We start from the raw sequence: 65,742 nt of genomic DNA on the forward strand, positions 1-65,742 counted from the left end.
TAAACCAGATCTTTTCTTTTCTTCCATTTAAGTGACCTTGGGGAACTCTCCATGAGTCCATAGTTGTTTGTGGAGGGGTAAGTGGGAAAGCAATAGGATCCTATACGATGGGAGTCTGAAGTATCTACTTCATGTGGTTTACTTGTAACTTCCAAACCTGGGAGGCTATTCTTGGATGTACAATTTCTACTTTACAATGGAATGATGCTGGGTACATTCAACTTTATGACTTGTTGTTTTAAGCCACCCAGTTTGTTGTAATTTGTTATAGGAGCCCTAGGAAGTGAATACAGCTATCTATTTCATTCCCGTGGATCTGATTATCATTTAATCGTTGTTCTAAATCCCTGCAGGGTCAAATCACTTGGCTCCTAGGGATTTTTATTATAACTCTGCTCTCTTTTTCTCTAATGGTTAAACTTCACCCCTTGGCTCTTAGCATTCGGGATCACATTATTTCTATCAAATCGGGTTATCAAATTCCATTACAGCATGCCCTCTGTCATCTCCAGCCTGTAGGGAACCACCACCAAGAACTTTTCAAGGATGCTGATAATCCAGTCATGATTGCATTTCTTAATGCCTTGGTGAAGATCCTCTTGTGGAACACTGCCACCTCCAAGAGGTATCTGAGAAAGTCATATATAATATCCCTTCCACCTCAATCCATTTTCCTGAGTAATGTTTTCTAGGGAAGTTCTTGGATTTTGAGCTCATTGATAAACATCACTTTTGAGTCCAGGCTTCAGTTAACATATCTAGCAATTCACGGGGCCTCAAACTAACAGATTAAATCTGAATTCTAGGCAAGCACATGAATTTGGCTTGATACAATCTTTTGTTTTGTCCTTTTTGGCCTAATAGTCTTAGAATACATGTCCCCCTGACTCTTGATAAAAATTGACAACTCTTTCAGTATATAGGCCAACTCCTACCAGACCCTACCTTGCTGTTCTTCCCCACCACATCCTCACCTTAGCATAAGATTTAGCCTGGGTGCACACTTAACTGACAGTATCAGTTAAGCCTTACACGCTCCAGACTTAATCCTCAGCCACATCTGCCATGTAAACACAGGAGAAAAGTAATTTCTATAGAGTTGTCATAAAGGTTTTCTGAATTTCTTTTTTTTAAAAGATTTTATTTATTTATTCATGAGACACACATGAGAGGCATGTGAGAGAGGCAGAGAGAGAAGCAGGCTCCCTGCAGGGAGCCCGATGCAGGACTTGATCCCAGGACCCTGGGGTCACGCCCTGAGCCGAAGGCAGACGCCCAACCACTGAGCCACCCAGGCATCCCAGGTTTTCTGAATTTCTGTCTGGGCCTCCTGTTGGACCTTCAAGGCTTTCAATTTATCCTTTTCCTTAGGAACCCTTCCTGATGTAACAAATAACATCCTATGACACAATCTGTGTCATCAAAGTGACTAACTGGCTCAGCCATTTGATCTCACTATGCTTATCCTCCACATATACCTCGTTCTATGCCACCACTTGTGATATTTTGAGCAATCAGGATGCTACCACATACTGCATATTACCAGTGTCCTATTTCCCCCTGGCAAGGAGGTTATCCATATGTTCTTCAAATATGTGAGCAACCCAAGCCTAGTATCCATTTTAAAGTCTGTTTGCTCGGATCATTCCTGGTACCAATTACTGTTTTTGTCAGGGTCCATCAGGCACACTCAAAGTGGTTAATTTGAGAAGTATTTAGAAAAGGGTTGTTTACAAAGCAAAGGGCACTGTTTAAGGAAATCAAAATGAAAAAATGAAGCACCTTGAACCTGGCTATAAAAGAAAGCAATTCACCCATAAGCTGAAGGAGACAAGAGAAGGAATGACCTCAGAATTCAAAGAGAGCTACAGAGTAGAAGGCCTGACCATACAACCAGACATACGGTCTTAGGCAGATACATGTAGTCACTGACAATAATAGATCAAAAACATCTACGTGAAGCAGAAAGCATATCATTTATTCCCCTGGAGAAGTCAGGGGAATAAACACCCAACCTCGGTCTGTCTTTCAGACCTCAATGGCCTGCTGATGCTTCCCAATGACCGAATGCAACTGGAGGACGTTATTCATTGATGCTCTGCCTAAAGAGCAGACTCTCAGGGCGCAAAGCAGAGAAGGGTGGAAGGCAGATCTGAAGAAGCAAATGAAGACTATCTAGCAAAAGCCATTTTTTAATCTTTTAATATAGCTTAAAATTTTATTTGCTAATATTTTGTTTAGGATTTTTGCATCTATAATCATTGTGAAGTCGGCCTCTTTCTCAAACTGTCCTTGTCAAATTTTGATGTCAAGGATGTCTTGACTTCAAGAATTGGGGAGTACTCACTCTTTTTCTATTCCTTAGAAGACTATCTATAGAACTAGAAATCTTTGTACTTTCAATGCTCAATTGTGACACAAGACAATTGTACTAGCATTATCCATTGGGCAAAGCATGTCACATAATCCTGCCTCATTCAAGAGGGTGAAGAATTGCAATCAGTCACCCAGTGCTCCTGGAAGGAGAAAAGAAACATTTTCTACCTCTTGAGTCACTTCTCTTTTTCTCATTTTTAAAGTTATCTAGGTCAACAACTATGAAGGGTCCAAGATGCTACCCAATTACAAGTTAACAAATTTGCCTGTCAGAATTTCATAGAGGACAGAGGAAGACATGAGACTCCTGGGTCAGAGATGAAGCACAATTTATTGTTCACAGAAAGAGCAGCAGGCAAAATATCAGTATTTTGCCCTAATTCCCCCGGGGTGATACAAAGTCTGGATGACACATACACATGCAGTGAGATCCTTTGCAGGGTGGAAATCCTGGGCTTAGAGACTCTGAATTATTTATAGTGAACACTAAATACCATCCCTATCTTCCAAGACTGCTTGCTATACAAAAAACCTTCAAAATAAGTCTGAAAAAAAGAACTACCATTTCTGCTCAAAAGACATGTAGAAGTTCAAGAAACCTAAGGAGAACTGTTTTTCAAGTGACTTTTTTAAACTTATTTTTGTATCTAACAGAGATGACTTATTCATTTATATTGTGAATAATAATTTATCAATATAAAGTAACTCCCTTGAAATTAATATCACCAACACTTTTTGTTATCTGCTTATATTTGACTATTACAATTTTATAAATTATCATACTTTTAACACTCTATAGGTCATTTCATTTGGGGTATATATCTGGTACACAGCATTTAGTTCACTCTTGATACAACATGAAAATAACTATCCTTTGCTAGAGAACTATCTGAATTGATGCACTGTGATATTTTTAACCTGGTTTTTCTCTTACATGTGCTTCTTCCTTCTGCTAACCTTAGAAAACAAAAACCCAAACCCTTTATCTCACAATAGTTCTCATTTGTTGTTGTTCCCCTTTTCTCTCTGAAATGCATTTATAATTCCATCTTCATTCTACTAGCAGTTGCCTCTAAATTTTTAAACTATATATTTAGATACCCATTTTCCTGCCTACCTGTTGTCCCTTCTTCCATTAAAAAGACTTGGAATACTTCTATCCCTCTGAACCTTCCTATAGTAGACATTTTATTGGAATAGCTAGGGTATTATTTTTGTAGATTGATTTTTTTTTTTGCAGTGTAGATTTTCATTTGAGGAATTATTTTTTTCATTACATTGTTTCATAACCGTACAAATGATCATTTGCAAAGGATCTTGAGGCTGTAGTGCTGTTATTTCTCCTATATTAACCCCTTACCTATTTCCACAGTTTTAAGATTGGCTGGAGGACAGAATGGGTACACAGAAATTCATGATATGCTTTCTGCTTAATAACGTCTTTATGATGTTGTCACAAATATTTGCCTCACAGTAAAATTCTTAGGTCATTTTTTTACCCGCAAAATTCAAAATCCTTCAATAGAAATGTTCCTCCCTTCTGACATTTAGTGTTGGGGAAGATAAATCTATGATGTTGCTATTGATTTTATTTCTTATGGCTAACTTTTCCTCTCCAACTTGAATGCTTATAGAATTTGTCCAATATTCTTGAGTATTGAACAGACTAATTTCTGTAACTACATTTAACCAGAAATAGCATGAAATTGTGTCTATGTGTGTCTCTGTATCAATTTCCCAGCACTTGGTAGATTCTTTACACAACTGTTATATATCTTTCTAGCTTAGGAAAACTGGCTTTAAATCTCTCTTTAACAATCGTTTCTCCTTTTCTACTCCATTCCAGGCTCATGTTATTTCTAGTGTAGACAGATTAAAATTATTAAACATCATTTTTGGTCACCTACTTCATTAATTTGTCCTTTTCCTCTAAGTTCCAGGGAGCAATACTGGGCTAATCCATCAAATCTCTGTATTAGGATCATCTTTAAAGCCCCAAATCCTCTGTTTGTTGCTATCTATGTGTTGCTTTTGGTAGTTTAGCAATTGTTTATCTTGTATAATAGCAATTTTTCCCAGTATTATTTTTTTCCAAAGGATGAAAAGTGCTATCAAATATCCTTAACATGAATCAAGAAATTTGATAATTGACTATTTGTTCTCATTCCTCAGAAGGGTCCTTTTTTATTTCTGAACCTCTATCATCTATCAACTATTTATCAGCTTATTTTTATAATTTGAAGATATAAAATTTTGTCCTATTATATATATTGCTTAGGTGTCTATCTGTATAATACAGTCCTCATAAAGATGAAAGAAGGAAACACGTTTTTGTTTTTAAAGATTTTACTTATCTATTCATGAGAGACACACAGAGAGACAGAGACACAGGCAGAGGGAGAAGCAGGCTCCCTCCTTGCAGGGAGCCCAACGTGGGACTCGATCTCGGGTCTCCAGGATCACGCCCTGGGCTGCAGGCGACACTAAACTGCTGAGCCACGGGGCCTGCCCTGGAAACACTTTCTATAGCTTCATTTGTTAGTGGGCCAAGGGAAGTATGGTCATCAGGTTATAAACTCGAGGAACGAGGATACTACAGAGGCAGGAGAACCAACTGCTAAACAAGCTGTTGCTCACCAGTATGCTAGAGTTAGGACTTTAGTGAGTAGCAACCTGACTTTTCCCCCACTGATGTCCCTGTAGCCAGATACATCTTCTAGCCCCTTCTGCTGTGGATTTTTAGATAGTTGTGTAAAATGAGAACTGTAGTTCCAGAAGGACTGAAAGGCATTTCCCAGAATATGGGGGAAAGTCTGTGTGCTGTTGAGCTGTTTGCCCCTTAGTGGTTATTCTCCTAGTCTTGAAGGTACCTTTCCATACGTGAATTCAGTTGCTCTAGCTGGTCCACCCCCCTCAGCTGCATTCCACAATCTTCCATACTAGGAGCAAATGCTATCTAGTCAGTTGCTTCATCCCTAGGGTACATAGAGGAATTCTCACAGACCATTATTTGTCCCTATCTGAATATTTCTACCTTGAAGCTTGCCTCCCCAGCTCTTCCTTCTCCAAGGACATTCTCCTAAAGTGTTTTGTGAAAATCACTTACATTCCAGGGCAAACCCACTGTTGTCTGTGTTAAATTGTTACCTGTTTATTAGTGATTGGAATGCTCCCCAATGTAACCCTATTGGTAAGTTACTATTTATTAGGGTGCCAGAAGGTCTAAATTGTCTATGAAAACCTGAAAATAACAGCACCATACCACTTCCCTCCTTTATGTTTATTTCCTTAAAAATAACCACCAAGTGCCATGCTTTTGCTAAATAAAAAATAATTGTAGATATCCTAGAAAATATGTTGTTGAAATACTGGCAAATATTGATATAGAACCAATATTAGTACTGAGATTGAATTCCTTGAACCCAAAACTGAAGAGAACAGCTCATTAATTACTGATTGGAATTAGGAGAAAAATTACCTCACCTCCCTCTCTCTCTCTCTCTCGCTCTCTCTCTCAAATTATGTTGCGTGGGTGAGAAATACTACCTCTTGAGTTATAGAGCTTCACTTTAAATTCTTTCTTTCTAGCAAAATATCTTCTATTTAGCCATCCAGATCCACTATCACCACTGTCTACTCCACTTTTTGCCCTGAAACTGCATGAATTATGAAAACAGAATTCTATTTCTCCTACTTTCCTTCTGGGTTCTATCAATGGAAAATGCAAGCAGGAGACTGGAGGAAGGGAGAAGTGTAAAATTAGAGTATTTATTTCTCCAGTTCATGAGACCACCTAGGGTTGACTATCCCTTGACAGTTGGTTTCTGATCCTCAGTTATCTCCCTTACACTGAGCATTCTCAGACCTCTCCCACCCAGGTTTATTTGAGACTAGGGGTAGAAACAGCTTATCTCATATTGGCCCTGCGTTGCTGTATTATTCCTTTAGTTTCCCTAAACACTGTCCTCACTTTATAGTAAGTCCTTTTGTAAATATACTGTTCTTGAATTTTCCTAATTTGAGTGTGCCATCAATTCCCTGTTCAGATGGACTCACACACTGTGCTCATCACTGTAGGTCTCTGACATGCATGTGGTCAAGGTTATTCCTTCAGCTTATTGGGGAAAGGGACTGTTACAGTGATGCCTAACCAAGTTTATCCTTCCTACAGAATGTCATCATTGCCCCACTGAGAGTTTTTCCTCCTAGAAGATAGAAGATAATTCTACTGTTTACCCTGTTTTCCAGCATAGAATGCATTTGTTTGTTTGTTTATAAATAACCCTAGTTGTTTTACCAGGATTTTAGGAAGGATTGAAGGTAAAAGTAGAAAATAAAAAGTGAGGATTCAAATTGCTATATTAAAACATAGCATCTTAAAAAAAAAAAAACATAGCATCTTTTATCCTACCTGTATAGATTTTTAAAAAAGAAAATTTTATGTTTCCTCTCATCCACATACGGACTATTCTTCTATAACTACCTTTAACCTAAAATAAATTACTTGAGCCAAAAGCTAAACCAGCTTTTGTTTGCTGGGTTTTGTTTGCTTTTATAAAAAAGAAAATTTTATGTTTCCTCTCATCCACATACTGACTATTCTTCTATAACTACCTTTAACCTAAAATAAATTACTTGAGCCGAAAGCTAAACCAGCTTTTGTTTGCTGGTTTTATAGGGCACTTGAAATTTTTAAAAATTTTAATGTGAAAATATGGAAAATAAAATATTCTCTTTACCTTAAAATATAATTCAGGAACAAAACGGTATTTCAATTTTCACTAATTATCTAACAATAAAGCATTACATATGGATGCTTTGTCTTCATACCACTTATGATACCATGAGAAACAAAAAACAATTAAAATCAATTAAAAGATAAAATTCTATTTCCATAATGTATAGCCTCTGTATTCCTCTGTTAGCAGTGGATAAAAATGCTGATCATCAAATACTCCCGGATCTTCTAGGGACTGGGCCTCTGGGCCACTATCATCTTAGGAGTTGTTTCTGAGTGATATTTTTTTCTGATCTCATCTATTTCACCATCATCAAGTATAAATGAAGCCAGCACTGGAATGTGAGAAAAGTAGTTCTTAGCCAGGATATGTTTGTGTTTGATCTTGTGAATAAACAAGGGTTCATATCCCTGAAAAGAAAAGAAAAATCAAATTCTATTAAATGTCATAGATCTACTTTAGCAGGTTAACACACACACACACACACACACACACACACACACACACACACACACTTTCTTATCCCAGAAAGCCTTTGCTTACCCATTCTTTCAGCCCAGAGAACACTGCTGCTACTCTACCATCTTTCAGGGCTCTGCTCCTAGGATACTACAAACCGGAGGCCTTTCCTGACTTTCTTTATGACCTCTGAATCCAAATTAATTCCTCCTTCCTTACTTACTTGCAAGTACTTTTATGTATTTTAATTGTAATATTTAGTTCGTTCAGCCTACAATTTCACTATCTGCTTGAAAGTGTCTCCATTATAAGGAATACTCCTTTGAAGGTTCAAACTGAGCCTTTTTCTATTATTATTATTCATGAGAGACACAGAGAGAAAGAGAGAGGCAGAGACACAGGCAGAGGGAGCAGCAGGCTCCATGCAGGGAGCGACGTGGGACTCCATCCCAGGACCCCGGGGTCACACCCTGGGCTGAAGGCGGTGCTCAACCACTGAGCCACCCCCCTGCCCCCCCCCCGCGCCCCACCCCCGCTACCCTCAAACTGAGTCTTTTTCATGTAAGCATCTGTCAACACCATCAAAAACCAAAATTTTTTTAAAATTTTTTTTTAATTTTTATTTATTTATGATAGTCACACAGAGAGAGAGAGAGAGAGAGGCAGAGACACAGGCAGAGGGAGAAGCAGGCTCCATGCACCGGGAGCCCGACGTGGGATTCGATCCCGGATCTCCAGGATCGCGCCCTGGGCCAAAGGCAGGCGCTAAACCGCTGCGCCACCCAGGGATCCCCAAAAACCAAAATTTTTGAATGAATGATCTTGTCACCTTGGTTCCCTCTTTAAATCTACTTTAACACTGATACAATTACCAACTTTTGACTGAGTTATTTTTTCTATAATGAGTACTATCTCCAGGGTCCAAAACAAAGATCATGACGGCATTCTGACAGTATAAACCTTCCTTTGCTCCTCCTCCTACCACCCTAGATTCCCACTTCAGGAGTTCATTCTAGTCTTCTAAATAGAAAATAACCTTTCTGCCTTTATCAAGACTCTGTACCTTTCCATTTTTATTCTTTATTTTTAAAGATTTTATTTATTTATTCAGGAGAGACACAGAGAGAGAGAGAGGCAGAGACCCAGGCAGAGGGAGAAGCAGGCTCCGTGCAGGGATCCCGACCTGGGACTTGATCCAGGACCCCGGGGTCACACCCTGGGCTGAAGGCAGATGCTCAACCACTGGACCACCCAGGTGTCCCTCCAATTCTATTCTTAATGTTTAGGCTTCTTGTCCCTACACAGCTAGAACAGTACTTGATCTTTTTCTGTTATGTAGCATTGCCACGGTATAAGACCACGTGTTTTCTAATGAGAGTGGCGGACTGCTGGCTGCCAGCCCAATACTCATTCTCTCTACCATTGGTATGTAGAGGCCTGATTTTGCACAAGGGCCTGATTTTGTATTTTGTGATGTGCTCAGCTTTCCCAGCCTTTATTCTAGCTAGGGGTAGCATGTGACAAGTTTCAGGCCATTATACACACATGCATATATAACAGAAGGCATTGGACAAAGCTTACAAGGGATCCCTGGGTGGCGCAGCAGTTTAGCACCTGCCTTTGGCCCAGGGCGCGATCCTGGAGACCCGGGATCGAATCCCACATCGGGTTCCTGGTGCATGGAGCCTGCTTCTCCCTCTGCCTGTGTCTCTGCCTCTCTCTCTCTCTCTCTCTCTCTCTCTCTGTGACTATCATAAATAAATAAAAATTAAAAAAAAATGTTTGGACAAAGCTTACAAGAAAGCTTTTTAAGAGAATATAGGAGTTGATGCAGCTATTTTATCTCTAAGAGTCCACAAGCATGAGAATGAAAGTCAAAAGTTAAATACAGATGAAGAAAAAGTCGGAGGGCCTGGGTTTCTGGGAGCACTGTGGAACTACCATCCAGACCCCAGACTGCCACCATCTGGACTTCCTGCTTGATATGGAAACTATCTTCACGTTTGATTAAGTCATTATAAGTTGTTTAGTCTGTTATTTGCAACCAAACTTGAATACAAATGAAACTGAAGAATTGTGTCCATTACACGTCCTTGTTTTTCTCCAAGCACTTAGCACAGTATGTGGCACATTAAAAAAAAAAAAAAAAATTCTGGTTGAATTAATAAATACCATCTATTTCCTTTATTAATCTTAATTGACCCTTCTTTTCAACCAAATCACAAACATGACTTGTACCTCCTCCTAAAATTAGTTTTCTAAAGGGAAGGCACCCCTCACTAAAGATCCCTCCACAGTGTCAAAACAAAGGTAAACAAGAGAAAAGGAGAAAAGGAGCCAAAGCAAACGATACTCTGGCAGAGAGTATTAGGTAGGAGTATCCAGGCTTATCTTAAGTTTCCTTTCTACAGACATATTTACTAAGTCAAAATACTCATCCTTTGCACTATCTATGTCCTACCACTCCTTAGGCCTCATTTCACTAAAAAAAAAAAAAAAAAAAAGACATATTTCTACATATTTCTGTTATGCAACAGTAAATTCTACATGTACAGAACTTTATAGGTTTTCAAAGCACCTTTATAGAATAGCAAACTAATCATTAAAGGTAAGACAAGCACATTATGGTACATACGGCAAAGGAACAATGCTCAACTTTTAAAGAATAATATGGAAAGATATCCAATACGTATTATCCCCTTTTCCTATTATCCTCTTTTTACAGATGAGAAAATCAGAGCACTGAGACACTTGCGAATTTGCTCAACTTATCCCAGCTCATAAGTGACAGAGCCAGAATTAAACCAGGGCTGCTCCGATCCTCTGTATTGATTCCATGTTTTTAGCTAACCGTTATACAAATTTATGAAGCCAAGAAGGCAGGTCTTAACGTCCTGTAGATGGTTAGTGACAGAGATGGGGACATACTGGGTCGGGTCTTTACTTTAAATCCACTGTTTTCCTACTGTGACCAGTATGCACACCACGGGAAACTGCTCTGCCTCATTTACAGTTCAGAGAACAGCAGTCTTTTCCCATGCTTTTCCTATAACTTGTGTCATGATTGCAGGGAGCCAAGATTATTTTAAAATTTGAATATTTTTTTACTTACTGAGAAAGCAAATATTTCTGTGCATTAAGGAAACTCTAGAAATGTTTTAACTTGTGGCAAGACATAACCTATTCTTTAACGAGGCTGAATATTGATACTTAAGGGATTATACTAGTCCAAAATCATAAAAAGGCAATATTTTTTTAGATTATCTGGTTGAGAACCTTAGCTCTATTTATAGAAATTCAGTAAGATCGGCATCCTGAAATTAGAAATGCATGTGAATAGAACATTTAATTTGATACTGCAGTAATTTGATTAAATACACAAAGGGAGTGTGTGGATTAATTGAAGCAGTAGAGTATCAGCTTTGGGAATGAACTGCAATCCCACTATGGGTCCTGGATGAAATAATAGTGTAGTGTTGGCTATGCTTCCAGTGATTAAATATTTATGAAGCAGCTTAGTTTACTAAATATAATATTTAACACAGTTTCAATTTCATGCTGCTTTCTTTCGATCCCTAGAGTGAAATTTTTCTAAGCCTGGCTTCTACTGGAAAATTACTTTAAAAAGCTAAAAATTTAACTAGTTTCTCCTCTTTTAAACCTTCTCCTTCCCCAATAAAAAGACAAGCAGGAAATAGCAACATTCAAAATGACTATTATATTTGAAGTCATTTCTTTATTTTCTCTTAAATGACATTTTGCATGAAATTAATAGTTGAGAAATTTAATCAGTAGAAGGCAGAGAATCAGCTTCAGCTTTTGGGATCCCAAGCTTGCTCAGTGTAAGTGAAACTCTCTGATGAACTCAATTCTGCTCATCAAAATGTTTTACAGATTTCATCTTGTAAGTTACTAAAATTAAATGGTATTGAATTTTTATAGTCCTTTCCCCACTTCTAGTCAGTTGAGAGAAAATGAAAAATGGAGCCTCAGGCCTCAGAATCATACTCCATCAGTATGATTGCCATTTAACGTACACGATTCTCAACAAAATTTGAGAATTTAGTGTGCTAGGCAGACTCATGATGGCTAATCAAAGAAGGGCAGATTCTAGGTTATTAATATATATCTGGTATTTCATTTATTCATTCAACAAATACTTATTAAACCCCTAGTCTGTGACATGCACTGATGTGGTGTATTAGAGATTCAGACAGGTATAAGCTAAATAAAATCCTCGCCTTCGTGGAATTTGCCGTGGAATGACATGCTTGAACTTGCTGTTATTAGCAGAGGGTGGTATCAAGTTTAGATACCTGTAAGATGTTCAGATCTCTTATCTTGTCCTTTTCTGTGCTTTAGCTTCTTTTTAATCTTAATCTCAGCCACACATACCATCTACATATTTTGTTACTGTTATTCATGTTGTTTCTTAATCCAATGGAAGTATTTAAGTTATGCATGGAATGCAGTAAAAGGCAATAAAGTTACCCTCTAATATTTTCAAGGATTAAATTATTTCCTCAGGTAAAGTCCCACTCTCTTACCTCCTCAATACTTGTTAGCTTGAGATGAGCAACACCTTCGTCTTTGGTAAGAAGAATGCAGTTCCAGGGGGACCATTCCAAAGACCGATCCCACCTGACCAGGACCAGATCATTGAGATCATTCCCGGCGCTGAGCACTGACTGGGAAGCCCAGATGTTCTCTACCAGGTACTGAATGTCTTGTAGCTACATGTCAAAACAAGTTTGAAAAAAAAAAATCTTTTTTTTCTAAATATAATATTTCTTTAAGATTATTATTTGGGGAGATAATTTAGTTTGTTTTTTAAAAGAGGAACATTATTCGTGAAGTTTTCAATGCTTCTTATAGCTTATTTTTCACCAAATCTCTGCTCACTGCGCCCAAGCTGCACGAGCAGTTTCGCAGTCAGGACTGCATCTTCAGCTCCGAGGACCGGAGGGTTCTTCCCATTTGCTAATTTTACCTTTCCTGTATGGTATTCAGTGCTTTTCAAATGTATTTACACTGTCTTTATCTTCATCCTAACCCTCAATCTCAGGGTGACTGTAGGTCATTTATATCTGTTTACAAATGAAGAAATTGGTATTTGATAAAGATTAAGCAATTTGCTTAGTGTTATTAAAAAAGAAAGCAAATGGGGAAAATGAAGTAGCCGCTTAAAAACTTTTTAAATTTAAATCACAGTAGCTAAAACTCTAGAAGTGACTTTTTAGCATGAGGTCTGCATACACAAACCTAAAATTGCTGGAGGGGCAAGCTTCGCAAGGTATAGGCATAAACAAAAGCAGCCTTATTTTAAAAGGTTTCTGTGGAAAAGCAGGAACCTTCCTGTAAACTCTGCCCCGACTGGCACCCCGACTGCTCCTACCTGCATCAGGAAAGCAATTTTGGGGTCATCTTCGTAATGGGCTTCTGCAGAGTGCAGCCGCTGGAGTAAGCACTTGAGCTTCAGGAAGGACTGTCGCTGCCAGGCCTCCTGGCCCAGGGCAGAGCAGCGGCGACACGGGCGCCCGTGGGGAGGAGGCCCGGGCCCGGCCGAGGCCGCGAACTCTGTGCGGGGCAGGTAGAGCCGGCAGCTGCGGCAGAAGTCCACCTTCTTAGAAAACATCAGCGGGTCTTGAGGGACCTAAAGAGTAGAAAACAACAACAAAAGTTAAGAAAACCATAAAAGTCAGGCCAAATATACCAACCACGGGAAGCACTAGGGCTAACTTACCTTAGAATGAGATAAAAAGTTGGTTCATTTGTAAAGTCCTGTTTTCCCTTAACTTCCTATTCTACACAAAATTTAAATTCAAGCAGTATTCGTTTACCCTGCCACAATGTTAAGAAATCTGTCTTATTTTTTAAAAGAATTGAGATCTTTGGTGTTTTGCTACATTCATGTCACAGGCAATAGCTAGATTCACATGGAAGTAAAAGCCCACTGAACTAAGTGTTTTCCTCATTTCATTTATCTTAACACTAAATTTGGATTGGCTCAATGATCAATGGCAAAACTTGAAACTGCATCATATAGTAGTTCTATTTTTAATTTTTAGGAACTTCCACACTGTTTTCTATAACGACTGTACCAATTTAAATTTCAGGGAAGAGCACAAGGGTTCCCTCTTCTCCGCATCCTTGCCGACACTTGTTATTTCTTGTCTTTTTGATACTAGTCATTCTGACGGGTGTAAGAGGATATCTCACCGTGGTATTGATTTGCATTTCCCCGATGATTAGTGATGTGGAGCATTTTTTCATGTACATGTTGGCCATTTGTATGTCTTCTTTGAGAAAACGTCTATTTTGGTCTTTTTTCCATTTTTAAATTGGGTTAAAATTATTTTGCTATGGTTTAAGTTCCTTTTTTTTTGGATATTAACTCACCAGATGTATGATTTGCAAATATTTTTTCCCATTCTGTAGGTTGCCTTTCATTTTGTTGATTGTTTCTTCTCTGTGCAGAAGGTTTTCAGTTTGATACAATCCCATTTGTCTATTTTTGCTTCTGTCACCTTTGCTTTTGATATCATAACCAAAAAATTATTGCTAAGGTCAATGTCAATAAGATTTTCCCTATATTTCCTTCTAATAGTATTAAGGCCTTATAGTTACATCTTTAACCTATTTTGAGTTGATTTTTGTATGTGGTGTGAGATAAAGGTTGATTTTATTTTATTTTATTTTATTTTTTGCATGTGGCTATCCAATTTTCAACCCATTTAGTAAAGAAACTATCCTTTCCCCATTGCATGTTCTTAGCTCCTTTGTGAGTTTATTTCTGGGCTTTCTATTTTGTGGCATTGATCTATGTGTTTGTTTTTATGCTAGTGCCATACTGTTCAAGCTTTGGAATATAGTTTGAAATCAGGAAGCATGATGCCTCCAGCTTTGTTCTTTCTCTTGATTACTTTGGTTATACGGGATCTTTTATGGTTCCATACAAATTTTAGGATTTTTTTTTCTATTTCTGTGAAAAATGCCATTGGAATTTGATAGGGATTGTCTTAAATGTATAGATAAGTTTGGGTAGTATGAACATTTTAACAATATTAATTCTTCCAAAAAGATTTCTTAAGTACAAAATAAATGCCAAAAGCATGATCCATTTTAAAAATGGATAAATTTACCTTCATTGAAATAAAAAACAAACAAACATCTGCTCTGTTAAAGATACCATTAAGAGAATGAGAAGACAAGCTACAGACTGAGTGAAAATATTTGCAAATCACATATCTTACAAAATTCAGTAATGAGAAAATAAGTCAATTTTAAGAAGGGGGGTGGTGGTAAAAGATATGTGCAGATACTTCATCAAAAAGTCATAAGGCTGGCAGAAAAGATGCAGGAAAAGATGCTTAAAATTATATTCATTAGGAAATCACAGATTAAAATATAATGGGATGCTACTGCACATTCATTAGAATTCCAAAATTAAAGACTGGCAATACCAGCTGCTCTCAAGGATGCAGAACTATGGGAAGTGTCACACAGTACAGATGGGGATGAAACATGGTACAGCCAGTGCGGAAAAAAAGTTTGGCCATGTCTTATAATGGTAAATATGCATTTACCAAATGACTCAAAAATCCTTATTTCTAGTTATTTAACCCCAAACAATAAATTTACACAAAAATTCACAATTAATACAGTGCTTTTACTCACAAAAGCCCAAAACTAACAAACAATCCAATGTCCTGTAACTACAAATGGATAAACAAGCTCTGGTATATCCAGACAACAAAAATATTACTCAGTTATAACAAATTAATGATACATTCAAAAACATGGGTGAACATCAAATACAATATGCTAAATGAAGGAAGCCAGTCTCAAAAAGCTACATATAGTAGGATTCCAATTACATGACACACTGGGTTAGGTATAATCATATGACCAGTGACTGCCAAGGGTTAGGGAGCCAGAAGTGCTGATTACAAAGTGGCAGCTTGAGGGAACTTGGAGGAAGGAGGCAAGATTATTCTTTATCTTGATTGTGCTATTGATCACATGACTGCATTTGTCAAACCTGACCCCAAATGGTGAATTTTACCAAAGGTAAATTTAAAAACTGAATAAAATGACACATTATGTGAACATGTAAAATATTAGATTCTATTACTGTAAACATATAAAAGTTGAGTTAAATCTATAGAGGACCAGAAGGTAGCTTGGGCAAATAAAACACCAATTTGAATAAGCAATAATATAATGGGCAACTTTTCTCTTGGACTTTTGTTATATTTATTTTTTTAAGATTTTATTTTTAAGTAATCTCTACATCCAACGTGGAGCTCGTACTTACAACCTTGAGATCAAGAGTCACATGTTCTACCGACTGAGACAGCCAGGCACCGCTGACTTTGTTATATTCTCTTGCAATACAATTAAGTTTTAAAAATCCATTAGAGGACACCTGGGTGGCTCTGTCAGTTGAGCATCTGACTCCTGGTTTCTGCTCAGGTTATGATCTCAGGATCATAAGATGAAGCCCCACATCAGGCTCTAGGCTCAGTGGGGAGTCTGCTTGGGATTCTCTCTCTCCCTCTTCTCTGTCCCTTCCCTCGCTTGCACACGTGCACTCTCTCTCTTTCTCTCTCTCTAAAAGTAAGCAAATCTTTAAGAAATAATAAGAAAAAAGAAAAATCTATTAAAAAGAAAACATAAAAATTATATTTTTCTAAAAGTTTTGGCTAAATACTGAGATTAAAAAAAAAGATTTTATTTATCTATTTGAGAGAAAGAGAGATAGCAAGAGAGAGAAAGTGAGAGAAAGCATGAGCAGGCGGCAGATGGAGAAGCAGGCTCCTGCTGAGCAGGGAGTCTGATGCGTGGCTCGATCCCAGGACCCCAGGATCATGACCTGAGCCAAAGGCAGACGCTTAACCAATTGGTCCACTCAGGTGCCCCAATATTGAGACTTTATACCAAAAAAGCAAAATAGACGTTTAACCAGCTTCTTAACAAATTATAACTCTAAATACAATCATTTATAATAAAACACTATTTAGAATTCTTTAGTAAACTACTCCCTTCCAAACTTTACTAAAAGTGTTTTAAATAGTTCTGCATAATAAAAAGACAGTAAGATACTTATTTTGACTCTAGACAGCCAAATCCTCATAGAAGCCTAAACATGTTGGATTTGGAAAAGGTAGTTTAATTCAAATACATGTTACATCTGAAGTTCTCTCAGGATATCTACATAGATCTGTTCAGTAATAACCATGACTAAACAATAAGTATTGTCAGGGAATACAGACTAGGTACATTCAGAATGTCAGAAATGAAGAGTTTAACTCTCTCTGAGGCCTTATGAAGGAGGGGACTCATGAATCAAATGTCAGAAAATGACCAGGAATTAGCTGAGGAGTTAGGGGACAGCATTGCAGGTGGAAGTAACAACATTCAAGAGCACGGAGGTGTGAGAGATCATCATGCGCTCAACACAGTGCAATATTCAGTTTGGTTCAGAGAAGTTAAATGACCAAGTTTAATTTATTGACATAATAATCATTCAGAAGAGATTTCACCAATAAGATGGTCCTCCACATGAACCCCAAGGAAAGCATTAAAGCAAAATTTGAATGTTCTTCAATTGACCATTGCAAATCTTAGAATTCTGAGAAAGAAATACAAGAAAAAATATGTCGATTACCTTAAGATGTCTTGCAACTTCTGGATTAAACAGAGGTGTTTTGATATAATGAAAAAAGAGTGTTGCAATTCTTTTTCTGAGTCCTTCAAGATTATGATGTTTGACCCCTCTCATCATAAGGTCAACTTCTCTGTCAATCAATTCTAGAATTTCCTGAGTCAGTTTACATTCATGTTCCTATATAAAACACAAACATATTCAGTATAGAATTTTTAACATCACTAAGTTAGTTTTCAAAATTATCACCAAACAACCTGAAAACTAGACTCCAAAAGAAATTGGTAGGAATACAAATTGGTACAACGAATTTGGAAAAAACTTTGACATTATCTAGTAGAGCTTCAGATATGGGTAATCTAAAACCCACCAATTCCAACCATAAAGTGCTTTAGAGAAATGTGCATGTAGAATCATTTTTCACAGTAGTTCAAGATTAGAAACAACGAAATACCCATAAATAAATTGATGACATAAATAAGTGATGGCTTATTCATACAACATATATATTGATAGAATATTATCAAATGTATAGAAATAAATAAACTATAGCTATAAACAGTAAAAGCTTAAATCTAACACATTAATGTTGCTGAGCAAAAGCAGCAAGGCATGAAATAATACTGTATATTCCATTTAAATAAAATCTAAAAATAAACAACACTAAACCATATTAAATATATTTATATATATATATTGGTAAAACTATAAAGAAAATCAAGGAAATGACTACTGTGAAAGTCAACATGGTAGTTCTTTCTAGGGGATGAGAGGGTGAACTGGCATTACAAAGAGAAAGGCAGATACTGGCAATGTTGGCAATGTCCTGATTTTGGGTCAGAGACAGGTTACGTGGTTGATGATTTCATATCTGTTAAATTGTACATATATGTATATTTTATATACTTTTTCTGCACATTTGTATAATTCATAATACTTTTTAAATAAACTCACAAAAATGAGTGTGGTTGAGTAAGAAAGCCCCAATTAGGAATTAAGTGATTAAGGTAGGATTTATGAATAGTAAAATAGAAGTAAGTTGCTCCAACTGCTCAAGAGAGGGTGAAAAGAAACACAGTTTGAATGAAGGAGTCAGAATGCAAAGTCAATGTGACCGTAAAATAATGTTCTCCTGTACTTTTTAATATGTATTTGGTATAGCTTATGCAAGAATCTCTATCAGGGGTCCCTGACCCTGAAGGCATATTAGAATGACCTGGGGGAGATTTTTAAAGGTTTTAACATAGCCCTCACACTTGGGGATCTAATTTAATTTCTCTGAAATGGGGGCTATCATCCTTATTCATTTATTCTCATACTCTCTCTTTCGCTCTGTCTCTGTGAATCTCACTCTCTTTCAAACTCTACAGACAATTCTAATGTGTACTGAGGTTTAAGGTTCACTGGTGTCTCTTAGTAATTGTCATCAAAGTAATACCTATTATTCATTAAGGGCTGAGATATATAAATTATACTTACTTGTATTTTATATATATATAATATATATATATATATATATACACACAACTATATCCCCCAACTAATTTTACAAATAATGAAACTGATTTTCAGAAATATTAAATAACTTATCTAAGATTATGCAGCCATAGTGAATAGATCCAGAATTTGAGTCATGCTTAAAGGCCTTAATCCTCCATCAAAATATTATTAAATAAATGTACATGTAAATATACTTGGTTAAACATATTAAGATATGCACAATTTATTTTTATAAGCCTATCCTTTGTTTATTATTATTATTATTATTATTATTATTATTATTATTATTAACCAGCTAATGTTCCTAAATATGTCAATTAGGAAGATTTCTACTGAATTTCCTACCTGCACTCTCTTTTTTTCCAATCCGGCCTTTTTACTGCCCATCATGGATATCATGCTTATTTCTGACCTCTGGACTTACTGCTTCTCCCTTTCATCCTAACTATCTCTATCTTCCAGGGTTAGTCACTGCACAATTATCTTTAAAACGGCAATTTAAAACAAAGGCAGTCAATGCCTAATTGGGTCAATGCCTCTGTTCTCAAGATGGGGAGAAACGCAAGAGATCTATGGAGACTTACCTCTCAACAAGAATCATTTACTCAACTAAAAGTATCTTAAATCAAAAAATAAAGAAAAAATTAAAATACTCTAATGCTGCTCTAAAACTGCTAAAAATAAAATTTTCACTGAAAAGTGTCAAAATATATAGACAATTGCTGTTTTACGAAACTAAGTATTAATTCCATGCTATATATTTGCATCCATTGCATAGATATGGGTATATTTATGTTTAGAATATTCATTATGCTATATTTATATTTACTATGTATCATAATATATAGTTTTGAGAACTTTTAGATAATTAATGCATAAACCACATTGTCCCCAAATTATACCAAAATAATATAGCTGTTGACAAAATAAGTTCATATATGTAAACATTGATTAATCATCTTTATAATTAATACAGCTTATTTTAGTATTCATTTTTTTATTAATAGTGATATCTCAAATGACGAGAAAATTAATGTACCTTCACTGTATGTTTAAGCGTTAGTAGTACATCCAGCCTTTCATCTTGAGAGATATTTTTCAGCATAATGCATTTATAGATGTTCTGCAACTCTCTGGCTCTGATGGTGAACTGTGTATCCATCTCAATTATTTTGCCACTAAATGTTCTCCATACCTTTGGAGCTGAACACTTAAAAATAATATTATGTTAATGATTATCAGTTAATTATAGGTTAAAAAATAACTTTGCTACTTCTACTAAAGACTAACTTAATATCATGTGCATTACAAATGAAAGTATCACTAAAACATGAGGAAATTAATTGAAGAACTTGTAGACCTTGGGAAAGCAAAACAGTATAGGAAAAAAATATGGAAGAGCTATTTAGTCTGTGGAAGTGTAAACATTTCTACAGGACTCAGAAATCGCTACTAATCTGGACTAACTAGGATGCTGAATGACTTAATGAGCATACGGATGAGTCCTTTGGGGGAAGGCATGCTGTGTGCAGTCTTTAAAAACATGATCTGCTGGTTCCATTACACTGATTTATAGAAATGTGCCTGGATCATGCTTTGCCACTTGAAGACATTTGCGAAACAACTGTTCTAATCCTCAGTGCACTAGACCTGCACACAGAGCAAAATGAGACTCTGCCAGTTAGGGTTTTGTTTCCGATCAACATAATCTCTAACAGGCTCACAGTTGCTCACAAAGCAGATGCCCGTAGTCGAACGGCTTTCCTTGGCTCTTAGCAGCGCCGTGATCCCCATCTAAGCTAGACACGCCAAGACTCTCACTCCTTACTTTCAAATCTGGCGTGGCACCCCCCCAACCTAGCCCACCCCACGGACTGAAGGTTAACCCTGGCGCGCACTGGCCCTGCAGCTCCTCCGTGGGCTCCTGGGCTAAGAGTCCAGGAGACAAAGCTCGAGCGACACTCCGGAGATGCCACTGCAATCTTTAATGAAGATTAAGCCTGTGTTTGACAGGGCTCCTCTTCCTTACCGAGATTTTAAGAAAAGATGCATTCACCTAGAAATTTCCCAGTGAAAACTATTTTCTCTTCTCCTTTATGGTATAAAGCTGCTTGATGTCTTTCTCTGTTTTTAATCTATTAGAACAAGGCTATTTTGATCACAACTATTAACTGTCCAAATGCTGGATTTTTTTAATAAGCTGAATGGTAACTGCTTTGGAGACCTGTAGTCCCAATTTATGTCATACTTGCAGCCACTTAAATCTTAGATTTGATATAATTAAATGTTTAAACAGAAGCCCATGTATGGGAACAAATCATCAGAAATGCAGACTAGCCAAAGAGAGAAATAATATAAGGCTGTATTTAGACTGACAGTATTTATGAGGAGCTTTTAGTTGCAGCCTTAAATTCATTTTTTTTTACATTTCATATTAGCTAATTACACTAAAAACTGAAAAGTACCACCTAAAAACAACTATACTTGATATGCTTTCAAAGTAATGGTAGCATTTTTCTGATCAAAGACAAAATAAGTGCTGTTCAGAGCTAGGAGTTTTTATCAGAAACTTTAGATTCTCAGTTCTAGCTTTAATACAGCAAATGAGAGGCTGCAATCCTATAATTAATTTATATTCTTAAGACATAAATCTAATATTAAATAATGCACTGCTAATGAGCACACCGGTAGAATTAACTCAAATTTATTAAGGATTATAAAAGGGAAATAGCTCAATGAAAATATCTTGTCGGGGTGCCTAGGTGGCTCAGACAGTTAAGCAGCTCAGGTCCTGATCCCAGGGTCCTTGGATCTTGGATCTAGCCCCTCCTCAGCAAGGAGTCTGTTTCTCCCTCTCCCTCTGCCTCTTCCCTTGCTCCTGCACGTGCTTGCTCTTTCTCTCTCTCTCTTGCACTCTTCTCAACTAAATAAATAAAATCCTTAAAAAAAAGGAAAATATTATGTCATTTAATTATTATCACTTAGAAATAAAAATATATGTATTGTTTTAAATCGATATAGCTTCCTTTGGGATGGGCCTCTGAGTGTACTAAAGTTCAATATTTGTTTCCAAGCTCCTTTTAAAAGTTTTAAGGAATAAGCAATGTTAGGCTAAGTTTCATATTGTGATATTTTAAAGTCTAACTAATATCTTAATCTTCCCATGCAATTTTCTTCAGGGTGGTTCTACCAAATGCAATTTCCTTTCTTTCAGTAATATGGACAATACCTTTTGCTCTGCAGGCGGTAACCTTATTTGTAGTAATCTAAGTATAATTATCTTTTAATGAAATGCCTAGTTCATCTACTAAATTGTACTTTAGCTGACAGACTGATTTAACTCCACCTCCCCTCCAAGTTTTTAACCCCATCTAATATACTATGATATAGTAATCTCTTGGGTTTTTTCCAAATATATTCAACAGTCAAATCCTCCCCACCCTCCAATTTTTAACTCAAACCCTACCTTTTCCACAAAAATTCCTAACCACTATGTTTTGAACCACTGAAATTGCTAGTACCTGAAGTCCTATTGTACTTGTAACACAAACACACACGAGTATGCAGTGTCTCTATTTCAATCACTCAGGGCAATGAAATTTAAATACAAATTGTTATATAGTTATTTTGTTTGTTAATTTTATTTCTCCTGAAAGATTATAAGAAATAAATTGCTCATATAGTTCTGTATATCTGATAGGGCCTAGGGTATGCACTCATTCATTCAACAAATATTTGTTATGTTTACTATATATTAGTCAGTGTACCAGGCACAGAGTAAATATATATACTGATTTCAAGAATTCTCAAATCTAATAACATGTAAAGAAAAGAAAATAAGTAACTAAAATAAAGGGTGATTATGCTTGATGACTGCAGGTAAATGAAAAGGTTGCTATGAAAAGAAAATCGTATCTAAGGTGAAACCTGAAGAATAACCAGGAATTACCCAGACTAAAGTGAACTGAGTGATATAATCAAATAATTCTGGATTTGAAGTTTGAGTTTCCCTAGTTAGCACTCAAATATATATTTTAAAATCTGTTTGACAAAGCTGTTTTTAATACTTGGATATATTTCTGCCAACACTGATAACTTGGTCTTCAAGTTTAAGCTGCTTTGATTTCAGGCTTTAAGGTATTTTTATTTTATTTTATTTTATTTATTTTTTACTCTGGCACAGGAAAATGTGTCAACTTTGCTTATTTCTCTTTCCTATCTCCTTTTTTCTTTGAATGCTTTGGCTGTAATAAGAGATGTACAACAATCATGTTCTTAAATTGCTTCAGAAAACGGGAGCGTAATAAATTCCATTAAGCTGCCAACAAATGAGACAGGGCAGCCTCCGGAGGAGAGAAACAGAAGAACAGCAGGAAGACATGTTTCAAGGAGGGGAAGGTGCAGAGATAACAAAAACCTGGAGAGCAGCAGGCTTCCACAAAAGAGAAGAAATGACTGCATTGGGAGAAGAGGGCTTTCTTCCTCCTAAATTAATACTCAGGTCCCCAAGGGCACAAATTAAGAATAACCCCAACCCCCCAAAAGCTACTGTGTAGTGATCAAGTTTTCTTTTACACAGAAAAGAGGTTTTGTTCATATACAGAGGACACCCCTGTGCACTATGGTGCTCAGAGAGAAGCAAAAATCGGTTGCATTTTTCTGTCCCATTAGGTGTTGGCCACCAGAGTATGGGGGAGAAAATAACATTTAAATGACACAGCTAACAAGGACTGTGAGAAGTGGTATGTGAATCAAAGAAATAAATGGTCTTGAATCTAGGGAAAATCTCTTGCAGAAATTCAAATTGTCTCTTGAACACAGCTTGGGTGAAGAGAACTCAAGATGCATTAGAAACTGGCTGACAGTTTTTTATTCGAATTTCTTGACCTGCTTTTTTCACCTCAGTCAGCTTGTGGGTTTTTAACATTTGATAACCTGCCGAGGGCAACGTTTGATGTGTTAAAATTACAAACTATTTAACTAATACTTCAAAAAATCTTTAGGTTAAGCCTTTTATGGAGAATGAAGGTTTAGTATAGAATCCATAATAGCTGATTAGTTTAATGCCTTGATTGGACTAACTGGAAATAATATCATTTATTACTCAGGAAAATATTATGATCAGGAATAAGATTAAAAAATAAAATATTAGTTCAATAAACCACATAATAAACCAGCAGCTCTGGTTGCTAGTTTTGACATTTGGAAAAAAAAAAAAACTCTGACCTCGTCTAGCTTCAGGGATTAATTATAAGCTACTTTTTCTTAGTAATCAAAAAAAAAACAAAAACAAAGTTACTTCAAGTTTTATGAAATCAGCACTGTCTCCTCCTGAATATTAGAGACAATGCTGGTATGGGGGAGCAGAGAGGTAGGTAGGCCTAAATGAATAGATATTGTGGAAGCATTTGCAAAGAAAGACTATACAATCTATCTCAGTTGTTTTCTATGATGCTTCATATGGCATCCTAAACAAAAAGGTGATTTAAATGAATCTGCATTAAAATAACAAAGATTTGATCATTTAGTATAACAGATTATTTTTTTTTAGACTTGCTTCTCCATTCAGGATTCATTCTTTCTTTCTTTCTTTCTTTCTTTCTTTTCTTTCTTTCTTTCTTTCTTTCTTTCTTTCTTTCTTTCTTTCTTTCTCTCTTTCTTTCTTTTTTTTTTTAAAGATTTCATTTATTCATGAGAGATACACAGAGAGAGAGGCAGAGACACAGGCAGAGGGAGAAGCAGGCTCCCTGCAGGAATTCCGGCTCAGGACAGGACTCCAGGATCACGGCCTCAGCCAAAGGCAGACGCTTAACCACTGAGCCACCCAGGCATCCTTACTATAACATATTAAAAGTAGGCCAGAGTCACTGTTAGTCGATATTTTTAAAGACTAGACTAATTAGGCTATGTAATAGATTAGGATCAACTAAGGTGACTGTGGATTTAGAACTCAAATTCTAAAACCTATGACCCACAAAAAGCCTTTCCCTTGATTTCTATAAGTTCTTGTGGCTAATTTTTCCCTCTTTCCTTCAGTCTTCTGGTCTTGTATCCTTGTGTGCTGTCCTAAATCAGTGTGGACACTAAGGCCCAATCATTTCTTGTGTTCCCTCTCCTCTTGCCAAACAAATAATAATCTTGCCCTTAATACTTCGGTTATTTAGGAATTTAAGTAAAAAGTCACAAGGAGCCACACTGTGCCCCATTGCCTTCCAACTGTCTCCTCATTCTACTTTATCTTTTTCTCTCCTGGCAACGAAATCAAAAGATTTCCATCTTCCTGGCAATTCTTCCTACATCCAGGATCCTTCGGGTCCTCAGTTTCTACCTAAACAACTTAACAATTTTTACAAAAACAAAAACAAAAACAGACCTCATCTTTCTTCTTCATGAAAATTTTTGTGAACAAAATTTCTCCATCTTATCTTTTCTTGATGAGATTTCAAGACCTTTGTAGAGTGCTACAGTTCATGAGAAAGAGCAATGGTCATCAGCTGGGTTCAGAGTCAGTATTATATGTTGGGACTTTATCTACTTTTGAACTCTATAATTCATAACAGGTTTAGATACAATGTTAGATAAACATGAGGCCTGGCGGTGGTAGGGCAGGAGGGGGGCATAAAGGCATAAAAAGAATAGACACCATATATTTACAACAAGAATTTAAAATAGTTTATAGGAAACAAAGCATCAGAGAAAGCATAAGTAGGAATTCCTGTAGAAGTTCCAGCCTCAGGGATCCCTGGGTGGCTCAGCGGTTTAGCGCCTGCCTTTGGCCCAGGATGTGATCCTGGAGTCCCGGGATCGAGTCCCGCGTCAGGCTCCTGGCATGGAGCCTGCTTCTCCCTCCTCCTGTGTCTCTGCCTCTCTCTCTCTCTCTCATAAATAAAAAAATAAATAAATCTTTAAAAAAAAAAAAAAAAAAAAGAAGTTCCAGCCTCAAATAAGAAAGGTGCCACTCATCTTGCTTGTCCCCTGCACCTCAGAGGCCCTCAGCTACTTCACCCTGGGTCCCTGCTGCCCTGAGTCCATGCCGTCCTCCTTGGTAAGTTTAACTATCCAACACATAAGGAATACAGTTCCCAGTGGTGAAGCTGGATTCAAGATAAAGAAACTTGCTAACAGATTAAGTTTAGTTTGAAATAGGACTCTGGAGAAGTATGAATATTATGCCTTCATCTTTCCTAGAATGAAGATATTCAGGAATTTGAAATGACAATATCTACATTGTCTAATTTCTTGATAACACCTGAAATATGAAATTACATACCATTATCTCTGTCCCTTAGTTTTCCTCCCTGCCTTCCTCCATAGGCATTTAGTAACACTCTGTGATAAGCACTGTGCTAGCATATGAGGATACAGAGATAAAAGATAGCTCTTGCTTAAGAAGCTCAGTATCTAGGAATGATTCACATATGTAAATAGATATAATAAAAACTGACCACTATGTACTAAGGCAGAAGTGAAATAAGGTCTCATGAAAGTATATAGTATAGGCTAAAGTAGGATGATCAGCAGATCTTTTCTGGAAGAAGGGGCATCTGAGCTTGTATCGAAGGGTACATTGTTAGCTAGTAAGGAAACAGGGAGAGGATGCTCCATGTATAAGCAACACTGGATACAAAGGCATGGAAAGCACGTGGTATTTCTGAGGACATGCAAGTAACCAAGCATAGCCGGCATAGTGTGGCTACAGTATGCAAGAGGAGATGGCAGTGAGACATCAGCAGGACAGGTGAGGTGTGTGGAGAATTGATTATGGAAATCAGAAATCCCTACTCCCTCACTGAGGGCAGTAAGGAGGGGCAAGAGTAGAGCTGTGCGTAGGGAGGTCACTATGGCCGTGGTATGGATGACAGAGGAGGGAACTGTGAAGTGAGACTGGAGGCTGAGAGCCTAATCTGGAGATGTAAAGTCATCCAAATGAGAAGGAAATCCACATTCAACTAAATCACTGTCAAGCTCACACACACAAGACAAGAGCCGTCTCATGACAGCCTCCCAGGGGACAGGGAAGCAAAAGAAAGGAACTGCTCCATAACACCTCTTCAGAAGCCTCTCAGCCTTTCATTTTCCAGTAGGATCATAAGGCATTCCACCAAGATTCAGATAAGCTGTGGTTGAAGTCTTTGCCTTCCTGGCCTGTTTGGATACGTGCAAGTGTGCTATGGCAGAGCCATTTCCCTAATATGCAGTAGTAGTGGGCTTGAAAAGGAAGAAATAAAGAATTGAGACGATTAGTAAAGCAAGAACAAACTGGTGGCTGGAATGGAATGTCAAGAATAATGCCCAGGTGTCTGCCTGAAGCAACTAGATAGATGATAAAAACATTCATAAAGATAAATTACGCTGGGATCCCTGGGTGGCACAGCGGTTTAGCACCTGCCTTTGGCCCAGGGCGCGATCCTGGAGACCCGGGATCGAGTCCCACGTCGGGCTCCCGGTGCATGGAACCTGCTTCTCCCTCTGCCTGTGTCTCTGCCTCTCTCTCTCTCTCTCTCTCTCTTTCTCTGTGTGACTATCATAAATAAATTAAAAAAAAAAAAAGGATAAATTACGTGAGTGCTACAAAACAGGATCAGTTTGGAGATGAGGGGGCAGAGAATGGTGAGATGATGTAATTTCAATGTTTACATGTCGATTTAAGGTGTACTCTTGGGACACCCAAAGAGCAATAACAATAGGCAAGTGGATATGTGATCTGGAAGCTCCTAAGACAGGCCTGACTTGGACCTGCAGGAAGTTCCAGGCTGTAGGTAGTAGTTAAAGCCACAAGAAAATCTGAGATCAAACAGGAAGGTGTATTAGTAAAATGAAAGTAGGGCACTTATGGTACCAAAAAATATGGTTTTTAAGAATGAATGTTCTCAAGTAACAAGAACCATACAACTAGAATCACTAAAGGCAAAGATCTTGAAGAACTCTTCGTCTTGTGTCTGGATTGGCTTTTGTTTGGAAAGATCAGGTTTACAGGAGATTGGTCACTATGGAAACAGGCTATGCAGTCAGTATCAAACAGGCAGTTTCAACATGAAAAGATAATTAGTTTTTCCATTAATTGTATGTTTTCATGGTTTTCAATAATCATATATGCTTTTGGTCAGAAAGTCCCAGTCAGTTAATGACCTGATGAGCAAAAGCAAAAACACTAGTCGATAGCTCTTTTCCCCAGGTTGCTTACTATGAGGCATCCCAAACCCAGACATTTTGTGACTTCAATAGCTGTCCATTTCATCAGGATTTGCAAGTCATCGAACTTCCATAGCCAACCTAAAGCTAAATGAACAGTCAAAGGTATCTTTATTTTTTCCTTCATGGCCTGAAACCTTGTAGCTAAGAACATATTAATTTCATGTTAATTGTTAACTGTTAGTCTATGCCACAGTTAAAAGTCTAACACTGTATTAGAAAAAATTTAAACATGCAAATTCGTACAATGTAAGTCTCTTCTTTAGCTCATTATTCTACATTTTTAAACTCAGGGTACATTCTTATTTAAATAATTGTTACTTTACTAACCTTATCCAAAAAAGTTTGTATCAATGCTTCCCGGTTTGCCATATTTGCAATATATCTATGTCTCCCAATGGAAGCAATTATCTGGGTCTCTTTTTCCAGAAGTTCACACAAAGCAGCTTTCCTTTCAGCTCCAGTGAAAGACTGGTTAATGCGTGCAAATTCTTCTTGCCTCCAGACTAGAGGAATAACATGAAAGACTTGAGTTTTTAAAATCCCACATCTTTCCAGAAAATTTTTTACCATCATATCCCAACAAATAGTGTTTTTATGTCAATTTAAATAAAATTAAACATGAATATAAGCATTCATATTGTACACCTGACATATGAAAAAATAGGATAAAATGGAAGCTGAGAAACTTAAAGCAATAAAATTAGAGTCAAACAAAGAGAAACCAAAGGAAATCAGCCAAAATGATGATAAATTAAGCCTCCAAGTAAGCACACTCTCTCCCCAGTATTAAAAAATATATGGTTTGGGTTTGTAGCAGCCATGAACACATACTATTCAGATCTCCTATCAAGAGAATAACTGCTTTTGCCACCTAAGCAAAAGAAGTCAGAGAAAGATAAATACCATATAATCTTACTCCTGTGGAGTTTAAGAAACAAAAAAAAAAAAAAAAAAAAAAAACGTGGGGGGGGGGCTGGGGGACACAAACCAGGAAACAGATTCTTAACTATAGAGAACAAACTGATGGTTACCAGAGGGGAGGTGGGTGGGGGCATGAGGGGAACAGGTGATGGGGATTAAAGCATACACTTATTGGGGTGCCTGGCTGGCTCATTTGGTGGAGCCTGCAACTCTTGATCTTGGGGTTGTGAATTTGAGCCCTATCTTGGGTGTAGAGCTTACTTTAAAAAAAAAATGATGAAAAACAAACTGATAAAAAAAAAAAAGAATTACTTCCTTCAGGAAGATATCCCCCCCAAACACAAAATGATACACAGAAGAAAACATGTTAGGGTAACATGCTATTTCCTTTATATATATATATATATATATATATATATATATATATATATATATATATGCAAATGTTTAATATTTTGATATATATATTTCCCATTTATAGTGTATATATATATACGCATATAAATGTGTTTATTATTTTGATATATGTGAAAATACCTATCTCTGAATTGTTTCTCACCTTTCCAGCTAAATTCCTCCATCAGATGACTCAGATTTCTTAGTTTTAAAAATAATGATTAGGGGCGCCTGAATGGCTCTGTCTGCCTTTGGCCTAGGTCTTGATCCCGGGGTCCTAGAATTGAGTCCTGCATCAGGCTCCCTGGCAGGGAGCCTGCTTCTCCCTCTGCCTATGTCTCTGCATCTCTCTCAATATCTCTCATGAATAAATAAATAAAATCTTTAAAAATTAATAATATTTATTTTAGGGGCACCTGGGTGGCTCAGTCAGTTGAGTGGCTGACTCTTGATTTCAGCTCAGTTCACAATCTCAGGGTCCTGCGATCCAGCCCTGTGTGGGGCTCCACGCTCAGTGGGAAGTCAGCTTGAGATTCTCTCTCTCCCTCTCCTTCCGCCCTTTCCCCTTGCTCGTGTTCTCTCTGTTGTTTCTGGCCTTCTTCTGCTATAACCACTGACTTTTATGATATTTAGTTTTACAGTTTTATCAAACTACTTCTCCCTCCTCTCAACTTGAATCAATTTGAAATCATCTTGATCAGGCCAAGGACAGGTCAGTGATATTCTTTACAAGAATCCACTCTGTCCCTTACCGGGAATACATTATTCAGGCACTGTACAGCTTGGTCTATTCGAAAAGAAGATTTTTAAATTTAAAAGCTAAATTGTCTCCAGCAAAGGGGTTGTAAATTTAAGGGCTAAATTATGTTATGAAAGTCCAGGAAATCTATGATTGATGAGTTCATCCTTTAGTTTTATCAACCCAAAGAACTTTTAAAAATTGGACAAAATCCACATATCCAAAGGCACTATATGAAAGAAGAGAAAAATTGCTTGCTTCTGGAAATAATAACTGAGAATATTTATCTCATGGGATTATATAGATGTTCCCAGAAAGCAAATAAAAATTGAATAATATAAGTAAGTAAACCTATTTTACTTCCAGTTTTACATTAGAAACCTTTGGGACCAGTAATAAATTTAGGCCACTAGGATATTACTTAAGCTATCCTGCCAAACTCAAATAGCAATATACTGCTCTCCTAGATTAATACTTAAGTCCTGGGTGAATCTGGAGATATATGCACTCAAATTCACTTATATTCATGTATATTCAGACTTTACATTTTGCTTAAGTTATTAGCATGGTTTTTAAAAAGGGAAAAATCCAGCAAAGCTAATTAGAAATGAAAACAATGGGCTTCAATTCTAATAAAATTCTCCATTAGATGAACAACCTCCCTGTAAATCTATGGTAAGGAATGGAATGCGGTATCGGAGAAATACCATGTTCCAACTATGGATAAGGAATGGAAACACACAGGAATCAGGAGTAGAAGGACAAAACTTATTTTTTATCTGAATTAACACTTTCCAGGCCTATACAGAAAAGACATTGAAGAAAACAAGAGACTCTGCCCCCTTTCATAAAACATGGATGATGTTAATAAAAAACCAACAAAACCCTGGAATACTGAATTAGTTTTCTAGGACTGCCATGACAAAGTGCCACAGACTGGGAGGCTTAAACAACAGGAATCTATTTCCTCACACTTCTGGAAGAGAGAAGTTCCAGATGAAGGTGATGGCAGGGTCAGGTTCTTCTGAGGGCCTCTCTCCCGGTGCCTAAAGGGCCACCATCCTCCAGGGTCTTTACGTGACCTTCTGTGTGTATGTGTCCTAATCTCCTCTCCTTCTAAGGACATCAGCTATGTCGGTTAGGGCTCATACGTAGGACCTTATTTTTTTTCTGAATTACTTTTTCACAGGTCCTGTCTCCAAACTCAGTCATATTTTGAGATACTGGGGTTAGGACTTCAATATATGAATTTTGGAGGAGCCATCAGCCCATTACAGATGTCAATAGCCACCAATATTTTTAAAGAAAAAGATCTTAAAAGGGATTAGTGCATTTGAAAGAATATATTTATTCTGTCTCCTTAACTTATCTTCTTGGACAAATCATCCAATTTCCAGGGTCTGAAGTTCAACTATAAAATGAAAGGATAGCACTAGTCCTAAAGTCTATATACATTCTAAAATTTCTGAGATATAAACTTGCAATTTCCAAAAGAGAAAGAGCAGAACATACAAGATTTTGTCCACCACTATAGTTTATATGCATATGCTTTTTAAAATTCTCGTTCATGGACTGAAAGCCTGAATGGAGAGAACCAAGGAAGATTCGGGCCGAATCCCCAGAGCCAGATTATGACAGTGGACTCCCTTGAGATCACGAAGTAATAATTAGAGAAGAGTCAGAAGCTGCCATCAGCACAAGTCAAAACAAGGCAGAGGGTTAGCAGATTCAATTCAACAGATACTCACTAGATATAATGAGCAGGGCTCTTATCAGGGATCCTTGGCACAAATGTAGACAGTTAAAGAAGTAATGTTTCTTTTTAAAGATTTTATTTATTTATCCATGAGACACACAGAGAGAGAGGCAGAGACACAGGCAGAGGGAGAAGCAGGCTCCCTGCGGGGAGCCCGACGTGGGACTCGATCCCGGGACCCGGGTCACGACCTGGGCCCAAGGCAGGCGCTAACCCACTGAGCCACCCGGGATCACAAGAAGCAATGTTTACAGAGAATCAAAGACAAGAAAAAGAGGCTCTGGGCCCAATTCGTGCTGTCAAGAGAAGTTTCCTAAAGACCATGACTCCTACGCTGAATCTAAGTGAGAGTGACAATTCGGATCAATGGAAGGAGTCACCTTCAACATACTGCTCTCATAAGGAAAGGAAAAAAAAAAAACACATGAAAATAAAATAGTGTTCCTGGAAACGGCTTTGACTTTGATACATTATATTATCTTACATAGTTAAATTCATTTTCCTAAAGTGATATATTTTGCCTTTATTACTGAGGGACAGAACCCAGAGGAAAAGCTAAACTTCCTGTTAGGAGTTAGAATTCAAACTATGCAATTGTCACCATGAGCCAAAGGAGGGCAGCAGTTTTAAAGACTACAACAAAACAACCTAAAAATTATTATTCTAAAATAAAGTTTTAATTTAGAATTTTAGGGCTGGAAGAAAACTTAAAAAATGCTTCTTTTATGTAAGAAGTTTCATTTTCTTCCACATAAATCATGTCTATACAAACTATGTGTGTTCTATTTTAATATAGAAAATCTGTATAAAATTATTTATCACATAAACAGTAACATATATGCACAAGTCTTTGCACTTTTAAAGTACATTCAAAAAAATAAATAAAGTACATTCATAGGGGCGCCCAGGGGGCTTGGTGGTTGAGCGTCTGCCTTCGGCTCAGGTTGTGGCCCCAGGTCCCGGGATCGAGTCCCACAACGGGCTCCCTGCATGGAGCCTGCTTCTCCCTCTGCCTGTATCTCTGCCTCTCTCCCAGTGTCTCTCATGAATAAATAAATAAAATCTTTTAAAAAAAACTTATAAAAAAGTACTTTCATAAATGCAGTACTTATTTTCTTTTTATAAAGTCCTGTGAGGTAAATGTGCCAGAGATCATTAAGTCTTTTTGTAGATGAAGAACCTGGAGCTTAGAAGTGAGTGACTTGTCCAAGTTAACAGCCACCAGTAAGTAGGAAAGGTGGGACCTCATTCAGCAAACTTTCTGTTGTTTTGCACAACTACCTGTCAACCGAACGAAGTAACAATACCCTTTAGTTTGTTCATATGTGAATTTGAAATATTATCTGAGTAGAGTTCGGCTATAACAGACATAACATAGACACCTTGCCAACAGTTCTAACTCTTCACACTTAGAAACAAATTTTGTTTTCATCTGAGAGAAAATGAAAATAGAAGTGAAGTTTAAAGTAAAACAAAGTATCTGCAGAGGCCAACAACTAGGAGAAAGTGGAGGCAAAGCCAAGGGAGCGGGCTGTCACCTCCAGCTGTGCCACATTCCTAAAGCCACTCGATTTTGCATGTTACAAAGAGATAAATTTATTAGTATTGCTTGTTAGACCTAGTGTTTGACTGAATCATCTTTTGGTAAATAGCATGTTACCGTATAGCTATATAAACAGACCCAGTATCGGACACCTAAAATTATATTCAATGATATGTTCTGTTACTCAAGCTAGAGATGCTGCATTACAACATCTTTGGGTTTCCACTTCATCGACAATCATTCATTCTATCAGTATTTGTTGAGCATGTAAGCTGAGCACAGAAAAAGAGAGATCATCCAAAAAAAGAAAAAGTTATTGTGTCATGGAGCTTACAGTCCAGTGGGGAAAATTAATATTAAAAAGATGTATTACAAATTATGGTGATGACATAAATGAAAACTTTGGGGAGAATCCAAGTTCTCCTGTTAGTCACAGAAGCCTCTGAGTAAGTGACATTTAAGCTGAGATTGGAAGGGGGCAATGGGAAAAGGCTGCAAGAAAAGTGTTATCTACTGCCCTGAGTAGGGAGTGCTTGATCGGTCAAGTAACTGAAGCTTTTAATTGTGCCAATGACTAGCACACATCTCGTGGAAGAAACAAAGCATAAAAGTCACTTGCGTCAAGAATGTACATTTATATTGATCATTAATGGGTGGTAATTAAAAGATATTACCCGTACCCTCTCTAAAGAGCAGAATCAGAGACAGGATGCTGAACTGAGGGATTCCAAATGGTTCAACTCTGAATTCACAATTTCCCAAGACCATCAGAGACCCAGATTGGACAATACTTTTTCTTTTTACCTCACAGGGATGATCAAATGAGATAACACACTAAAACCACAGAATTTACAGAGCAGTATGCACATTTTATTTATCCATTGTTAATATAAAGGCATTCCCAATTTCATTCCTGCCTTAATTCCTGTCCCGAATATAAAACATTATTCATCTCTTTAAATTCTCTAATCCAAAATGACATCATCCTGAAATATCTTCCTTTTGTCTTTAGTAAACCTGTTTTTTTCTACTAGTGAAAAATTATAAAATTATTATTGTACACAAAGGCTGTTTCAAACTTACGTTCCAGTGCATTATAAAGAACTTCAAAATCTTCTTTTGTTTGAGGATTATGCCTCCGGTAATAGTCCAATTTAATCCATTCTTCTTTTTCTCTTATCTTTCTTAGTTCTTCCTCTGCTTCCCACTTCAACCTTAACATTTTCTGTCTTTTTAAATCCTTTACTACGACTTTAGCATGCCATTGTCTATAGTAAGTCTGTAACACTATTACCTATAGTTCAATTAAAAGGAAATCAAAAGTGTTTATCATCAACCATATCAGATAATAACAAAAAGCAATGGTGATTATTTCTATTCCAATGTAGTAACTTCTGTAAAGTACCGAGTCTAGGTTTAGCTCTATGCCAGAGATTCTCAAACCCATTAGAACATATAAGCTGTGGATAATGCACATCAGCAATTTGACTTTGAAATCTAGCAAATATGCCTTCCTAGGAGGCAGTAGGTACAATGCTTAAAAGCATAGTCTCTGGAGTAAAATTTAGTCTAGATTTTGCCTCTGTTACTCATTTGTTTTTTGATTTTGGTTTATTTTGCATATAAAGTTTAGCTTCACCCTTACAAATCCTCAATAAATATATTATTGTTATGAATACTGTCTTTAACCATCATTAGCTTAGGCTCACATTTAAAACTTTCATTATCTAAACACAAAGTAGATAGGTTATATGTAGAAACCATCAAAGGCAGGCTGGATAAAAGAGAGACTCAAGCAGACAAGTATGTATTAAGTTGTGAGAAATATAAATATGTCTGAGGTTATAGTATAGTATTAGGTCCTCAAGAAACTTGCAATGTAGCTGAGTTTACATTTTTATTTACTAAACACAAAAATAAATTAAAATATGGAGAGGCTAGATCAAAACTGAGGACAGGGAATACACGGACACATCTCTGTACTGTATCCTAATCCCTGGTAATTATATAAAATCATATAAGCAGAAATCAATAATGACACTGGATCATACTAAAGGAGTCCTCCAAAGAACAGACACTATGAAGAATTCCCTCAAGAAAGGAGGCAGGAAGAATATATTGGAGAAGGAATCTATGCCTATCCTGCATGGGAAAGGTAAGCTAGAAAACACACAAGGGTCTGTGAGACTGCTTCAAGCCCCAAACCAGTGCATCCTGTGAGAAATACAAAAGGGACAGACATCTCTAAAACAATTCAGGTAAACAGTAACAGAAGTATTTGCCTCTGGGCAAGAACAGTTAGTGTCCCGGGCAACCCCCTGGATGAATAGAAGCTCCTTCTTCAGAAAACTAGCTCTCTTTCAGAATCAAGGCTTGGCCATTCCTAAAACCACTGCCGTAAGGCTATAGTAAATAAATATGGGTAGCACACTGGACATCAGGGATCTCAATACCCTGCCTACACACCCAAGAATAACCAAACATTTGGGAAGAGCCCACAAAATATAAGGCTCCTCATTCAACAAAGAAAAGTTTACTTTTGTGTGAAACAGAATTACTAGAATAGTGGTTCTCAAAGAGTGATGGTCAACTCAGCACTATTAGTATCATCTGGAGAACTGTTAGAAATGCAAATTTTCAAGCTCCACCCCAGAGTTACTGAATCAGAAATCCTGGGTGGGGCACAGATTCTGTATCTTACAAGTTTCTGATGTCTGCTAAAGTTTAGAACCACTGTACTAGAGTAAAACAAAACAAAACAAAAGCCAAGACCAGACTAGAATTAACATTTTCAGATGGAGGGAAAAAAAAGGATATTGAATCACTATTTAAAAAACAATTTTTTGATTTTAAAAAATCAATTAGAATGCATTTAACTTGGGTGCTATTAAACTTGTTAAACTTATTAAATAATGACACCAAATCACAGTCTTTTAAATAATAATGTAAGCTTTACCCTTTTACATCATAATCCAGGGATTAGCAAGCAGTTTAGGGCTGGTAGGAAGCTCTATTATATTCAACAAATGGCTTCCCACTCTTCTGCTCTAGTGGCTGATCTATTTCTCATCATCTTCTGAAAAGTAGACAGGGAGAAAAAAGACAAAAGAATTGCAACCCAGTGACTTTAAAAAGTGGCATACATCATTTCCCTTTACATTTCATTTTCAGGCCTTAGTTATTTGGCATTACCAATATACGAAAGAGATTTTGAAACGTAGTCTGCAATGGGGCAGCCAGGTGTCCAGCTAAAGCTTTATCACAACGAGAAGAATAGATATTGGTGGACAGCAAGTAGTTGACTATAAAATGACCTGCATGAATGTGCAGAGCCTAAGAGGAAATTAGTAAGCAAGAAACTTAGGTGAGAAAGTCTTTTAGAATGAAGAGTAAAAAGTCATAAAAATGAGAATGAATGAAAGAAAATTAAGAGACATGGAAGATAAATGCAGACATTCCAAAATATGTCTGATATAATTTCTAAACAGAATGAAGAAAATTGGTTAGAGAAATTATTCAAAATATAATAAAAGAGCATGTCCTCAAACTAAAGAAAGACATGAGCACTCAGAAAGGGTTCATGAACAAATCCCAAGCATATCACAATAAGATTACTAAGGGTAAAGTAAAAATCCTAAAAGCTTCCAGAAAGAGAAAACAAAGAAATGAGAAATTGGCATCAGACTTTTAAACAAATAGAGCTTCAAAGTTATAAAGAAAAATAATTTTGAAAATAAGTTTAAATCTGTCTACACACACTCAAATTAAACTTCAAGAATGAGGTTGATTCAACAGGACTAAGATAGTTTATCTCCCATGCATAATCTCTAAAAGAATTATTAGACAATGTATTCTAGCAAGAAAAATAAGTTAAGGGATGCCTGGGTGGCTCAGCAGTTGAGCATCTGCCTTTGGCTCAGGGCCTGATTCCGGAATCAGGGATCGAGTCTTGCATCAGGCTCCTTCCGTGGAGCCTGCTTCTCCCTCGGCCTGTGTCTCTGCCTCTCTCTGTCTCTCATGAATAAATAAATAAAATCTTTATTAAAAAAGTTAAAAGGGAAAAATTTAAAGATTGAGCAAAAATTTCCAAGAGAGTTATCAAGCTAAATATATCTTATTTGTAAAAAAAACATATATATCAATATAAACACATATAACAGTAAGCAGTTATAATTATGTAGAAAATGATAAGTATATAGCAAATTATATATATATAATTGTAATTGCAGATCATCACTGGATAGGAGGAATGAGGGAGGAGGACAAAGAAATGAAAAACAGAAAAGCCTGCTAAAGTCCTTGATTTATTCATGGAAAAGACAGAACCTGAATAAATATGCTTTAGGTATTAAAAAAATTAGGAAATAAAAAAAATTTAAAACTTTTTATGAGGCACCATTAGAAAAAGAGAAATATAGTACCTGCTTCTGGATTATGAAAGAACAAAAAAGAAAGAAAAAGTTTAGTCAAACTAACAAAGATAAAGAAAGGTTAGTAAAAGAATAAATAAACAAGATATGAAGAACAAATAAAAACCAAAATGAGATGGTAGGAATGAGTACAAAAATATCAATAGTCATACATAATACAACCTTGTTAAAACAAAAAAGATTTAAAGTAAGTACTAAGTACTGAAATCAAGAAGCTCAAGAGGGGTGCCTGGGTGGCACAGCTGGTTGAGCAACCAACTCTTGATTTCCACTCAGGTTGTGATCTCGGGATCCTGGGATCAAACCTTGCATTGGGCTCAGTGCTCCACACAGAGTCTGCTTAAGATTCTCTCTCTCCCTCTCCCTGTGCCCCTCCCTCCACTCATGCTGTCTCTCTCTCTCTCTCTCTCTTCTTCTGTCCCTCTGAATAAATAAAATGTTTATAAAAAGCCCAAGAATAAAATAAATATAATACAAGTAGAAAGGGATCAGTGAGCAAAAGAAGAACTTATTAAATGGAAATTTACTCCTTATACTGGCTTTTAATCAATCACTCTGTTTACACCTCACATCCCACTTCAACCCCCTCTGAACCTCCTATTCATGTTCCAGGATTCCATGGGGCAAATCTATTTGGTTCCTGATGCCATCCCCCTTGGCAGGCATTTAGATTTCCGCTTCCTCAGTTTAAGTAAATCAAGCTAACATTTCTCTTGTCTTCTTTACAACTTTAAAATAATAGACTGGCATTTACTCTTCTCTTTTCTCATGTATTCTTTGTTCCTGTATATTTTTTTATTCCTCTAAAATCATTGTATTGGAGTTTGGAAAGTGTTGTAGAGATTTCCACCTCCTCACCTAATCCATTTTCCCTACTTCCTTATTAAAAAATTATATGACATCACAGAGCCACCATCCAAACCCTGTACGGTAAAAAAGCAAAAATTAGTTTGGACTGAGAACATAAAAACCTATCAGGATGGAATAACAGGCCCTAATAAAGTCAGTTATGAAGTTAACGGGAAACAATATTTCTTTCAAGGACATTCTGCAGCTATAAAATATCCTGACAATCCCCTCCTTGGAGTCACTACTATTTTCTTACTTACTGAGAAATCTAGTTCTCTAAAATCATAATCTACCAGAAACTTTGTTATTTCAAATTAGATAACTAAGAATGAAACATACCATTCTTGCAAGGGGGACGTATGTCACATTGATAGAGAAAAGCAGCCTTGATTTACAACCAACATGCTAAATTTCAAAGAGACATTCCACATCCCTCTTAACTTTGTTACCAAAGGGACAAAGCTGGAGGTACCATGCTCCCTGATTTCAAACTACATTACAAATCTAGAGTAATCAAAACAGTATGCTATTGGCATAAAAACAGACATATAGATCAATGGACAGAATAGAGAACCAGAAATAAACCCATACATATATGGTCAATTAATTTATGACAGAGAAGGCAAGAATATACAATGGGGAAAACTGAAATGCAAAAGAATGAAACTAGGTATTATCTCATACCACACACACAAATTAACTCAAAATGGATTAAAGACTTGAATGTAAGACCCAAAACAAACAAAACTCCTAGGAGGAAACATAGGTGGTAAGCTACTTGACATCAGTCTTGGCAATGATTTTTTTTTTAATCTGACTCTAAATGCAAAGGTAACAAAACCAAAAATAAACAAGTGGGACTATATCAAACTAAAAAGCTTCTGCAAAAAATAAAAATAAAAATAAAAAAAATAAGAAATAAAAAAAAATAAAAAGCTTCTGCACAGCAAAGGAAACCATCAACAAAATGAAAAGACAACCTCCTGAATGGGAGAAAATATTTGCAATCATATATCTGAGAAGCAGTTAATATCCAAAATATATAAACAACTCCTAAAACTCAAAAGCAAGAAAACAATCTAATTTAAAAATGGACAGAGGATTCAAATAGACATTTCCCCAGATGCATATAGATGGCCAACAGACACATGACAAGATGCTGAACATCACTCATCATCTAGAAAATGCAAATCAAAACTACAGTAAGATATCACCTCACACCTGTTAGAATGGCTATTATCAAGAAGATAAGAAATAACAAGTGTTGACGAGAATGTGGAGGAAAGGGAACCCTTGTGCCCTGTAGTGAGAATGTAAATTGGTACAGTCACAATGGAAAACAGTATAGAGGTTTCTCAAAAAATTAAAAACAAAACTACCATTTGTTTTGTTTTTGTTTTTGTTTTTGTTTTTCAAAACTACCATTTGACCCAGCAACCCCACCTCTGGGTATTTAGCCAAAAAAAAAAAAAAAAAGAAAAAGAAAGAAAGAAACACTAATTCAAAAAGATACATGAACCCCTATGTTCACTGCAACATTATTTAGAATAGCCAAACTATGGAAACAACCTAAGTGTCTATTGGTGGATGAATGGATAAAAAGGATGTGAGATATACATCTATACATCTAGAAATATATCTATACACACAATGGAATACTACTCAGCCATAATAAAGAATGAAATCTTGCCATTTATAAAAATATAGATGGACCTTATAGGGAATTTTGATAAGTAAAATAAGTCAAAGACAAATACCATATGATTTCAGTTAATATGTGCAATCTAAAAACAAAGCAAATGAGCAAACAAAAATCATAGATGTCAAGAACAGAATGGTGGTTGCCGGAGGGGAAGAAGGTTAGGGCACAGGTGAAATGAATGAGGTAAAAACTTCCAGTTATAAAATAAATAAGTGTTGGGTATGTAACGTGCAGCATGGTGACTATAGTTAATAATATTATGAAGCATGCCTGTAAGTTGTCATGAGAATAAATCCTAAAAGTTAACCTTGTATGGGAACAGATGGTAACTAGATTTACTGTGATGATCATTTCACATGTACTACAAATATCAAATTGTATTCCTGAAAAAAAAAATACTGTTATGTATCAATTATAGCTCAATAAAAATTGTTTAATTTTGAAAAAAAATAAATAACATGAAATATATGGTGTACTGGACAATTTTGAGTTGGAAAGACAGTAATTCAAAGAATTTTAGTATCTTGAATATTAGTCAAACTTTGGCCCTAATAATCAGATGCTTCTTCAGAGTCTCAAAAAGAAAGTAGTAAAAGAGCAATGGACATCTTCTGATTTAACAGCCATCACCACTAGAGAGACATCGAGTGGGGAGGAATCTGTCTAAAAGTCTCATAGTGGTGGGGTGCCTGGGTGGCTCGCTCAGTCAGCTAAGCATCTGCCTTCTGCTCAGGTCCTGATCCTGGGATCTTTAGATGGAGCCCCATGTTGGGCTCCCTGCTTGGCGGGGAGACTGCTTCTCCCTCTCCTCCTGTTCTTCTGCTCGTGCTGTCTCTCAAATAAATAAAATCTTTTTAAAAAACTAAATTCTCACAGTGGTACTCATAAATGGCCTACGATTCTACTGCTGGCCCGTAGACTGCTTCTTACCTTTTTAACAGGATACAACTGTCCTCAGGAACCCTGCACCACAATGAAAATGAAGCACATTATTTAATCTGGTTACTTTTTTTCTCACAGGAAAACTTTTCAATGAGAGAAGCACTGCATTGACATAGTCTGGCACAGATTCTGTAACTTTTCATACACTTGTATTTGTGTTGCACTAGCCTAAAAGGCTTGAGTCTTTGTCATCATCAAGGGCTGCTTCTGTTCAAATGATGCCCTGAGCTAGAGACCCAGCAAAGCTGAGTCATAATCCAAGAGGACCCTTAACACTGAGTCTGAATCAGCCAGAAACACCCAGCATGGAAGAAGGAGGATTGCTAGTCAGCACTATTTCTTTCTTCACTAATAAATGGTCTTTTCCATTTCAACTGCCAAGTGTTAAAACTACGCAATTCAGTTGAGCACCTTCGGGTAGGAAGAAACTAAGTAGGTATTCTTTAAGCTTAACCCAATCCAGAAGCTATTCAGTAAAGAATTCAAGACACACAATTTGACACATGGCATGCTCTCAATTGTGCTCTATACATGTGGGAAAATGAGAGGAAATACGCCAGCCAGTCCAATAATATGAGAGCATTACTTTTTATCAAATTTCTGTTTCAACTTCACCCTTAATAAAAGCCAAGCAAATTGTCCTGGTTGGTTTCCCCTCCTTCAAGTTAATGAGTCCTGTTGTATGGGTTGTGGTTTCTCTGGCTTCCTCACAGAGGCAGGTTCCTCAGGACACAATCAAGTCAAAGCACAGGGCTGCTAAGAGTGATCTTGCAGGTGGTGAAAGTACGGTAGTTGTTATATGCGTGATCTCATAACAAATGAACTGGGGCATGGAGGGAAGCCTTCGTGTTCTTGGGCTCCTTGACCTCCAAAGTACCAGCCCAGCCTACCTCCTCCAGACCCTTAACACCTGCACTAGCTGCGGTGTTCAGCTGACTTTCCAAGCACCACACACGAAATGGACAGGGAATGCCTGTAAATCTTATTCCAATTGTAAAAATCCTATCATGTCCTGTCAAAATAAGTCCTTGAAAATTCTATCTGGGCCTGGGGACAGGACTACCAGATCAGAAAAGTCAAAGTCTCAGCAAATACTCTGCCCAGAATGATAAAACTGGACAAAATTGTATTTAAAAAATAGCCATTTCAGGATTCTGGAAATTGACCAAAGCCACACATCAAATAAATGTTTATTGAAAAAAAATTACTAAACTTCAAGTAGGAACACTGACAGTCTGTGGCATTTCAACTTAGGGCTGCTCTCATAGCCTCCTTCCCCTAATCCCTGGCTTCATCTGTGTCTACTTTCAGGCCACTAAATTGATTTAAAGTGAGGCAAGGAAAAAACTCCATATTCCCTGAGCAATGTCACAAACAACAGTAAACTCAATGCAAAAAAAACAAAAAGAAACAAAAGAAACAACAACAACAAAAAAATGGCCAGCAACTCAGCTGCAACGGTCTTCCAGAGCAAGCAACAGCCAGGTGAGTGGCCAGAAATTAATCAGGGAGATCAGGAAAGTGAGACAGCCGTAGTGAGCCACCATAACCTCCCCAGCATGCCTGGTAGCCTGAAGGCGGAACACAGGTACAGGGTAAACACATACTAGGAGCGAGCAGAAAAGGCCCCCCCTTCAATATCCCAGGCTAACCGTGAGGCCTTGTGCAGAACAAATACAAGAAAACCCAGCAGAAAGTAAAAGCCAAGATGAACAGAAACTCAACTTGTCTGAACTTTGAATGCATCCTCCAATCCACACATGAGTCCATTAGCAAAAGTGGAAGCTTTACTAGATCAAGGGACTTGAACACAGCCTCTGATCAGTCACTACCTAACCATTATGCTATGCTAAACCAGGGACAACCCTTAGGAAGCCAGACTTACAAATAGGAAAACCACCACCAAAAAAAAAAAAAAATTGAGTGGAGACATCAATGGCTACCTTCTGTGCTAGAGACAGACTCTCTAAAGCAGATTTCAGCAATGACACTGTTGATACTTTGGACCAGATAATCATCTGTTGCAGTGGGGCTGGAGTTTTTATGCTTACGGGATGTTTGGCAGCATCCTTGTCCTCTACTCATTAAAGTACAGTAGCACCTCCCCCAAGTCATCATAATCAAAAATGTCTGCACCAATGTAAATGTTGCTATTAAGCACATGAAAAGATATTCAATATCATTAGCCATCAGGGTATAGAAATCAAAACCACAATGAGACAACACTTCACACTCACTAGGAGAGCTATAATGAAAAACAGAAATAACAAGTATTGATGAGGATGTGAAGATACTGGAATCCTCATATACTGCTCCTGGGACATAAAATGGTGCAGCTGCTCTGGAAAACAGTCTGGTAGTTCTTCAAAATGGTTAAACCTATACTTACCATATGATCTAGCAATTACATCCCAAGAGAAATGAAAACATATGTCCACATTAAAATGTCCATCAGCCCATAAACAGACAAAATACAGTATATACATTGGCATGGATACTATACCTAATTGAGTATATTCAATGGAATATTATTCTGCAATATAATAGAATGAAGTATTAATACATGTCACAAGACGGATGAGTCTTGAAAACATTATGCTATGTTTAAAAATATTTATTTTTATTTTTATTTATTATTTTTTAAAAATTTTTATTTATTTATGATAGACATAGAGAGAGGCAGAGGCACAGGCAGAGGGAGAGGGAGAGGCAGGCTCCATGCCGGGAGCCCGACATGGGACTCGATCCCGGGACTCCAGGATCACGCCCTGGGCCAAAGGCAGGCGCTAAACCACTGAGCCACCCAGAGATCCCCCAAAATATATATTTTTAAAAGCCAATCACAAAAAACTACATATTGTATGATTCCACGTATATGAAATATCCAGAATAGTTAAACTGATAGAGGCAGAAAGTGGATTAGTGGTCTCCCAAGGCAGAAAACATTGGATGGAAATAGAGACTGACTGCTAGTGGGTCCAGGAATTTTTTCTGGGATGATGACAATGTTCTAAAATGTTGTGTAACTGTTTCTATAGTAAATAAATTAATTAATTAATTAAAAATAAATCATTAAATTGTATACTTTTTAAAAAAGTATATATTACGTTGAAAATAAAAGTTTTAAATGGAATAAAAACAAAAGAAATAAAATGGTACATTAGAAAATACCTATGTAACATAAAAGAAGACAGTAAAGGAAAAAGAGGATGAGAGAGACATCTGACATAGAGAAAACAAGTAGCAAGTGTTTGATACCATCCAATCTTATCAATAACATTAAAATAAATGTATTAGACATTCCAATCACAAAGTAGAGATTATTAGACTGCATAAAAAGATAAGATCCAATTATACGCTGTCTATAAAACATACATTCTAGATTAAGACTCAAAATAGGTTGAAAGTAAAAGGATAGAAAAAGACCATGCAAACAATAACATAAAGGAGTTGGAGGAGCTATATATTAATATATATCAAAGAAAGCAGACTTTAGTATCCTGTTGCTCTCAATTACTCTGGAAAGCTCCGTAGGTGACTCTACTATATGAAGGATTAAGGCCAAGGTAAAGAGAAGATGAAGCTAATAATGGCCAGAGGTAACACACAAATCCCTGGGGCTCTGCAAGCATAAGGAAAGGACTAGGAGCATTTAGCGTTCTGGTTCCTTTTACTGAGGGGAAAATGGAGATAAAACCTGCCTTTAATACCAGTGAAACAGAACTCACACTGATAAAGACTCTCTTCTTGACCAAACTCTGATTAAGCTCCTCTGAGCAGTTTCTCAATTAGGCTTCAACTCTTGGCTTCTGTGATTATCTCCGCATTGTTCGATTTTCCCCAAGTCCTGCTAAGTCAAGCTTAAGGAGAATCCCTCCCTCATTTGATCAGGTTCCTCATCTTAAAACATATCCCCCCCAGATGATGCCTAATCACTCAGTGAAAAACCCTGTTAGAATGCTTTACTCTCCCCTTACTCCTGATGTTTTAGTAATTTTCCACCATTGACCCCTACCTTGGCTATAAATTCCCACTTTTCCTTATATTTAGAGTTGAACCCAATCTCTCTTCCCTTCCACAAAACTCCACTGTACTAGCCCCTCTTAAATAAAGTCTTCCTTATCATCTTTAACATGTGTTATGAATAATTTTTTCTTTAAGAACACTCATGTGGGTTGTTTTATAAGCTGGTGTGGCTTAAGAAAACACAAGTAGACACGCATAGAACAACTGGCTTATTTATTTCATTTTTAGTATTTACTCATAATAAACATTCTCTTACCGCCTGTAATCTTTGAGCATGGTATTCTGCTGCTGAAAAATATTTTCCTGGTGTCACCAGTTTATCAGTCATATTTGATACATACACACCAATTTTAGTCATCTGTGTGGATGTTGTATTTGTAGTTTGTTGGAGCTTTTTTCTCAGAAAAACTGTCTAAAATAAAAACATAAACATTTATTTAAATATCCACAATATAGACATATCAGTGAGTAAAGAGCACATTTTCCTGTGTTCTTAATTTTCTGTTATTATATGAATTACCATATAATTCCTTGGAAGATTTTAATTTATTTTTTAAGTTTTTATCTGAATTCCAGTTATTTAACATACAGTATAATATTAGTTTCAGGTGTACAATATAGTGAATGAACACTTTTATACATGACCCGGTGCTCATCATGACAAGTGTACTCCGTAATCTCAATCACCTACTTACCTATTCCCTTCACTCCCTTCCCAAACTGTCAATTTGTTCTTTATAGTTAAGTCTGTTTTTTTTATTTGCCTCTTTCTCTGTCTCTCTCTTTTTTTTGTTTCTTAAATTCTACATAGGAATGAAATCTACATAAGAATGAATGGTATTGGGCAGCCCCGGTGGCGCAGTGGTTTAGCCGCCTGCAGCCTGGGGTGTGATCCTGGAGACCCCAATCCCGAGTCCCACGTCGGGCTTCCTGCAGGGAGCCTGCTTCTCCCTCCTCCTGTGTCTCTGCCTCTCTCTCTCTCTGAATAAATAAATAAATTTTTTTTAAAAAGAATGAATGGTATTTGTCTTTCTCTGACTGGCTTATTTTGCTTAGCTAATATGCTCTAGCACCATCCAAATCATTGCAAATGGGGAAAATTTCCATTTTAGAGAGGTACACAGAACATTTGTTGATTTGCAGTTTGAAAAACCTACATAGAAAAATAAAAATATTACCTGGGTATCTCTACAAAATACATTGTCTTTTTCAGGAATCTTTTTAGGTACAGTTTGTGTTCCAGCATTATGATATTCTATTCCTGTTATTTTATGTCTGAATCCACCAAGAAATGGTTTGTGAAAGTCAGATTTAATAATCTCAACAGGTACCTCCTGGTACTGAGCAATGCCTAAGGAGGTAAAACCAAGATTGAATGAAAGTTCACCTACAAAGGGACTCTAAAATACTTTATCTAAAAGACATCAAATAACTAACCAGTTTGTACTTTGACAGTTATGATTTGAGAGGCATCAGTTAATCCATGTATTCTTTTGATTGGAAATAGATCTGGATCTGTAGAAAAGATTTCCACCTGTACAATATCCTGTGGCTTAACTCCATATTGCAGTAGAGTCTCATTATTTTTAAGAATCCTTCCTAAAAATGACATGAAATTAGAAGAAGAAGCATTCGTAGAAGTATGGCAAAGAAATAACTACACATACTAATTTCAAGGGGATGGAAAATGTCAAAGATGATTATATAATAAACACATATAGTTTAAGTACTGAATAGAATATTGATGATGTTCATTCCTTGCTGTAATGTTAGTACAGAAAACTCCACAATGGGAAAAGTTAAGATGCAAGAATTCAGCATTACAAGTAAAGCTACAACTCTCATAGGATTTCTCATCAGAAATACAAATACATAATAACCCTGAAACTCCGTAACTATTTAAAAAAAAAAACAACCATATTCTATGAGCAAAATCATATTCTAGACATTGACTTTCTAAAAAATCAGTGTGTTATATGTAAACACAGGACATATCTTTATCAGGGAAAATTTGATTATTTTCATACCCATTCCTCTCTCCAGTACAGAAAAGCATAAACTCAGAGTTGCATCTTTCCCCTTCTGTTCCTATAGTCAGAAACTCATATAAAGAAATTCATGAAAAAGTGAGGTTAAGCCTCAGGTCTGTGCTGGAAAAAGTGTACATTACTCTATTTTTATGTTATTTTTCGTATTTTTTTAGTTCTATCTCCTTTTATTGGTTTATTCTATAAATTGACCCAAATTTTACTTCTCTATTTTAAGGAATAAAAACTATGCATAATGTTAATGGCTGCTGTTTTGATAGAATCTATATCACTCTTCCAATGCATGGTCTTCCTAAATTACAATTAAGAATTTAAACATAGCAAAGGTTTTGTTACCCTCCTTCTTAGAAATAATATCAGATACCACAGCCTACTTTAGCTATGTTTAAGAAAGCACAAAGTTCCTTGAGTTTCAATTTCACATCCCAAATTCTTAACTTAAAAAATTAACATGAATATTATATGGACTTTGTGATAGGCTGAATCATGGCTCCAGAATATATCCATGTCCTAATCCCCAGAACTTATTCCAAATGCCCTTAGATAGGATGGAAGGGAGATTTGACTACAGAGGAGAAGATGATAAACCAGAAGCAGAGAGAGATTTGAAGATGCTCTGCTGCTTGCTTTACAGATGGGGGAAGGGGCCATGCAAGGTGTACAACTCTAGAAGCTGGAGAAGACAAGGAGCAGATTCTCCCCAGGACCTCCAGAGGAGGAACAGCCCTGCCCACAGGTTGGCTTCATTTGAGTGAAACTGGTCTATAATTGCCGGCACTCGGGACTCTAAGAGGAATCACGTGTTACTAAACTTGTGGTTAATTTTTACAACAGCCACGGGAAACTAATACAGACGCCCAGAGCCCTCTTCACTCCTCTGGTTTGTGTAGTAGGCTTAGTCCCACCAAATTCGAACTCCAATTCACGGACGAGAAGAAAGCACCTATGTTAGAGGGAAGCTGACACAGAATCCGCTCTTTTACTGTCGTGGCTCACGTAAGCCCGGTACCCAGTGGAGATGCCGCCACTTAAAATACAGCGAATTAAGGTCATAAAGTACAAAGAACAGTCTCAGATACCACTGGCTAGTTACTCCATTCTCAAAGTGCTCTTTCTTCTCCAATTTGGAACTTCATCTTATAGTTAATGCCAAGCAGTTTCAAATATCCTTTTTGGAGTCATACCTATATTTAAGTTCAGATCCTGTCACTCATTAGCTGCGTGAATTTGTACAACTTTCTCAAGCTTTAGTTTCCTTCCTCCAAAAAAAAGTTAATAAAATACCTACCTCAAAGGGTTATTGTGTGGACTGAATGATAATGTGATAATGACGCAAAATATCTTGTAGATGGACTAGCACATGGTAAGTCTTAATAAATTAACCATCGTGATTGTTATTACTAGTAATTATTTAAATTTTCGTGTTATTTCCCTATCCAAGCTTTAATAGTCAGTTGTTTGAATGCATGAGCATCTTAATTTATAGCACATTCATTATAATAGTTTTTTAAAAATAATTTTGAAATCGAACTTATTGTTTTCTTTGATTTGATGAGGAATTTAATAGGTAAGGCTTACCCTCTTTTTAGTGTTTAGGATTTTCCCACAAAAAATGTATTCTTATCTCCATGGAAACCTTTTTTGTATGTGGCATTTTAGAAGTTAAGAGCAAAACTTTTTAAACTAAAATATTAGCCTCTGTGCAGACATATTCTACAGAAACATTTATTTAGCCATGTTGTTCTCACTCCCTCTATCACAGTTACAAAGACCAAGTCCTCTCATGACATAAGGCTACAATAAAGTGGGTTACTCAGTATTGCCCACAAAATATAAATAAACTTGAACATCATAGGATTGTGAATTGGCCTTAGTGTATAAAGTCTGACAGATAAACCATTTTTAGTCCTCTTCTTATTCTCATTCCTCATCTACTTCTCTCAACCTCATTGCCTCCCACTCCTCACAGAGAATCTACTTCTAGCCACTCTAAACTTATCACTTCCCCAAAGTCCCAGATTTTCTCACCCCTTTGGGACTAAGCACAAGTATTATCACTTTTATTAAATGAAGCTTTTTAGAATCTCCCACTTTCCTTCCTCTCTGTTCTCAGAGTGTTTTGTGCTTATCTCCATTAAAAAACATTTACACATTATGTGTTAACTATTGCACACATTGTCTTTCTGACTAGTCTATAAACAATTTGAGAACAAAGATTTTGTTTCATGTTTCTTTACATCTTCAGTTCTTAGCTAAGTATTTAGAACAAATATATACTCAATAGGGGGCAGCCCGGGTGGTTCAGTGGTTTGGCACTGCCTTCAGCCCAGGGCGTGACCCCGGGGTCCCGGGAATGAGTCCCATGTCAGGCCCTGCATGGAGCCTGCTTCTCCCTCTGCCTGTGTCTCTGCTTCTCTCTCTGTCTCTCATAAATAAATAAATAAAATATTTAAATATATATATATATATATATATATATATATATATATAGCCTCAATAAAAATGTGTCAAATGAATGCAGAATCACAATATAATGTTCCAACAGAAGATAACAATATATTTTAACAAATCAAAGATTTTGATTATTTACATGGTAAAGCTAAAGAAGTCTTGGTAGGTTTTGTTAGCTTCCAAACTTACCTGCATATCTTATCTGCAGTGTATCGGATGGAATAAGTAATTGGTATGAAAAATGATCCTTGAGGTATTTTACAATGGTGTCTATTTTAAAAGGCATTATAATTTCCTGGCCCATAGGAAAAAGTACAACTTTTACTGTAGATAAAAAGAGAAAAGAATCATAGTCAAAAGCAAGGGTCAGCAACCTACAGTCCATAAACAGAGAATTATGGGACAATTTTTAATAATACTGAAGGCAGATTGCCCCTGCCGTGTTCCCCCACTGCACTTCCATGATAAGAGTTACATTTTAATATCTACGGGAAATGACATTCAGATTTTATTTTGCAGATTAATCCAGAATCTCAATAATTAGCATCAGGGGTCAACACCTGCACCCCAACTCCAGCTTAAAGTTCAGATCCTTTTTCCATTCTCTGCAATGGGCATCAGTGCACATTTAGAATTAACTCTTCAGTCAGAATAGCACAAGAAATAGGAAAACTAAACTGCTTTTAAAGATTCCCAATATTTGGTATTAATTGGTACTAATCTGGTATTGGCATCTAGTATTATATTACTCAGATATAAATACGGGAACAGCTCAGAAAATCAAGCATTTTTGTGTACTGAGTACTGGAACAGGAGACCCTGAGACCTACAAGGTGTCCCTGAACTTATGATGTGCACACTTTGGTTACATATTGATAGCATGCATCAGTAAATCAGTGCATACTCATCAAGTTAAGAAAATCCAATAGAGGGGGATTCCTGGGTGGCTCAGTGGTTTAGTGCCTGCCTTCAGCCTGGGGTATGATCCTGGGGTCCTGGGATCGAGTCCCACATCAGGCTCCCTGCAGGGAGCCTGCTTCTCCCTCTGCCTGTCTCTCTCTCTCTCTCTCTCATGAATAAATAAATACAATCTTTAAAAAAAAAAAAAAAAAAAGAAAATCCAATAGAGAAATTTTCAAAGTAAAAGATCTCTAAATCCATTCTTCTTTCCATAATTGATTTATGTCTACAGTTACTAAAATGAGAAACAGAAAAAACACTCTTAATTACAAATATTTAGAATAACTACACACTAATCTAATTTTCACAAAAATAGGCATTACGTGGCTCACTAGCCATTCTATAAAATAGCAATTCAAGACACTTACATATTAATAATAAAACTTTTCAAAAGTTTAATATAATGGGGTAAACTTTCTTCTTTTACATCTACTGACTTTAAGTTTTAATGGAGAAGATCAATAAGTAAGATGGAGGGCAGAGTACAAACTGTAGGCTGAAAAAGTTTTATATATTTCTAGAGGCCTGACACATAACAATCTTCATAAAGCTAAATGAGACTTTTATCAATAATCTCAGAATGAAATTTAACCAGGCACTGTTGATGCTAAGGTTCTTTGAGATTGTTAAAATTTACTTTCCTAGCTATCAACAAAGAAAACACTTTCATAGATGTTAAGTCATCAGAAGGCTATTCTAGTTGTTTTATGGATTCAAAATTCTATGGTTAATATATTTTAACATTTTCATAACAGTGACTTCCTAAGCTTTGGGAAAGGGAGGTGTATGAATTTGTGAGCCTCAGAAAGTACAGGACTAAGACAACTTTATTCTAATCCCTAAGTATTTGTTATAAACTACTATCCGGCAATCACAGAAATACCAAAAAACGGAGCTCACAGGCTGGCTCAGTCAGTACAGCATGTGATTCTTGATCTCGGGATTGTGAGTTTGAGCCCCATGTTGGGTACAGAGGTTACTTTAAAAAACAAACAAATGGAGACCAAATTTATAGTGAATAGTGAAAACGAGGGATAACAGCTTCAGTTAGGTATAATAGGGCTTAATTAATTTCTTCTCCTTCCTTCTCATTCTTCTCTTGTATGGATACACCACACAAGGGTAAACTACTCCACTGGATTCAAAAGCTACATTTCATCAGCCAAACAAGCTGCTGTTATTATTGTTAAAAGATGGCCCCATATTCACCACCCTATGGATGAACAATTTCAAAACTTATGGACAAGAGAGAGAAGTAGCAGTCAGTTAATCAGCCAACTAAGCTGGTTCTAGATGTAACCACTTTCTTGCTGCTCCACTTTGGCTTTGTTACCAACAATGTAGTGGGAACTCCTACACACCATGAATCTTATGCCTTTAAAATTAAACAATATAAAAATAAAATAAAATAAAATAAACAGTAATTCAAGACAACAATTTTTCTGAAGCTAAATATAAAGTTAACACTAAGAAAAAGTGTGGAAATATATATAAGTAACAAGGTATGAGGAATGAACTCTGGATATGAAACTAAGAAATCTGGAGTCAAGTTCCCTTCCAACTCTATCTAGCTACGAACAAGTAATTCCAAAGAGGTATGCAAAAGAACGACAATTGTACTCAAGAATTTCCCATTTTACCAGGTCCCTAAACATTTTAAAAACCTACTTTATTTAGGAAAGATGGATCAATATCAACTTAAAATGTAATGGTGTTCATCTATTCAGGGAAAACAGATACTATAGAATAGAGTACCTTCACACTTAATTAAGAGATTAAGTGGTAGTGGCTACAGAGGTTTTGGTGGGTAAAGGGAAGGAAAAGTATGCAATATCAAATATAAAACAAATCTTCAAGCAAAATAAATTTGAAAAAGCAACCATTCTTCAAAACGAGGAAAAGAGATTCCTGTCTTCCCCAAGTAATACCTGTTGCTAAAGGATCTTTCATCGATGCTTTCAGAGATTCCTTTATCGCCTTTATCTTATCCAGAAATGCCAGAGATCCAGCATGTGAAAACTGTTTGGCTGACTGCACTGCATTATCATGTTTAGTGAACTTGTGCTTTACAGAATTTCTTCGAGAGTATGAAACTCGTTTGGGGAACAAAACTTCTTCCATGAATTGTTCTTCATCTTCTGGCTCCTCGTTCAAGAAGCTCTGGTCATTTTCCTCTTTCACATGTGTCGTGTGGCCTTCACTGGATGGTGTGACTTCAGATTCACTGCCTTCTGCTTGACCTGACTCTGGAAGCTCCTCCGAGGAAATTGGAACATTGATGGTCTCAAAAGCATCATCATTTTCTTCTGACGCAGTAACAGCATTCTGAGCACCAAATTCTTCTTCCCGATCAGACATTTTTCTGAACCAAAAAAATATATGAAAAATAAATATATATATATATGTATTTATTACACATAAAAAATTCTTACACCAAATATCAAATTCAGTGCTGGTATACAGTGATGTTCATAACATACTGCAATGTTGCTCACTATTTTCTTTTAAATACTGATTATTTTAGTAACGGCATTAGGTAAAAGCACCGGGGAATTTTTAATAAAAACACCATGAAAAGTAAAAATATCACTAAACGAGAACCTCAAAACACAATTTGAGAAAAATCTACTGTCAAGAATATATTGAAAAATATTTTAAAATATATTGTCAACGCTTCCCTATCCAATGAACAATGCCTTGTGAAAGGGTTTATTTGAAAAGCTTTCTTTCTGAATACAAACTAACACAGGACTTTTATTTCTGGGATTACAACGGATCAGAAGCTGTAAGGGATCTGCCAGCGACCCAGCAACCACACCCTGTATGGTAAGCACTCTTTGTAGTAGCTTTGTTCTCACAAACTGTAGCAAGTCTCCAATGACTTTTGTTCCCCACAACAAACAAGTGTGGGTTGATTTTGGAGCTGACTAGTGCCCGAGGTACAGCAATCCAGAGCTCTGGCTTGGGAGACTGTGACAGCACCCAGGACCTGGGGCCAGAGTGGGCTCGGGCAGCCAAGGGCCAGGCTGCAGGGGCAGCAGCGGGATCAGAGCTCTGAGGAGCCAGTACATCAGGGAGCCTACCTGTAGAAACTGGCAGCCATCAAGGGAGGATAGAAGTGACCTGGAGGTGTATTTCTGTGGCAAGAGCAGGGGCGGATTAAAATATGGAACAAGTAGTGAAGTGGGAAAGCTGTGTTTGGGGCTAACACATTAAGCACAAATCCTTACATAGAAAAAAAAAAAAAAAACCTTAGTGAAGTTCTCTAGCCTTCCTCAAATATGGAATATCTGGAATAAAAATATATATTTGTTGAATTCAATGAATATAGCATTATAATTGAAGAGAGAATTGGGAAACTAAAAGATAAATAAAATGATTTGATATAGAATGCAGCAAACAGATAAGGATATGAAAAATATGAGAGATTAAGGGCCATGCAAAAGAGAAAAAGTCTAGCATATCTATTGCTAAGTATATCTTTCTGTGAGCTCAGAATGGTTTTATACTTTTAAAATAAAAAAATAGCAATGAATATGCAGCAGAGACTGTATGTGGCCTGAGAAGCCCTTTCCAGAAAAAGTCTGTCAGCCCCTGATCTAATTAACAGATGTCAAATCTGAATCACAGAGGAAACAAAAAGATAAATGAGAGAAAATATTTTTAAAGTAACGGTTGAGAATTTTACAAAACTCTTTTTTAGTATATGTGCTGCCAAAGCAAGCATGAGAATTTTACAAAACTGATGAAAAGTATGGATCCAAAGATCCAAGAAGCATAACATAAACATACACCCAATGGGATAAATATAAATAAATCAAACCCATATGCACTGTAATTACATTACAGAATAACAAAGAGAAGGTCTGGAAAGCACACAGTGAAAAAGGACATATCACCTACTGCTTTGGATTAATTTGCTAATATTAATACAAAGGAAAGAAAAGCAAAATCACTGCGGATTTCTCGTCAGAAATATAGAAGCCAAGGTAACAATGAACTAATTAAAAGATAGCTATCAACCTAGAATTGTGCATAGAGCAAAATTCTCTTTCAAGATAGAAAATAGGGATCCCTGGGTGGCGCAGCGGTTTGGCGCCTGCCTTTGGCCCAGGGCGCGATCCTGGAGACCCGGGATCGAATCCCATATCGGGCTCCCAGTGCATGGAGCCTGCTTCTCCCTCTGCCTGTGTCTCTGCCTCTCTCTCTCTCTGTGTGACCATCATAAATAAAGAAAAAATTAAAAAAAAAAAAAAAAAAGAAAATAGAAATATTTATACATAGTTACCACAAAGATATCTGCTCTAAAGAAAGTTCTAAAGGATATACTTGAAGGAAGAGGAAAATGGGGTCAACAGAACTTTGAAGTGCAAAAGAAAAGGTAAACAAATAAATTATAAGCATACGGGTAAACCCGAACATATACTGTCAACAGAATAGTAGTAGAAAATTAAAATATTAGACAATAAGAATATATGACTGGGAAGGGAAAGATCAGAGTGAACTGTTCTCAAATTCTTATACTTTTTACGAAATTGAGGGATAGGATACTTAACCCTAGACTTTGTTAAATTAAAAGCATAGCGGAATTTCTAGTATGGCCAATTGAAAAACTGAAATAAAGTTTTACACTTCCAAAACAATAAAAAAAAATGTGAAATGAGAAAAAAAACTGAATAAAAACTCAATTTTTAAAAAGTTCAAGAAATTTCTTTAGGTTCTCACACACCCAAAATTTTCCTTTTGGTTATTTTCTCCCATTAACAGGCCTGATTAGAGAGAGAGTATCATAAAGAAGCCCTGACTCCCAGCAACATACTCCTCCCACCCCTGGAGAGGCTGAGGTAATGCTTTTGTTTCTATCTGTTGGGTCACCTTCCCTGCACAATGTCCAAGATGTCATCTTCTAAAACAGCAACAAAATCAAGAATGTCTGCTCTTCAAACAACATAAGTAGAAGAATAAAAAGACAAACCACAGCCTAGTAGACAATTTTTTGCAAAGCTTGTATCTGATCAAGGACTTGTACCTGGAATATATAGAAAACTCTCAAATTTCAGTGAGAAAATAATAACAGTTTAAAAATGAGTAAAATAGGGGCACCTGGGTGGCTCAGTGGTTGAGCGTCTGCCTTGGGCCCAGGGCGTGATCCCGGGAGTCCTGGCATCAAGTCCTGCATCGGGCCTACTTCTCCCTCTGCCTGTGTCTCTGCCTCTCTCTCTCTCTGCCTCTCATGAATAAATAAACAAAATCTGAAAAAAAATAAAAATGAGTAGAATATTTAAACAAGTCAACAAGGAACATATACAGAAGGCAAATAAGTGGAGCCAGGACTAGAGAGGCACAAGTGCGATGCGGCACCTGCGCTGTGCTAGGCTCACAGGTGCACCTAAAAATAAATGCGTCCTGAAAATCCGGGTGAGTTGCCTCAACCGCCTCCGTCTAGCCCTGACCCCGAGAACAAGCACATGAAAAGGTGCTCAGTATCAGGAGCTATTAAAGAAACGCAACTATGGCGATATATCCATATAGATTAGAATCTCCCAACCGTATCAGGTGCTAGTGAATGGAAGACACGTGGAACTCCTACCTTGAAGGCGGAAACGGCGATTGGTACAGCATTTGAAATAACTGTCAGTTTTCTTATAAAATTAAACACACATCACCTAGCAATCTGTGTTCCTTACCCTGATGGGAGTGAAAAACTACATTCATACCAAATTTGCTTACAAAAGTACATGAAGCCTTTATGCTTAATCTCGAACCCTGGAAGCAAACGTTCCTCGGTTGAGGCACGGACCCACACACTAGGAGACGTTCATAAAATAGACTACTACTCATCAACACAAAGGAGTAAACTATCGATCCAGCGGGGGTGGGTCTCTAGGGAGGCCTGCTCGGCCAGCTGCACGTGAGGGTTCAGTGAAGTGAGAGGCCCGGCTGCGGGCTCCCCGCCGGAGCGTGCCCGGGGTCAGGGCCCAGGGCAGCCCGGTCGCCGCCAACGCGGCCCTCGTCCAGGGAGCACCTGGGCGCCGGCGCTGCGGGACGGCTGGGGCGGGGCGGGGCGCGGCGCGGGAGGACGGGCTGAGCCGGGGCTTCGCTGGTCACTCCGCCCGCCGCGTGAACTGGCATCGTCTTTACGTTGACGGTTCAGACGTAGACGTTTTAGACTTTAAAAACTGCTCAACAAGGAAGAAAGCAGCCCCTGTGATGATCACGCGGACCTGCCCCTTTCACCTCCCAAGCACGGTCCCCGACGGGCCTACGATGCCGGCGTCACTGCTCCGGGGGACCCAGTCCTGCGGGGCCAAACAAACCTGTTGCATCTTTAAGTCTTTTCAGAGGCTCGGACACGAGCGTGGGGGAGCGGAGGGTGCCACGGAGGACGCTGTTCTGAAGCCGCCCATTGGCCACCCGGGACCGTCGCCGTGGGCGCCCGCGGTGTCCTGCGGCCCGACCGGGTCCGCACGCGTCCGGCTTCTTAACCACCACCGGGCAGACTCGCGGCGCGGAGAGACGAGGCGCCCCGCCCGCCGCCACGGCCCCGCCCGGCCCCGCCCACAGCCCAGCCCACACCCCTCCCGCCGCCACGGCCCCGCCCGGCCCCGCCCACAACCCCTCCCGCCGTCACGGCCCCGCCCACGGCCCCGCCCACAACCCTCCCCGGCCCCGCCCATCCCGGAGCATCTCGGGGCTCCAGGTCTGAGCCCCCGTGAGGAGAGCAGGGAACGTCGTGCAGGTGTGACCCGGATACAGGCTGCGAACCCCTGGGGTCACTATCTGAGCACGGGGTGGGGTACGGGGTGCGGCCCCCTCAGCGCTGCCAGGAGCCGCCCGATGCCCCCCACACGGCGGCCTGAGACTGCGCCCCGGCTCCGCCCCCCGCCCACGGCCCCGCCCACGGCCCCGCCCACGGCCCCGCCCACAACCCTCCCCGGCCCCGCCCACCGCACGCTGCCGCTCCGAGCCCCGCATCGCAGAAACAGCCAGAAAAGGACAACAGGATGCTTTGCACGGACCGAAGCGAAGGTGGAGCTTCGTCCCGCGGCCAGGCAGCCCCGACCCCGCGGGACAGCGCCCGCACACAGCTCCGCGCCCCGCGCCCGGGCTCCCGGCTCCAGGCCGGTCTGCGGAGGGGCCAGGAGAGGCCGCCAGAACCTGTCCTCCCACCTGACCGACGGACGCAGCCACCGGGTCGCTGAGGTTTCGAGGGAGCCGCGTCCGCACCCGCCCCGCCGCTTTCTCTTACGCCCGCCGCATCCTAGCAACGGCCCTGCCGCCGGCGTAGGTCCCGCGAGAAGAGGCGGCGCTCCCGCGGGAAGAAGGGCTGTGGAGAGGGGCGGGGCCGGGGCCCAGGGGGCGGGGCCGGGGCCCGGAGGCGGAGCTGGGGCTAGGGGCGGGGCCAGGGCGGAGCTAGGGCGAGGGGCGGGGCCGACCTAGGGGCGGGGCCGGGCCGGGGGCGGGGCCGAGAGGGAAAGCTGGGGGTGTTGCCTGGTGCGGGGCACCTAGATCCCAGAGTGAATGCGGCGCTGCTGTCCAAACTCCCTCATACACTTGTGCAAGGGCACAGTTCTCAGAACCAAACGCTGACAGCGGTTTGGTTTATAGATCTAAAAAATCAGGATTGGTAAACACACAGAGTGAGAGTGAAAACCTTGACAGAGGAGAACATGGTCCAAGGCATTAGGTGCCACTTGGCTTATGTTCAAATTAGAACTTGGCTCTTAGCTTCCTGGCAGCCTAAGAGAAAGGGGAGACAGGAGCTATTTCCTCTTCTAAATCAGGAGAAGCAAAGGTTTTGTTAATCACGGAATCATAGGTATTTTTCCATTACTATAAATTCTGCAAATTAGGGTTTTTAAAGAAGCACGTTTATTGGGGGAAAGGATGAATTCTGCTTCTCTTGCAAATATATTGGTAACTATCATATATTTTCATTTTCATTAGTTTCCATGAATCTTTTTTAATTTTCTAATTTCCTGGTTGACCCTCTTCCTTTAGTGGGATGCCCAAACGCTGAGTTTCTTCTAAATTTCTTCATCTGATTGAGTTGTAGTTTCAAAGCATTATGGTCTGAAAATATGCAGGGCACAATCCCAATCTTATGGTATCAGTTGAGACCTGATTTGTGACCCAGTATGTGGACTATTCTGGAGAAAGTTCGATGTGCCCTTGGGAAGAATGTGTATTCAGTTGGGTTCGGATGGAACCTTCTGTATATATCTGTGAAATTCATCTGGCCCAGTGTATCATTTAAAGCCCTGGTTTCCGTGTTGATGTTCTGCTTAGAATATCCCTCATTGGCTCAGAGTGCCATGTGGAAGTCTACTATTAGTGTATTATTATAGGGATCCCTGGGTGGCGCTAAACCACTGAGCCACCCGGGCTCCCCCATACAAATCTTAAGATGATTTGTTCCAGCTCTGAAGTCCACGGTAGGGATCCCTGGGTGGCTCAGCGGCTTAGCGCCTGCCTTTGGCCCAGGGCGTGATCCTGGAGTCCCAGGATCGAGTCCTGTGTCGGGCTCCCTGCATGGAGCCTGCTTCTCCCTCTGCCTGTGTCTCTGCCTCTCTCTCTCTATGTTTATCATGAATAAATAAATAAAATCTTTAAAAAAAAGAAAGAAAATTGTGGGCGACTGCGGACTACCTGGAGTAACTGAACCAAACCAGGCCCGGACTTGCGTCCCTCATTCACTCAAAAGTCTCGGGAGCCTAAAGGGTAAATAGTTGGTAGACGCTTGAGAAAGGGCTTGAGAAATGGTTCTCAGGGCTCGCTTGTACGTGATCGCCCACATTACACAATAGATACAACTTATTCTGACCTGGTCATAAATGTAAATAAGGGTCTGTCTGTCCTTGCTGGTCTGTTTATCATACCTAATATTCCTTTGAAGTATGCACATCCTGAGCAACAAGCTTATCTATTTACCAAGGTCTTCTGGCACCTGTGAGTCTGTCTTGCATGCTGAGAAAGGGGAACTTTGGAGGGTTTCACAAACCTTCTAAAAATAAACACCTTCTTGGCTTTGTTTTGTTCATGCTATAAAATGTTGTAAAACCTTGAATAAAGCTGGAACTGCTTGGACATCATCCACTGTGTCCTTCCTGTCACCATCTCTTTACTTTTATTTTCCTCATCCCCTTATCCTCAGGACCCTGATCGTGTTGCCACAGTGCATGCAACATAAAATCCATGGTATTTTGCTAGGGATTGAATTAAATGTGTAAATTGCTGGGGTAGCATTGACATTTTCACAATATTAATTTTGTCCAATCCATGAGCACGGAATGTTTTTCCATCTCTTTGTGTCTTCCTCAATTTCTTTCAGAAGTGTTCTGTAGTTTTTAGGGTACAGATCCTTTACCTCTTTGGTTAGGTTTATTCCTAGGTATCTGATGCTTTTGGGTGCAATTGTACATGGGATTGACTCCTTAATTTCCCTTTCTTCACTCTCATTGTCAGGGTAGAGAAATGCCACTGACTTCTGGGCATTGATTGTGTATCCTGCCACACTGCCGAATTGCTGTATGAGTTTTAGCAATCCTGGGGTGGAGGCTTTTGGGTTTTCTATGTACAGTATCATGTCATCTGCAAAGAGGGAGAGTTTGACTTCTTTGCCAATTTGAATGCCTTTTATTTCTTTTTGTTGCCTGATTGCTGAGGCTAGGACTTCTAGCACTATGTTGAATAGCAGTGGTGAGAGTGGACATCCCTGTCGTGTTCCTGATCTTAGGGGAAAGGCTCCCAGTGCTCCCCCATTGAGAATGATATTTGCTGTGGGCTTTTCGTAGATGGCTTTTAAGATGCTGAGGAATGTTCCCTCGATCCCTACACTCTGAAGAGTTTTGATCAGGAATGGAGGCTGTATTTTGTCAAACGCTTTCTCTGCATCCCTTAAGAGGATCATAAGGTTTTGTTTTGTTTTAGGATCATAAGGTTCTTGTTTCTTCTCTTATTGCTGTGATCTATCACGTTGATTGTTTTATCAATGTTGAACCAACCTTGCATCCTCAGGATAAATCCCACTTGGTTGTGGTGAATAATCCACTCAATATACTGTTGACCCTATTGACTACTATCTTGGTAAGAATTTTTGCATCCGGGTTCATCAGGGATCCTGGTCTGTAATTCTCCTTTATGGTGGGGTCTTTGTCTAATTTTGAGATAAGGTAATGCCGGCCTCTTAAAACAAGATTGGAGGTGTTCGTGCACTTTATACCTTCAAAACAGCTTCACTAGAATAGGTATTATTTCTTTTTTAAACTTTTGATAGAATTCGCCTGAGAAGCCAGTTGTCCCTGTCTTTTATGTCTCCAGAGTTTGATGATGACTGCATCATGTTCTAACTTGGATATTGGTCGGTTAAGGTTCTCTGTCATCTCATATCACAGTTTTGGAAATTTGTGGTGAGGGTAAGGGTGGTGGTTAGGCTTAGAGTAAGGGGTTAGGGGTTCGGGGTTAGGGTTCGGGTTCAGGTTCGGATTGGGGCTCGGGTTAGGGTTCTGGTTCGGGTTTGGGATTAGGGTTCAGGATTGGGTTCGGGTTCGGGCTTGGTTTAGGGTTCGGGTTAGGGTTCAGGTTTCGGATTCAGGGTTGGGGTTACGGGTTTGAGTTTGAGTTTGGGTTCGGGTTAAGGGTTTGGGTTAGGGGTTCGAGTTTGGGTTAGAGTTCGGGTTTGGGTTCCAGTTCAGTTTAGAGTTTGGGTTCGGGTTCGGGTTCAGGGTTTGGGGTTAGGGTTAGGGTTACGGTTAGGGTTCGAGATAGGGTTCGGCATAGGGTACGAGTTCGGGATAGGGTTTAGGGTTTAGGGTTCGGTTTCCGGATAGGGCTCGGGTTCAGGTTTGGGATAGGGTTTAGGGTTAGGGTTAGGGTTAGGGTTAGGGTTAGGGTTAGGGTTAGGGGTTAGGGTTAGGGGTTCGGGTTCGGGTTCAGGGTTTGGGGTTAGGGTTAGGGTTACGGTTAGGGTTCGAGATAGGGTTCGGCATAGGGTACGAGTTCGGGATAGGGTTTAGGGTTAGGGGTTCGGTTTCCGGATAGGGCTTCGGGTTCATGTTTGGGAAGAGGGTTTAGGGTTAGGGTTATGGTTGGTTTAGGGTTAGGGTTAGGGTTAGGGTTAGGGAGGGGTTAGGGTTAGGGGTTAGGGTTATGGTTAGGGTAGGGTTAGGGTTTAGGGTTAGGGTAGGGTGTTAGTTAGGGTAGGTTAGGGTTAGGGTTAGGTTAGGGTTAGGGGTTCGAACCCTGAACCCGAACCCGAACCCGCACCCGAAAACCGAACCCGAACCCGAACCCAACCACGAACCCGAACCCGAACCCCGAACCGAACCTAACCCCACCCCGACCCCGAACCGAACCCGAACCTCGAACCCGAACCGAACCCGAACCCGAACCCGAACCCGAACCCGAACCCGACCCGAACCCGACCCAACCGGAACCGAACCCGAACCCGAACCCGAAACGACACCCTGAACCGAACCGGAACCCGATACCTAACCCGAACCCGAACCCGAACCGAACCCTACCACTAACCTAACCCTAACCCGCACCCTACCCCTCCCTCCCCCCGCCACCTCCCCCTAACCCTCACCCTCACCCCTACCCTAACCCTCACCTCCTACTCCTCCTCACCCTACCCTAACCCTCAACCCTAACCCCTAACCCTAACCTACCCCTCCCCGTCCCCCTACCCCCTAAACCCGACCCTACCCCTAACCCGAACCCGAACCCTAACCCGAACCCGAACCCCTAAACCATAACCCTACCCGAAAAACCCCCGACCCTAACCCTAAACCTAACCGAACCCTAACCCCTAAAACCTAACCCCGAACCAAACCAACCGAACCGTAAAACCGCGAAAAACCCCCTTTATCAACCCCGACATACCCCTAACCCCACACGAACCCCCCCCCAGATACCCGACCCGAACCCTAACCCGAAACCCTAACAGAACCCGAACACCCTGAACCCGGAACCATAACCCTAACCCGAACCCGAACCCGAACCCTAACCCGAACCCGATAACCATAACCACCCTATACCCGAACCCTAACCCGAACCGAACCCGAACCCTAACCGAAACCGAACCCAACCCAACCCTAACCGAACCCTAACCCAACCCAACCCGGAACACTAACCCTAACCCGAAAAAAAAAACCCTAACCCTAACCTAACTAACCCGTACCCTTAACCAACCCTAACCCTAACCCTAACCCTAAACCATAAACCGAAGCCCAACCCGAACCTAAACCCTAAACCTACCCTAAAGCCGAACCCGAACCCGAACCTAACCCGAACCCGAACCCGAAACAGAACCCGAAACGAACCGAACCCTAACCGAACCGAAACCCGAAACCCGTAACCCGAACCCGATAACCCCTGAACCCGAACCCTAACCCGTTCCCTAACCCTAACCCTAACCCTAACCCTAACCCTAACCTAACCTAACCCGAACCCGAACCTAACCCTAACCCTAACCCTAAACCTAACCCTAACCCTAACCCTAAACCCTATACCCTAACCCTAACCCTAACCCTAACCCTAACCCTAACCCTAACCCTAACCCTAACCCTAACCCTAACCCTAACCCTAACCCTAACCCTAACCCTAACCCTAACCCAACCCAGTAACCATAACCACAACCCAACCCTAACCCTAACCCTAACCCGCACCCTAACCCTAACTAACCCTACCCAACCCTACCCAACCTAACCCTAACCCTAACCCTAAACCGAACCCTAACTAACCCTAACCGAACCCTAACCCTAACCCTAAACACTAACGCTAACCTACCCAACCCTAACCCTAACCCTAAACCCGAAACCCGAACCCGAACCCGAACGCGCACCCGGAACCGATCCCGAAACCAGAACCCGAACCCGAACCAGAACCCGAACCCGAACCCGAAACCCGAACCCGAACTCCGAACCCGACCCCGAACCCGGAACCGAACCGAACCCGAACCCGAACCCGAACCGAACACGACCCGACCCGAACCCGACCCGAACCTCGAACCCGAACCCGAACCCGAACCCGAACCCGAACCCGAACCCGAAACCCGAACCCGAACCAGAACCCGAACCGAACCTAACCCGAACCCGAACCCTGAACCCGTAAAACCGAACCCGAACTCCGAACCCGAACCCGAACCCGGAACCAGAACCCGAACCCGAACCCGACCCGAACCCGAACCCGAACCCGAAACCCGAACCCGAACCCGAACCCGAGACCCTAACCAGAACCCGAACCCGACCCCGAAGCCCGAACACGAACCCGAACCCGAGAACCCGAACCGAACCCGACCCGAACACGAACCCGAACCCAACCCGAACCCGAAACCCGAACCCGCAACACGAACCCGAACCGGCAACACCCGAACCCGAACCCGATACCCGGAACCTCGAACCCCGAACCCGAAACCCGAACCCGAACCCGAACCCGAACCCCAACCGAAACGAACCCGAACCGACGAACCCGAACCGAACCCGACCCGAACCCGAACCCGAACCCGAACCGACCCCGAACCTAACCCGAACCCGAACCCCGAACACTAACCCGAACCCTGAACCCGAACCCGAACCCGAACCCGAACAGAACCCGAACCCGAACCCTAACCCGAACCCGAACCCGAACCCCGAACCCGAACCCGAACCGAACCCGAAACCCGAACCCGAACCCCGAACCCGAAACCGAACCACCGAAGCCCGAACCAGAAACCCGAAACCCGAACCGAACCCGACCCGAACCCGAACCCGAAAACCCGAACCCGAACCCAACCTCGAACCCGAACCGCGAACCCGAACCCCTAACCGCACCCCGAACCTTAAACCTAACCCGAACCCTAACCCGAACCCGAACCCGAACCCGAACCCGAACCCGAACCCGAACCCGAACCCGAACCCGAACCCGAACCCGAACCCGTAACCCGAACCCGAACCCGACCCGAACCCGAACCCGAACCCGAACCCGAACCCGAACCCGAACCCGAACCCGAACCCGAACCCGAACCCGAACCCGAACCCGAACCCGAACCCGAACCCCTAACCCGAACCCGAACCCTAACCCGAACCCGAACCCGACCCGAACCCGAACCGAACCCTAACCCGAACCCGAACCGAACCCGAACCCGAACCCGAAACCCGAACCCGAACCCGACCCCCGAACCCGAACCCGAACCCGAACCCGAACCCGAACCCGAACCCGAACCCGAACCCGAACCCGAACCCGAACCCGAACCCGAACCCTAACCCGAACCCGAACCCTAACCCGAACCCGAACCCGAACCCGAAACCCAACCGAACCCGAAAACCCTACCCCAAACCCGAACCCGAACCCGAACCCGAACCGAACCCGAACCCAACCCAACCCGAACCCGAACCCGAACCGAACCAGAACCGAACCGAACCCGAACTCCGAAAAACCCGACCAACCCGACACCGACCTAACCCGAACGCTCAACCCTACCCGAACCCGAACCCTAACCCGAAACACTAACCCGAACCCGAACCAACCCGTAAACACGAACCACTCCCGGAACCCGAACCCGAACACCCAGAACCCGAACCCGAGACCCGACCCGAACCCGAACCCTAACCCTGAATCCCGAACCCGAACCGAATACCGAACCCGAACCCGAACCAACCCCGAACCCGAACCCAACCCTAACCGCAACCCGAACCGAACCCGACCCAACCGAACCGAACCCCAACCCTGAACCCAACCAGAACACGACCGCCTTAACCCGAACCCACCGAACCGACGAACCCTAAACCCCGTAACCCGAACGAGATAACGGAACCGAACACGAAGCCACCGACCGCGAACCGAACCCGAACCCCGAAGAGCCCGAACACCGGAACCCGAATCCCACGAACCCGAACCGAACACCGCCCAACCCCGAAGCTACCCGAACTACCGAACCCATCGAACCGACCCGCACCGAACCAGAACCCGAACTCGCGAACCCGAACCCGAACCCGAACCCGAACCCGAACCCAACTCCCGAACCCGAACCGAACCCGAACCCGAACCCCAACCCGAACCGAAA

The 65,742-nt window shown here is 39.5% G+C and overlaps 1 protein-coding gene across 4 annotated transcripts; it reads right to left on the minus strand.

Moving 5' to 3' along the window:
- Positions 1–2,688: 2,688 nt before the first annotated feature.
- IQUB (IQ motif and ubiquitin domain containing) lies at positions 2,689–58,018 on the minus strand. 4 transcript variants are annotated; one of them, XM_038557519.1, is made up of 13 exons: positions 57,870–58,018; positions 52,628–53,061; positions 49,929–50,063; positions 46,678–46,839; positions 46,419–46,591; positions 45,497–45,652; positions 34,375–34,585; positions 28,264–28,439; positions 19,781–19,951; positions 17,245–17,421; positions 12,970–13,227; positions 12,122–12,307; positions 2,689–7,525 (listed from the first exon to the last, which is right to left on the minus strand). In XM_038557519.1, exons 2-13 carry the CDS (start codon positions 53,055–53,057, stop codon positions 7,343–7,345), a joined length of 2,418 nt encoding a protein of 805 aa, XP_038413447.1. In that variant the 5' UTR covers positions 53,058–53,061; positions 57,870–58,018; the 3' UTR covers positions 2,689–7,342. The 4 variants fall into 4 exon arrangements, with proteins under 4 accessions (XP_038413447.1, XP_038413446.1, XP_038413448.1 ...); XM_038557518.1 differs by lacking the exon at positions 57,870–58,018 and adding an exon at positions 57,017–57,192; XM_038557520.1 differs by lacking the exon at positions 57,870–58,018 and adding an exon at positions 55,803–55,858.
- Between the last annotated feature and the right edge of the window lie 7,724 nt (positions 58,019–65,742).

The sequence above is a fragment of the Canis lupus genome, chromosome 14 (assembly GCF_011100685.1).
Source record: "Canis lupus familiaris isolate Mischka breed German Shepherd chromosome 14, alternate assembly UU_Cfam_GSD_1.0, whole genome shotgun sequence".
Classification (NCBI taxonomy): domain Eukaryota; kingdom Metazoa; phylum Chordata; class Mammalia; order Carnivora; family Canidae; genus Canis; species Canis lupus.

Coding starts and splice junctions, on each gene's coding strand:
- IQUB (XM_038557517.1), bottom strand. CDS start 53,802: ATGGCTGCCAGTTTCTACAG. Junction 17,422..19,780: donor CGCTTAAACATACAGTGAAG/GTACATTAATTT, acceptor TGTTTTATATAG/GAACATGAATGTAAACTGAC. Junction 13,228..17,244: donor AAGTTGCAAGACATCTTAAG/GTAATCGACATA, acceptor TCTACTCTTTAG/GTCCCTCAAGACCCGCTGAT.